A 72,089-nucleotide genomic window follows, 5' to 3' on the forward strand; every position below is an offset into this window, starting at 1 on the left:
GCTTAATAACTGCATGATCAGTACTTCATAACTTATTAACATTTCAAAGAGTCCTGATTAGGTCATAGGATTACTCTAAATTACACTAAAAATACATTGTAAAATTTCACTAAAATGAGACAAGTTGCTTGGAATTCTGCTTCTGGGCAAGATAGAAAAACTTTTTTTTTTTTTTTTTTTTGCCATATCTTGGGCCGCTCCCATGGCATATGGAGGTTCCCAGCCTAGGGGTATAATCGGAGCTGTAGCTGCCAGCCTACGCCAGAGCCACAGCAACGTGGGATCCGAGCCGGGTCTGCAACCTACACCACAGCTCACAGCAACGCCGGATCCTTAAGCCACTGAGCAAGGCCAGGGATCAAAACCACAACCTCATGGTTCCTAGTCAGATTTGTTAACCACAGCGCCACGATGGGAACTCCCCGAAAAACATTTTGACTTGCCTTGTCACTTGGACATATTCCCATCCACTATGAACAAACTAACATCAAGTCAAAATATATCTGTGTTATGCAGCTAAAGCAAAATAGTATTTTTAAAAGGGGAAATTTATGAAACTAAATGCCTATTTTAGACAAGAAAAGTTTTATATGAATGACCTTAGCTTCCACTTTAAAATGCTTAAAAAGAACAAACAAAATACAAAGTAGGCAAAATAAAGGATATAATATAGATCAGAGGGCAAATGGGACAGAACTATAAAAACAATAAAATTATGTGAACAATAATTTTAGTTCTTTAGCAAATCAGTAAAATCTCTATCCAGACAGATTGGGGAAAAAGAAGCAAATTATTAGTATTAAAGAGAGGTGAAATCACTACACATTCTACAGATATTCAAAGAATATGAGGGTATTTTGAACAACTTCATGCCAATAAATTCAACAACTGAGATGAGAGGGACATTTCAAATCACACAAACTTAAAAAGTTCACTCAATAAGAAATCGCTAACTCAAAGGGCCTTTATAGCTATTAAAGAATTTAAATTTGTAACTAAAAACCTTCCTGACTAATGGGCATCAGATAAATTGGTGCATAAAACTTTGAAATATTTTGAAATTCAAATGATATAAACCAGAGGGAAAAAATTCAAATATCTCTAGGTACTAGGTAAAAAATTCAAATATCTCTAGGTACTAGGTAAGTGAATGATGTGGAAAAGTTACAGGAAAAAATAACTGCCAAAAATGCAAATCAAATTTTATTTTAACTGAGCCGTGGTATATATAGAAATGTAACAACGTAACACATATGATAGCAAAGATTTTATTTTAAATTAAGCAAAAACTTAAAGTCAACATGTAACTATTAATCATTTATTTATTGTGGGTTTTTCTTGGTTCTTCTGTGGAATAAGTAACCTGATTTTTTTTTTCTTCTTCCCTTACATGTTAATTTTTTTTGCATTTCCTATGGCATTGTGGACAAATTAAATTATTTTTCTTTGTTATTAGCATTTGATTTTCTACAGACTCATCATGGAAATTATTGACTGAAGTAGACACTTCTGAATAATGATAGAATTCTACAAAAGGTGCTCTTCCTTCCTTCTCACTGTTCACTTCTCAGAATGAAAATTCCCTCTTCAGAGATGCCCTCTCTCCAGTATTATCTCCCATTCTTCTGTTTTCTTAATCACATTTCTACACTTTTCTTTGTTAGCCTGATACTTGCCTTTTCTCCTGGACTGTAGTTCAGTGGGTGCAGAGTCTCTCTTTCCTCTTCATTGTATAATTTAGCACCTACACTGCTGCAGCAGCTCCACAAACAACTGAAGACAGACTAAAATCTACTAAGCTCTAGTCAGAGAGCACTGATAGCTGTCATGTATAATTTTCTTAGCCAGTGATGATTTGAGACCCAATTAAATTCCTACTCCAAATGGAGACAGCTTTTTAAAATATTTTTTTGGAGAGCAATTTAAGCACACTTATCAGAATTTACGCAGAACACACATTTTTGACCAAACGCTCCACTTTTCAGAAATATACTCTATAAAGACTCATGCTATGTACAGCTTTTAAAGCAATGATTCTTCTCCTAGATCTTATTAGCCTCAAGAAGTCAGACAATACTCAAATATGTGCAGAAATGCAGTTGCATTACAAATGTTATTTGTAAAGGCAAAAAAATAGATTGGAAATGAGCTAAATGTACTTCAACTGCTAGGCAGGCATTAAAATTATAACTGTATTTATAGTTAAAAATAATAATGGAAATAAGTCCACAATATATTGAGTTAAAAATTTTAAATAATATGTATAAAATTAACATTCCCCTTTTTGTTTAAAAAAACAAGTAATGAACATATATATGGTCATGCTCAGAAAAAAATTTAGAAGGATTATAGAGAGTTGATCACAGTAATTATCTCTAGCTAGTGGAATATCTAAATGCTTTTTGATACTCGTTACAAGGCACATGCATGAATTTTATAATAGCTTTAAAACTAATAAAGATATTTCCATCTGGGATAACTATTTTCTTCAGAAGAAGATTATCCCTCTTCTCTTAGGAATAAGTTTTAATGTTCTAAATTTCAATCAGAAATTTCTTTCAATTATGTTTTTCACATTGGTGAAAAAGAACTGTTTAAAAAAAAGACTTTTATTTTTCTTCCAACACGATCCAAAACATATTTATGCTTAAAACATTTTTGGAGGTTGATTTCATTGAGTATTAAGAATTGTTTTGAAATGACTTTGTTATCAGGATCGATTTGCAAATTTGATTTCATTTACATTTTACTCCAAAAGTATTTTTAAAGTGAATTCAAATATCTAATTTAAATAACGAATTTGTATGGTACAACATTTTCTATGTGTGAATGTACGCTCTGGGTAAGAGGCAAGCCACCATCCCACCAACAATCAGATCATCGCCCTGACAAATCATGCTGTCATATGGGGATCTTGTTTTGTTTAGCAACCATGTCCAGTAAGAACTGGATCATTGAGCTAGATCACAGTCCAGCTAGTTTACATTTTTTTTCTGTGCACGGATCAATCCAAACAGCCTGATGGGGTCATCATGAATGTTTTCCTCTATTGTTTGGCTTTCTAGTGAGAAACCATCCACCAAAGTGGTCTTAGAAAGGCTGGGTGCCTGCCCATCTTCATTCCTGTCTGACAAATAAGATTTCTGCTTCTTGGGCTTTTTGCACTTCCCCTCAGAGCTGCGATCTAGTGAGGCATAGCACAACTTTTCTTCAGTTTCCTGAAAAGAAAAGCACATTAATTTTTCACTGTTGGCCATTCTTTCATTTTGATGTCCTCTAGGAATGTCTAACGCCTGCAAAAAAACACACGGTCTGTTTTCTGGCTTTAGCTACCTTATTTGCCAAAGTTGTCAATTAGGATGATAATGAAAAACAATAGTCAACTCAAGACCTTGGAGTGGGGAAAAAAGCTTAAATCAACTTTTCATGTGTATCGTTTTTTTCATTCTTTTAATATACATGAAGCTTTTAGACAGATTCTTACCTGCCTCTCGCCTGCCTTCACCTCAGGGAGTGCTGACAAGTAACGATACCCTGATTTGTTAAACCGGAAATATGCATGATAGGAAGGAATTTAACTCACCAAAAATCTACTTTATTAATAATTGGTCATTTGGTGGTTCCCACAAAAGTCCCCAATTTTTCTACATTTTTGAGAATCTGAAGTAACAATTTAATAGTGTCCATTTATATGACTGGCATTTGGCAAGAAATACATTTCCCATTTCCCCCTATGGTTTCCTTCTTGCCTGCCTGTCCTCAGATTCCCTTTGAGCTCATCATTGGCATTCAGGAGGGCCCAGTGGCCCTCTCTGGCCTAGAGCTGGGTCAATACTAGAATAAGAAGGGCAGGAGACTAGAGAAACTTGGGGAAAGGCATAACCTTGAAGGCACAACCTTGAATTTGGTGTTGGAGAGTCTAAGATTGAATTTCAGCTCTGTAACATACTGGTCATGGGACTTAGAGCAGTTTTAAAAATAATTTGGGGCCCTTGCTTATAAAATTTGAATACCTATCTTACATTGTTATTAGCAAGTAGAGATAATATACCATTGACCCTTGAACAATGTTGGAGTTAGGGATGCCAATCCTCTGAGCAGGTAGAAATTCACATGTAATCTTACAGTCACCAGCCCATATCCACTGTTCTACGTCCACAAATTCAACCCCTCATCGTGTAGCACTGTGGTATGTGTTTAGTGAAAGAAATCAGTGTTTAAATATAATCACGCAGTTCAAATCTGGTTTTTCAAGGTCCAGAAGTAAGGTGGCATTATACTTATCAGAAGTTATAGGCTAAAACTTTAGGACAGCCACTGAATAAACAAATAATTTCTCTATTAAGATTTCCCTTTCAGAGGAAGCCAAAGGTATATCAATTTTGGGGTTTAGGGTAAGGAAGCAACATTTGGATTAACAAAACCCCTAATGCATGGATAAGCTTCTCCCTGGTGGCAGTCACTTTCTTGCTAAAATGTAAATTGTCTTATGTTCTCTGCCAGGCAGAGGGATGGCCCTATTTACAAGCTCTCTGGTAACTTTGACTTTTTATTCCTGAAATAATCATTTCTGAAAAACTGTACATAAGCTAACTGGTATCCTTGCTCTAGTCTCTACCCTCTGCCAATTAGCCACATACTATCTTCAAACTCTCTTCCTAAATTTCATATTTTACCATCTTGTCTCAAAAATTTTAGTGTATAGACTAAAATCTGAATTTCGTAGCCTGACATTTGAGGTTTTCCATGCTTATGCTTCACCCCTTCCACTTTGATTTTCTACTACTCCCCTATATAACCTCTGTATTTCAAGAAAATTGGACCTTTTATTGCTTCCTGAACACATCTTGTGCATTTATGTGTTTTTGCCTTTGCCTAGATAGAGAAGATGCCAATGAAGTTTAAAAGAAAACAAACAAACAAAACAGAGGGCACTCAGTAATACTAAGGGGTGGATATCTTTTTCAATTGTGCAGCACTTTGTTCTATTCTTTTCCTTCAATAAATTCTCCATTTTTCTTTAGGAAATTTCTTTCCTTTATCTGCTCCTGGGGAGGTGGTCAGTTACAATGCTGTTCTCCAAGCTTAACACAGGACTAAGCATGCAACCCAGTTTAGAATAAATTTCACTACCCCTGCCAACAGAAGTTGGCCCCAAAGTGGGCATGTGTCTTCAGCAGAACCAATTATATGGCATCTTTGGGATTGAGGTACAGATGCAGAAACAGAAAATATGTCTTTTTCTAGAGTTAGGAGGAAGAAAATCTGAATCTGCCAGTGGCTTTCCCAACCTAAATGGAAGAGTCTGTTGCTAATAGAACAGAATGAAGTCAGCAACAGAGAGAAGCAGGGAGGAGAAATGGAGAGAGCCTCATATTCAATAACTTCAAAAACAAAATATCGGGAGTTCCCATTGTGGCACAGAGGAAATGAATCCCACTAGAATCCTCATGAGGATGAGGTTTAATCCTTGGCCTTGCCCTATGGCTCAGCCATCTGGCGTTGCCGTGAGCTGTGGTGTAGGTTGCAGATGCAGCTTGGATCCCATGTTGCTGTGTCTGTGGTGTATGCTGGCAGCTGAAGCTCAGATTTGACCCCTAGCAATACAGAACTTCCATATGCTGCGAGTGTGGTCCTTAAAAAAAAAAAAAAAAAAAATCCTTACATCTCCCATTTCTATGAGCCAGTGATTTTCCTTTTATGCTAAAGAGGGCTGAACTGGTTTTTGCGTTTATCACTGAAAGTATTCCAAATAGCGTATGTCTTGCCAACTTTCTCAAGTGCTGCTGAGTTCAAAGTATGAGTCCAGAGAAAGAACCACAAATCATACATGTCATAGTCATTTGTGACTTCAGAGTGTTGTTTCTGTTGAGTAGATAGGTGGAAAATATATAGACAGGGATTAAAAAAATGAAAACTGGGGGAAAGTAAAAACCAGTTTAGGAATTAGCAAAACAGACTGAAGTAAGGTTCTTGTTTTTCAATATTGGGGAGATTTGTGCATATTGGTAGGTAAATAGTAATTCATGTAATGAGAAAATGGAGATTCAATATCTTGCATTTTCAATTAGTTAAAAAAATAGGATAATTAGTTAAGAGCACGAATATTGGCTTTGGAACGGAGAGAGGATGCTTTTGATATAGGAGGGAAAGGAGGGGTAGGTGAGAAGTTTTGACCTGAGGATAAGAGAAGAGAAGCAAGTTCACATTGTGTCCCTCAAATTTTTTAGGCTATGTGAACTCTTGCGAACTCAATCTTAAGTTTCCTGATCAACACTTCCTAGTTCATAGCAGACTCAGATACTGAAATTACAACTTCTCAATTATAGACATTATTTTCAAAGGGCAGGGAGCTTATTTCCTTCTCCAAAAAAGCTTTTATCAAGCTTTATTGCATCGTATTGTGGATACTTTATGCTTTGGTCATTGACCAAAGTAACTAAGTATCATAGTAGCAAACTGGGTAGTATTTTTGATGATAATGATCATTCTAATAAAATGGAATTGAGGAAATAAAAAGATTACTTCTAATTTGTGAAATTAAATTTGTGAGAAGGGTGTAACAGAATAAAGACCAATCTCCTTAGAAGGGCCTTTAAATATTTAATTTATAAAATAGCAGACTTTTTAAAGAAATTTTAAGGCTTTGCACAATTTCCGTTTGAGTAAAAACCAGATGCAGCACAAATAAAACTGGCCTATTCATATGTATTAAACAGGAACTTCTATTCAGAATTCTCAGTTCTTTTACAAATAAGGTGCTGTCAATTTCTGCATTTTAGGTGGTATGGTTATATTTTAACCTTCTCTGAGAGGTTTTGTTTTTATTATCATGAATTTTGCCCATCATATTATAACATGCAGTTTTTCCTATCTTTTATCTAAGAAATACATTTACAATTAATTGAACATCACATGATAGATTTGCCCATAACAGGGAAACTTAACATTTTGCTTAAACCTTACCATATCTTTGGCTTCTTAGTAAAAATTGAAAGAATTCTAATTTTTTAAGGGGATTCACATAAAGAAAGAGAAAAAGTCTATCTTAATGAGAAGTTACCAAGCTGTGATCAATATTCAGGATGAGAATGTTTTCTATTAAGCAAGACTAAGTTTGGATTTTGTTTCCCCACTTAATTTCTGAGTCTCTAGGGTAAGTTTTTCATCTTTTGCAAGCACCTGTCAAATAGGGATTAATCACGCTATTTCTCTCATAGGAATCTAAGAAGGTAATGCTTAGAAAGCACATAATACAAGTCCAACACATAACAACTGCATAGGAAATGCTGGCCCTGTGACTATTTCTAGGAAATACAAGAGGGCACATGATAAAAGGGACAAGATTGGGGAGGAGAGGGAAGAACCATTTCAACTAAAATTCATAATGCTTCAGCCATATGTAGGCTAAGAACTGTGAATAGCAGTGCTATATCTGGGGAGGTTGAACTGATTGTGGCAGAAGTATAAACTACTTATTTCTCCTTGGGTTTTTCTGTTTCTGGTTAGGCAATAGTCTTGTCTATTCTCACACAAGCTGTGTACAAAAATCTCTTGCCATAAGACCATAGCCATAAGATTTGTATTAAATTTATACTCATTTTCCTTGTAAAACAGAGGCATGGTCTTTTACAGCTAGTTAATTAATCTTTTCACTAAAGATCTCTCTCTCTCCCCATCCACCATAAATTCCTGACCTCTAGGTCTTCTGAACACTTTACATGTGTCAATTTTATATTTATTTCTGTGATACATGTAATTTTTTCACTCTGAAAGGAAAAACAATTATTTAGGGAGAGAAATCTTGAAATCTATCATCTTTGTAAGTGTACACAATTTTGACCCTTTGAATGTGGCTCTGCACATTGTTTGTCTTTGAGTTTTTCTTTAGAGCTCAAGCTCTAGAATTTGACACCAATTCTGAATGCAAAATTTCTAACAGGCTGCTTCTGATGTTTATCAGAATGTGCTGCTTTTATGCTCTTAAAACATGCAGCTTTGCTGTGGCCTAGGCTGAACTTGATCGTTGAAACAGAAAAACAAACAAAAAACCCTCAAAACAAACAAAAAAAACCTTACCTGTGCAGGTGGGGTGTCTTCTTTCGGTTCGTTTACAGATCTCTCTGGTCGAGCTTTCATTTGTTCATAGCAGTTCTCATCCACTGGTTCTTGGGAGTTGAAAAGATAGAGATTTACAAGGGAAAAATAAAAAATGCTGGCACAAATAAAAATACATGACCCAAACAACATTTAGCTATCAATGTGAAACTCTTGGGGATTGTTTGACTAGTTTTTTTTTTTTGTGGAGATGCAAAGAAGTCAGGAGGCACAAACCGTTGTCTGAAGATCAGACTGGAGAGTTTGCTGCCCACAACATTAAAAATTAGACAAAAGACAGTCACTTGGGATAAGGACTAGATCACATTAATTTTTTCATACCATGGAACATGGACATGACAGTTTCAATTTAAACTGCCATTTCAACATTATAGAGATCCCACAAGTTACAGGGTCACTTGTGTTCTTTTCTACATAAGCATGACTAAAAATGGTGCAGGTGGCATAAAGTACGGAGCACATATGTTGATGATTATGATTTGGTAATTTTTCTAATAAGAAGTTTTATTCAGTGGCATTTAAAATCCTACATCCTATTTTTGTAAAAGAGGATTTAATTATGTTTGTTGTCCCATAAATCAGTGACAGGACAGTTCAGCCAGGCTGTTTTGAGCATCCGGGGTGTATAATGCTGGTCCTAGGTACTTGGAGTTTTTGTGCCCTGCCCACCAGCCAGCAGACATGCACTCTTTTCATCCTGTGGGGATGTTTACTGGATCATCCATACCTTTATTCCCCCAGATACTCCCATTCAAAAGGGAGAGGAAGGAGAGTTAGTGACTTGTAGGATGGCGAGTAACCTGGCAGAAATGTGGATTGTACCAATTTGACCTCATAGAAGAAAAGATATATTTACTATAATACAAGGTACTTCATAGTCAATTCAGTCTCCTCGGAAAAGCAATGCAGAGAAATGGTCCGTAGAACAGTGTTCTTCAAAGCATAGACCATGGAAAACATGCATAAGAGTCACTTGGGAGGTTTATTAAATAGCAGGTTCCTGAGCCCTGTCGTGCAACTACTAAAACATAACCCATAGGAGTGACACCTGTGTTCATTAGACAGAGTGACTGAAGATGTCATTGGCTTTGAGCCACCAGAATACATAAGAAATGAGGTCTTCAAATATCATAGGTGGTACGACAATTCTGCAAGGGGAAACAGGAGGGCAAATTATTTTTAATAGTCTATTCCCAAAAAATGGTTTCTAATTCTTCAGCATACAGAGCTTAGAGAACACTTTACAATGGGGGGAGACAAAAATTAAAAAAATTTTAAAAATTCTCATACAAATTCCATACTGTTTAGATATATAGAGATTCAGATAAATTTAGTCCCTTACTGGCTATGTCTGTGTCTGCGACTCAGAGATCAACAGGAGTTGAGCCCGAAGCCTCCCATGATGAGTTAGGTGAAGATCCTGAAGGGCAAGGATGGGGTTAAATACTAGAGCTGCCTTCACAGCTTCTCTCACAGAGTGCTGGGATCAGATCATAGCTCTCCGTTTTGAGGCATTTAGAAGCATTTTGTTTTTTCGGTGGTTGGGATATTTCAAGTAATAAGGGATGCTGGGAACTGAAGACTATTGTTACAAAAGAACAAAAAAATGTATGAACCACTCATTGATGGTTTGGTGTTTCTCTTTCCCTGCTTGTCATCGATGTAACCTTAGGTTCTCTACCTTAAAAGAACTAGTTAAAACAAAGGAAACTAGAGACTATGTTCTTTGTTCCAGTTATTCATTATAGACTTGCTTTTGCATAGAGAGGATAAAGGACTGTTTCCCTGGGCCATTTTCTGTTCTAGAAATAGCTTTATTTCATAGAATTCTGTGTGTGTCAAAATTCATGGTAATAGATTCTTCCGGTATTCTCATTACTGCTAGATGAAATGAAGAGGATATAGAAAAACAGGATGTTAATTTACACTGAATGTTGCAATGAGATTTACAATATGCAACTTTGGAAATATATACTAAGTGATATGCTAAATATACTTGTATTTATGATTATCATTGGAATACCTAAACATGTGATTGTGACAAAAAAAATAAGCTACCTCCAATTCTTTGTGGAATTAAGTGGAGGTAATTGATTTATAGATAAACTTAGTTTCTGGAAAAAATAAAACTTACCTGAGATCACATTACCTAAGTTACCATAAATTGGTGTGTCTTCAAAATCATACTCATCTTCCCTATAATAAGGACAAACAATTTGCCTTATTAGAATGTACTTTACACATAATTCATAACTAATTCTTCAGCTAAATTAATATTGGGTAAACTATTGCATGTTCTTGTTCAGCCTCGACTACCCAAGGCAGATATGCAAGTGAGTGCAAGTGTATGTATGAATTTGAGAAGTTATGTTTTGGGCCTTCTTTCAGGAAACAATAATAGCAAATACTTGTTTAGCACTTACAGTGTTAGATTCTATTTGAAGTGCATTTTATATATATATACATATAAATATGTATATACATATATATACACATATATTCATTCATTTAATTCTCACAACAATCTGACCAGATAGGAACTATAGCATATTTCCACTTAATGGATAAGGATCTTGAGGCACAGATTAGTTATATAATTTGCTGAAAGTCACAAGACCAGTAGATGACAGAGCTGGAATTAGAAGGTAGATTATCTGTGCTCTAAACCATACATTTGTGCTTCTGTTTGCTTGCCATGAGTATCACTCCGAACAGACCCCTAACACCCTGTTTACTAATATTAACTGACAATGATGATTAAAAAATGAGACCAGAGAAATAGACTCAGCTTGACAGATGCGATAAATGATTGATCACCTGTTATATCCAAACACCATGCTGTTTTACATATATTAATCAAAAACCCAGGGAAATTCTCATAAATATTAGTTCCCATTTTACAGATGAGAAGTCTGATATTCACAATGATTAACATATTTTCCCTAACCTTCTGTGTACTATCAACATGAATACCAATTGTAAAAGCTTTTCTTTATGCTAGTGTTCGTTCAACCCTCAGGACAACACTATGAGAGGCTTTTTTTTTTTTTTTTAATCCCAATTGTGTACATAAGGAATTTACAATCTGTAGAGGTAAACTGCCAAGACAGAGAGAAAGTAATTGGCAGTACTAAGATTGTAATGCAAATCTGATCCTAAAGCTCTGAATACTATTTGTTCTTGATGTTTGATTAAATTTCCTTAAAGCCTCATCTGAATAATCCTATTAGGATTACAGTAGACAGATCTGTATTGTTATCAGACAGCGACAATGGCCCTGGTGACCAGCTTCCACAATAGCAGGCTGGGAACAGAAGAATGTTCCATGCAGTGAGGATGGCATTTCCTATAACAGCAGCAACTGCTTTAACTTTGAGATTACACATCGTCTAGAGCTGAGAGGAAGTATACTAAAAGGAAAAAGAACACTTATCTCAAGGCATAACACCTATATTACCCCCATGCTACTGAAAGAAGGCACAGTATATGTGAGTACTAAGCAGGTGTCCTAAAAAAAAAAAAATCAAATGATACTTGTATGAAATGATTTGAAAAGTCCAGATGCTTATCTGATAGCAAAGAAATTAATCCGTAACTTTTCTTTCCCTTGGTAATTCACTACAACTTAATGTTGGGATGCAGAGTAGTCCCTGCTCATGGATTTTCTCTGGCTCTGCAGAGAATATAATAGCAAAAGGTGAAGAATTTTTAATAAGAAAATCCATCCATTTTCCTAGCCCACATAGATAGAGATACAACCTGCAAATGATAAATCATGTACAAAAAATGAACATCATTTCATTCCCTATGAATGAAAATAAGATGTGATTTATAATGCAGTGCCCTGTGTCTACAGGCAGGTCTCAAATGATTAATCGTCTCAAATAAACTATTATAAAGAAGCAGTTGCCTAACCAACACATTAGAAAGTATTATTTTTACTTGGCTAATGCCAAATAACACCAGCCTATTGCAAATATTTAATAAACTCCAAGCACAAATGTTTGGCAGTGTTTTATGTTGAAGACTGATTACTATTTAAAATAAATGAATAAATAAGCCTAGAGGCCAGTGCACCTCGAAGTTTCAGGCCAGATCAGATTCTCCACTGTCTTCAGCATGTCTAAAATGACCCTCTAACCAATTAGCACATTTACTGACACTCTAAAATTTAAAATAATATTAATTGCATCTTTTCCTGGGGTCCCAATTTTCTATTTTCACATATATTTCTCTAGTCTTTATTTTAAAAGTTTTTATTTATATTTTATTATGAAGTCCTTTAAAGAAAATTCCTCAAATGCTTTATTATCTAAGTATATTAAATAATTCAATTTTTAAAAAATCATTACTTCTGCCTAGGTGATTTTGGACATAAATTCTCTGAGTTTTGATTTCCTTAACTTACAAAGCAAGGATATTAAATTATATTTAATCCCCATTTCTTTTTTCAGCTCTCAAATCCTGTGACATAAATGTAGGGTTCTAATATCCAAATAAAAACAAAAGACATTCTATAAAACTATTTTAAGGAGGTAGAAAGTTTGAGGAAAGAGTAAGCATAGGGATCTATCAGAAGTTGGTTTTAGCGTTAACTTGATTTGCTTAATAGACATTTCTTTGAATAGGTATACTTAGGCTTCATCAGTGTATAAATGTTATTTAAAGCTATGAGAGAGGATGAAATTACTAATGGAATGAGAACAGACTTGTGGTTACTGAGGGGGAGGGGGGAGGGAGTGGGATGGACTGGGAGTTTGGGGTTGGTAGATGCAAAATACTACATTTAGAATAGGTAAGCAATGTAGTCCTATTGTATAGCACAGCGAACTATATCCAATCTCTTGGGATAGAACATGGGGGAAGATAATATGAGAAAAAGGAGATACATTGGTACAAAAATTGGTACCACAGCATAAATTGGTACAATATTGTAAATCAATTATACTTTTAAAAAAATGTTAAAGAACAATTAGAGAAGGGGTTCACTAGATGAGCCCTGGACACTCTATTGTCTTATCATTCAGGAACAAGCAAGAAGGAGCTGCTGGTAATTGAGGAGGAAAACCAAAAGAGGGTGTTCCAGAGCCTGGAGAAGTAGAAAGTGATAGATATATAGACCCTTGGTCCAGAAAAGAAGTGTAAACCCCAGCAATTTTTGTATGGCTGGGTTTAGTATGGTTAGGGTTAACCTAAGAACCAGTAGAGTTTCCTAAGGGGAAATGTTAACGGACTCTATCACTGGTATCTAACAATGGTGTCTAATATTAAATTATGATTCTCTTGATTAGTGTTCAAATGCCCTTCTAATAATGTCCACTTTTTTGTAAAGTCAATTAAACACAGGAGCTTATATTGGCAGTGCTTTGGAGTATTTAAAAAGAAGAGTCTTGGGAATTCCCTCATGGCCTGGTGATTAAGGATTTGGCATTGTCACTGCTGTGGCTTTGTTTCTCTGCCTGGACTGGGAACAACCATGTGCTATGGGCACAGCCAAAAAAAAAAAAAAAAAAAGAATTTTTTTTCAAAGTTTAGGGGAAAGGAGACAGAAACTGGAAAGATTTGCCAGCATGAAGAATTCTAAAAAGATGGGGAAAGAATCTTAGAGCAGTGACACAAAGCTGGCAGGTAGGGGAGGGAAAGGTCAATAAAGACTAGGATTTTTGGAATCTGTAAGTATATTTGGGGGAATTGCCAAAAATACTTAGAAAGGGGACTAGATTTCTACATTCATACAGAGTTGGAGCTTGGATTGTGGTAACTTGTACATTAAAACAAACAGAAGGCTGGAAAATGTGGAGATACTTTGGTTCAAGTGAGGCAGTGGCCCCATTGAGGGCTTCATCTGCCTGTCTACTTGGAAGTCTGAGATGCCAGGGGAGGCTCCTCAGGAGTTCTATTGTCATCAGAACACTCAACCCGAAGAACAGGTGAAAGGGACAATTGAGAATAAAGGTCTTTTCCAGGGTACCAAGTTAGCACATTTAGCAAAGAGGAGGGGAGTGAAGGGTCTCCCCCAGCCTGCTGAGCTTTAGAAGTCCAAGAAATCATCTCAAGATGTTTTGTGATAAAAGCACCTTCCAGTGCCACCCAGGAGAAGACCACGCAACAGCTGCTGGGAATTTGTCCTAAGTTCCTGAGAGAGACTCTAAAAACTGAGGAGCTAAAAGAAGCTTAAGATAAATCTGAACTGCTTTCCTAAATTATCAGAACTGCTTTCCTAACTTTGGGGATGAATATCATTCAAATGAGTGGGAATTTTCTTAGACTATAATTTTTATCTAATAAAGCAGCCAGCTTTTTAAATCAACTCCCTCTGTAGGTACAGTATTATAATCCTTATTTTTCAGATGACAAAATTCAACTTCAGGGATGTTCACTTTCAAAAGGTTACAAACTTAATAATTGCAAGAGTTTGAATAAAATCCAGAAGTGTCTGGATCTCAAGCCCATGATATTCTCTCTCACTGCCTTATCCTCTTAACACAGATCAAAAGACAAGACTTGTGTAGAATTACATTTAAAGGAAAGAATGAAGTGACCCAGGGGTAAATACCAGGAAGTGTATATTTAACTCTCTATTAGACATAGAAGCTATGCTGTCCTTAAAGTGATCATGTTACTGACTTACTAAAAGCAGGAAAGGCAGAAATCTGGGGAAGCAAGAAGATGAGAGAAGGAAATTTATTTCCCTTCCAGCATAGCTTCCCACCTAAACCAGTGTTGAGTAGGGACGGGGAGACTGTGCAGCAGGTAACCCAGTGTGATGGAAGCTTGCCTCCCTCCTATCTGGCCTCAAACCATCTAAGAACCAAAGAAGCATCCATAATTCTACCCCACCTAAGAAAGACAGCCCTTGTTTACAATTGCTGTTTTAATGTTTATATCTTAATGGCTAGGGACGGTTCATTTGTTTCTTTCTTCCTGAAGCCTCCATGCTCTCCTATAAGGTTTTGGCTCCCAAACTACATAATCAGAGAAATAGATAAGCTGTGTAGTACATTCACAAACTTGTGAATTAATATGCCAACCACTTTTTATAGATACAATCTGCATTGTATATTCAAATTACGCCTAAATGGAGATTTATTACAATAGATAATAGATTATTAAATTCTTGAGGGAAGGATCTGTATCTTTTCATCTTATAACTCTATTGTCTAACAAATGCTTATTTGTTAAATGAATATTTATTGAATGACTGAATGTTATAAAAGAACCAGCCTCTTTTCTGAATTTTCCCCATAGCTAAGAGCTGGCTTGCTTTGAGATGAGTGTTTTACCAATTTTCTTTTCTGATTCTTCTCCTCCTAACCCCAAAACCACCAACTCCGTCTTTGACAGAATGACCATCCCACAAGATTTTCTATCACATTGCATCTTAACTGTCTTTCAAGTGACAAGCATCCAAACAATCATCAGACTAAATTCTATATAGTTATTAAGATTCTTTTTGTTATATTTTTATTATAATCAAATCAGCAAATTGCTCTTGATATGACCTATGACTTAAAAATTATCTCATGATAACATCCAATGTTAAAAATAGTCATAAAAATAGAGATGTTCTTATTTGTGTGGGTCTGCCTGCAGCCCAGATCCTGAATCTTCCAGAGACATTTCCACATGGAGAAGACTTTTGTTAAAGGGATGATAAAAAGCTTACAGTCTTATCCTGTCCAGCGAGAAAGCTCTGTGTTTTTGAAAGACCTTTTCAGCCTTTCTGACTACCATTTCAAAAAGGTCTTGAAGGGTCCCCTAGGAAATTCTCTATATTTAGATTTTTCTTTTGATCCTAAAAGAGAAATTTCTAAACCAATGACACATTTGGGTCAGAATATACTATCCAAGAAAATGAAGCTTCTTTACTATGATTTGTACTATAAACTTTTGTTTTAAAAAGTATCACATTATACAAATTTATTTGCAGCTTGCCTAATATGTATAAGAGAATAAAGTATATCTAAAACTGTATACCACTTTAGAGTTATTTGTTGCATTTCCCTATCAATTGCCAACACCTTTAAAAACAGCATAGCACAAAGCATCCTTGTCTGTCTCGATGCATACATATCTTAAATTTGTTATGTTATTGTCAGATTTCTTTCCACTCTGAAATTCTTAAGAGGCACACAATTCTATACATAATTAGACCACATTCTTACAGTCTGAATTGAATCATAATCTAGGGTATCTCTTCCTAAAATTGGTGAGGATTCTGTAGATAATAATTTGGAATCTCATTTTATTCCTTATACAGCTCTCTCATTGACTCAGAATGAGTAACGAGGGCAGATAATAATGTTATAACTACTCATCTTCAGATGGAAGTAAAAGTAATTAAAATTCACTTTTAATTGTATTTTAACCCAAGTGAAACATTCCTGAGCCAAATCTATAAGCAATAGAACATTAATGTTTTCCTTGTTACTTGGCAATCATAATCTCTGACTCATTTTCTACATACCTGGGAATGTAGTCATCGGAGTACAAGTATACTTTATCTGAAAGATATTCAAAGTAAACAGATTAAAAGAAATTTTGACATACATGTGTCCTGAGCATGTTCTGAGGGGAGCTGAGCCTCAATGTCAGTTAACATCTTTAGTAAAGCCACTTGGCCACCACTGTTTGACCTAGGGATAAAGATTTTCTCTGATTTGGGCCAATCATGTTCTCTCTTGGCAATCTGCAATGGAAAGAGTGCAGCATGGAAGTGACGTAGAGCCCAGATATGTGGCTATTTTATGCAGGGAAAACACCAAGCTGAGTACCCTGGAACCTCTGTCCCTGTGGTTTTTTTGTGTGGTTCCAGTCCATTGTAGGCATGACTGTACTTTCTGCCTTTGGGTTCCACACAATACCTCTGCTTCCTTCTGACAAATTTAACCTCTTTGCCCTTGCTAGTTTGAGTAAGCTTTTCTTCCTTGCCCCCCAGAAAAGTTCCTAGAAGATGCTTCTATTTATTATCTATCTATCTGTCTAATTCTGAAGTGTCCATTAACATTTATTGGCATGTGACAATAATATAAGTGTTCAGGAAGTTCCTCTGGTTGTGATTCCATTTCATTCACATGGTGCCAACAGAGAGGTAAGGAGAGCTAAAGAGTCTAGGGAGAAGAAATTCAGAAAAAATTGAGGACAATCTCCAAACATTAATCAAAACAATAGAATGGCTTTTAATGAAACAGTGTGCCGGCTCACAAAAACAAGACTAACCAGAGATTTGATGTAAGATCATCAAATCATGAAAAATTACATACCAACTCTCAGAAAATATCCACTTTCAACCCTGGAGGTAGTAGTTCAAAGGCAAATGAAAGGATGTATTCTTCTTTCAAATTAAATACATGTATTCAAAATTTGGGAAGAAAGTTTCAAGAAGTTTTTTTAGAAAGGCAATAGACATAATGAATAACTGAGGGAAATTATGAGAAGTTCAGAGTTCAGTTTTAATAATTAACATCAAAGTTATGAAGTCTGGTAATCTGTTAATTTTCTTTGATATTGAACTGGATGGATGTATATAGTATGATATTTATTATATTTTGATTGCATGTTATTTAACCTGACATTAAATAAAAGCCAAAATCTTGCAAATGCTAGCATGTGAGAGTGAATTTCAGTATTACCTAGGTCTTTGAGTCATTATCAGCAACAATCAAATGGTTTTACAACAGCAATCAAATGGTGATCTTTCAGTTTAATATGTGAAAAACAGTGTGTGTTGGTAAGAAACTAATAAAAACATTTTCAGATAATTGAGCAAGTCACCAAACTACAAGGATTATTTTTAGTTAGATTTATGTGCGACAAAGTTGAGTTATTCTCCATAGAGTTTAACTCACAGAGAAGCATTATTGAAACAAATTATTAAAATCATTACATTGGAGGACAAAATGGACATGTCACATGTCAATGTATTTGGAAGAATTTTGTGCAAGACCAGATACAGGAAGTTTTGGCAGAGCACAAACAGCAAGCAGCTATGGGACCAAAAGCGATAAATGTAATCCATTTGGGATCTATCAAAAATACCCTTCCAATAGCCCAGAGGAAATGTCTTACCATGGGCTGCATCTAAAAGATGCAGCTATTTTCAAGTACCTTCAGCTTAGTCTTGAGAAGTTGCACAGTAGGCACAAGTTAATGGAAGCCCCTCAAAGTTAGAAAGCTTGAGAAATGTAAATAATATCAATAAGCAGAGGGACAGAAATTAGAAACATTCAGAGACATAGAAAACAAATTTGTGGTTACCCAAGGAGAAAGGGGTGGAAGAGGTATAAATTAGGAGTTTGGGATTAGCAGATACAAACTACTGTATATAAAATATATAAACAAAAATGTCTTATTGTATAGCACAGGGAACTATACCCAATACCCTGTAATAAACCAAAATGGAAAAGAACATGAAAGAGAACATATATATATATATATATATATATATATTATATACATACACATATATATGTATACACACACACACACATACTGAATCATTTTGCTGTATACTGGAAACAGCATTATAAATTGGCTATATGTCAATTTTTAAAAAATAGTTAATATAGACTAGAAAATTATAAATTAGAAAATATAAAACTGTGTTGATTTCACAGAGAAGCATTATTGAAACAAATTATTAAAATCATTACATTGGAGGACAAAATGGACATGTCATATGTCAATGTATTTAGAAAATATAAAACTGTGTTGATTTCTTTTTGCATGAAGGGTATATTTACATTTGAGTCGTTATTATCAGATTTGTCTAGAATTAAAGTGCATACACAAGAATTTAGTCAACATGCAGCCTGATGTATAAAGGGCCAAATTCAGGTTTAAGAATTGGAAGGCACTGGATTTGGATACCAGCTCTTCAGTGCATTTCATTGCAAATGAACATGCAAATCACTGTAAAATTCTGATTCTTAGTTTTTAAAGTAGGGTTAATAATATCTATGTCATGGAGTAGATATGGAAGATAAGCAAAGTAATTTATGTAAAAATATTTTAGAAAATGAAAAAGTTGGTTATTAATATTATACATTCTAAATCTATATCCTATAACAAGCCACATTTAATGTGCTGATTTGAATTGGGAAGTTTCTTCATTAAATGGATTAGCCAAAAACTAGCTAATATAATTAAGATGCTATTTTTAAAAATACAAGATTTATAGCAAAGTTAGATTTGAAAAAAAAAAAAACAAATATCATCTCTGGCAGGAGGATTGCCACCAGCTGGGTAGTAAATTAAAAGATTAAAAAATAAACAAAAGATAGTTACAGTCTTTATAAGAAAAAAATAGACATGGAATAAAAATGTTTTTTCTAAATACACTGATATTTCTTAAAGATAATGTGGATTTCCAATTGGAGATGCTTGGAGTGTGAAGGATGGTGCCTGGAAAATATACTGCTGTAATATGTAAAAGGAGAGCTCTACGGCAAAATGAGGTATTAGCAGCAGAGAAAAGCAAAAAGAAAAAATAATTTAGATCAAAAAAGCTTTGTGTGAAAAAGGAAAGCTAAACAACTATATAAAGGATACAATATAATGTCATGCTTAGATGGAAAGAAAGGGAACTAAAACAATATGAAGAAGAAGAAAATAAGTGATGGGTAAATACATTATACACTGAACTGACTATATTGAAGAAGCAGCCCAAAAGGGAACTTTAAAGTTCAAGGCCACTACATATTACTATTTTTAGAGTTTAATTGTATAATCTGGAGCTTGACGATCAGTATTTGTGTGGTTTTAGTTTTACAACACTTACTATAACAAGTGTGATAGAATATGATCTCTTTAAATAGGGGCATAGCAGTCAAAGTTTACAAGTTACAGGAAAGGAGAAAGCCTAGCCAGCTCAGGCTCTTGAAAACAGTTTGCTCTGTCACGACAACTTATAAGTTAATTTAAAAGTAAATGGTATAATTTAAAAGTAAATGGTATGATTTAAAAGGTATGTATGTAAATATTTCACTTTATTTAATAAAACAAAACAGTTTTTATTTTACCATAATGCAGTTATGTTTGCAAGACTCTGTGTGAGAAAAGCTGGATGAGTTTTCATAATCCTCTCCTGTGATTCAGATATAAACACTGTGGTCAGGCTCATGGTTGAGAAGGTGGGAGCTAACATTTGCTTTTATGTTTTCCTCTTTATAGTGTTTACCCTTCCATGGGCAATACATAACAAGAAACAAGAGCACATGGCTTAAATTCTGTAATACAAATTTTATGATACATTTTTTACTGTGAAAATGTGAAATATGTGCCATAATTTTCTAGCAAATAGGAGATACACTGATAGGACTTTGATGTATGAGCAAACCATACAGTTGTTTATCCTTCTTAAAACAGAAGAAAAGTTGGATAAAGAATACTTTGGGGATTTATAGGAGGAAAAGGCAAATGCATTCCTATCAGAAAAAGCAATAAATGTAATCTTCCTAAAGAACAGATTTGGACAAAGAATCACATAAAATTGAAAGATTTATTTTGGGGGAAGGGAGAACTCCATTTCAAAGCTTCTACCCAGCTCTGCTACAGAAAACATCAAGGAGAGGCTTATCTTGTCTATCTGATTGAAAGTGTAGATACTGCATTGTTGCTGGAATAGAGATTTTCTTTTTTAAGCTATTTAATACACCAGCAAAATTTATTCACTGACTGTTTGCCAGGGTGGAGTCATATCTTACAAGTTTCTTAGCCACAAAGAATAGCACAAAGATGTAGAAATAAAAAGTTACAGGCCAGATGTAGGGGCACTGTGTACACAGAGCAAGGGACAGAAAAGCTGGCTAATATGATGGAATCTCTTCTAGTCTGTCTGTTCCAAGGAAACAAAAAATGGAGGAGACTTCTGGAGGAGTGAAAAGGAGTCAGTTCGCAGAACTAATCCCAAATCCACTTGGAATCTCTGGGTGAGAAAGAAAGACAGAGCTGTTTGTTCATATGGAATGGGAAGGAAGGCAGTCATTAGTAATAATATTTGAAGGGTTGGGAATGGACTGTAGCAAGAAAAAGGGGGGGGGCAAAATAAGAACAAAGGGCATTCTTTTGGCATCAATGAACATTGATCCAAGACTAATATTAGATTTGCATACCTATAAAACACAAGACCTAATGAATAAAGATTGGGTAAATTTGCAGTCCTTTTTTTTGTTTGTTTTTCCTGGACCTATGAGGACAGGGGTGAGCCTACCCATGATCCAACTCAAACCCTGGTGGTAGTAGGTGGTACCATAATTCCTAGCAGATTGCAGGTCTCAGGGATTGTGGGGGGCAGCAGGGTAGGGAAAAGAGGGTGTTCTAAAAGAAGTGGAGAGTATGCATGAGGGTGTGAGGTAACACCCCTATCCTTATACTTGACCCAGTGCTGAAACTGGTGACTTCCTTGCTGGACAGTGTTATCCTGTCTGGAGTAGTCAGAGACTGCTGCACCTGGCTCAGAGCTGGGGGAGGATGTAGTGTCTTTGGCTGGTGGGAGAAATGGGGCTTCAGCATCAGGGATATGTGGAAGGATCTGGGGCATGCCTCTGTTCCCCTCTCTCTAGGTGTCTGTCCCCAGGGTCTCTTGTCTTTTTCACCATCCTTCGGAAGGGAGAGGCAGGACTCTGCTGCAGGGCAACACACAAGGTTCATATGCATCTGTAGGGCATAAGATAGATCACTATGAAGGAGCTGGTGTGGGTACAGAGGAGGGATGCTTCAAGAAGTCTTTAGCTATTTACTGCTCAAATAAAATAAATTGAGATAGGCTAATGTTTAGAACTTATTCCATGGAAGCCTACAGAGAAATCTCTAAAACAAACCTATGTGTGACTTGAACAAAACCATTACTGCTAAACTTCAGGTTATTATACAGATATGTTAAATAATAAAAAGATGGCACAGGAAGTGGAATGAGAGCTGGAGAGGACTTAGGGACAGTGGGAGGGATGAAGAAGCCAGAAAGACTAATGTCCACTGAAATAACAGACATTAAAATCAAATGATATTGGAGCTATAGTCAACTTTTAACAAATCTCTGTGGAAGGAGGGAAAGAAGGAAGCACCAGGGTCACCGGGAATGGTGGTGTGGGCTACACCCTGTCCAGGACCCCCGTCCTAAATACTGGCACTATGCTAAGTATTATACTTCTTACAAGGACCCTATAGTCTAGAGAGTATGTTCCACTATTTTTTAGGTAAGAAAACTGAAATTTAAGAGATTTTACTTGGACAAGATCTCCCAATATCTCAATATTTAAAATATTGAGGTATTGTAGTTCAAGACAGCTTGGTTTCAAAAGCTGTGATTTTAAAAACAATTGAGGAAACTGAAATTGATTTTTTAAAAGTACATCGGTAAATATAATTCACAAATTCCTGTTTTTTTTTTTTTCAAATGTCCTGTCCCACTTTGCTGATTTTAGGCAATAGTGTCAGTATAGCATGCCTGAGGTGGTAAGGGAATGTACAATTAAAAACAAACAAAAAAAAATCTGTCTTAAAAAGAAATCCTGCTTACTATTTTTTAACAGTGGTCAACTAACCATCACAAACAACTCCTGTGAGTTTGTATGGTAGCAAACTGATATGAACAATTGCTCAAAGGAGTTTATATGGTAGCAAAATGGTCTGAATATAGATAAATTCTAATATACAAACTACCCAAAATTGAGAATTGGAAAACCTGTTCACACTGTAGTGTAAGACTAGCACAGTCAAACACTTCTGGGGCAGAAGTGATAAACACATCAGTAAACTTAGACCAATCCTGATCCTGATCACATTGATAAAAAGTGACTCCGAATATTCATATTCACCACAATTCAGTGCAATCATAGGGCTGAAGAGAAAGCCTATTTAGGTTGAAAGTAAATAGGTCAAATTTGCTGAAGTTTAAGTTAGACACTTAGGTTCAGTTAACACATGAACCCACTTGTCCCCTACCCCCACCCAAATCTCCAGAGGATTTCAGCCAGAATCAATGAAGTACTCATTCAGATAATTATTCTTGCCCTGGTTCCTACCTTATTTCACTTTTAAAACTCTCAATTTGCCTTTTTCTAATTTAGGTGACAATATTATCTGCATTCATAAAATAGTTTAATAAAGAAATTAAAAGATAGCCCTCTTAAGCTGTGGTATAAAGAAATGTGCTACTCTTAGCTTTTTTCTTTCTATAAAATAAGGAAACTGTTTAGAAGATATCTGATGATGGCTCATTCGTGCACTGACATATATTATTAGTCTGAAAAAAATATTTGACTTAAACTATTGGGATGGACTGGGAGTCTGGGGTTAATAGATGCAAACTATTGCATTTGGAGTGGATAAGCAATGAGATCCTGCGGTATAGCACAGGGAACTATATCCAGTCACTTGTGATGGAACATGATGGAGGATAATGGGAGAAAAAGAATATATTGGGTCACTTTGCTATATAGTAGAATTTGAAAGAATGCTAAATCAACTATAATGGAAAAAATAAAAATTATAAAATAAAAAATACTGAAAGTATTGCCAATAAAAATGTGCTGCTTACCTAAGATTTCATCTTAGGCATAGAAATGATAATAATAGAGACCCTAAAAGTATGTTGGGTCTCTGGTTGAGAACATTTGGTCAACAATGTAAAAGTATCACATGCTGGTGGAAACTGTTTTAAACAGATAATTAGAAAAACTGAACACTTATCCTTGATTTTGGTATTGAATAAATGTGTGACCTCAGCCATGTCATTTCATTTTCTGGTGCCTCTCATCTTTTTTTTTTTTAATCTGCATGACAATAATACCTTCATATTTTATATTGACATTATCAACACAAGGAGACACTTTTAAGAGGATCAAGGGCTCTCCCTGGAATCTGATCATTGTTCTAAATTGGCTTCATGCACTTTTTCTTGGATACATGTATCTAACTTAGTTTTGTTAACTTTGCTTTATTTATTTCCATCTGTTTAAAGAAAATGTATTTACCACTTAAATGTCCTGCCCCCAATTGCGTTTTGATTCTAGGATCTTAATACCACTTTGGGAAACAGCTGAACTTTCATTCTGCCATCCACACATCCATGTATTCACACATACCTAAGTTAACTGCCTACAGCGTGCAGTTATTGTGTCACTTGCTGGGTATCACACTATTTCAATCATGGCATGAGAGGGAGAAAGCCACATGGTTTTTTCACTCCTGAGCTAACCACCTTATTGAAGAAAAAAGCTGATGGTGGTAGATCTCTTCTCCTGCCCTCCTAGACTCTGTAAATGTGGGATAACAAACTATGGCTCATTCTATTGCTTTTCCAGTTCCCTTCTGATCCCAACTGAACCTGCTGTACTGTAGAGGCCTTAACTGATGCTGAGATGTTTGAGTAGACTTGAGTGAAACCTGAAAGAGCTAGTCATCACTTTTCTCATTCCACCAGAAAGAACCTTCATGGATGCTCCAGTATAGGCTATAATTTCATGAGCTGTTCAACTGGAGGAGTAAGATGGAAAAAATACATTTTACCAGGATAATACCTTCCTACCCTATACCCTCTAGTAGAGAGCTAAAAATCAGTCTGTTTACATTTCTAACATGATTGTATTCTTAAATTAAGAGAACCCTCAGGGTGAAAAAAATGCATCAAATAGATTTTCTACAGATAAAAATATCCTATTGAAGAATATTGCATGAAATTGTATTTTTCTCTAGGTTTCCCAGTGACTCAATCTCTGTTTAAGCAGGTATCATATGGCTGATTCTCAAAATGTCTTACCTTGGCGCTGCTTTTCCACATAGTGGGAAATGTTGAAGATCAGCGATACAGTCAAAGCTAAACCCAAGAAGGCTAGAATTGCCCAGACATAAAACTGGCATCCATTTTCTGCAAACAAAAGCAACACACACACTTAATATAGTAGCTGTTTACTCATTTTAACTGAGTGTTCCCACAATTAAAACTGCTGTCTTTATTCAGAATGAAGGACAAATCCTCTGTCAAGAAATTAATTAGCATTGACAGCCAAAGGCTTTTTATCAGACTTCAAAATGGGTATTAAAAATTCAGCCTGGATTAAAGGAAGCAAGTTACCCATGCTAACTGATGATGAAATTGAAGTCATTTTTACTCTAGCTACTAAAATTTGACAACTGGTGACTGATTATAAAAAATTCCATTCAAAATCAAGAGCTTCCAAATTATGCAGAATCACAATTGGCTATACTCTCCCCCATTTTTTAATCCTCAGTCCGTAGTCATGCCTGCTTACATTATTTATGGAGAATCCTTTACTAACTTATATTAATCCCAGTACTACAGGACACTGTGTGTTGGAATAAAACAATTCTATAATCACAGAAATCCAATTTTGTCAGGACTGGTCATAAGCAGTTCTCTCATACTATTTAGAGCCCCATGAACAGATAATAGAGAGTCGATTATGCTTCTACTTCCCCTCTGTGAGGGACTCTTTTTCATTTCTGAGCTGTAGAGGGGATTTTGTGGAATATTGCCTGTCAGTTGTCCTTGATTATTTATGGCTATCTTTACTCATGCATACATGACTACTAACATAATTAGCCTAATTACAAATATATTTATAAATATATTATAAAACATAAATGAGATATATTTACATACATATGTAAAATTCAGCTAATTTTCTTAGTAGCTACATACCCATGTGAGTGCTGACCCCAGAAAAATGACTTGTGATTCTATAATAATATATATTTATGATTTCAATCAGTATCAATTAGATATCTTTTCTGTGCCAGGAACTGTGCCCTATAATAGCGAATTAAGATAAAGAAAACAGAATCTTTGCCCTCAAGGAACTCTCTATTTGGTTGGGACCTGAATATGTAAACACATAATTAGAAATGCAATGTGATAACAGCTATAATAGAGATTGTCTCTTCACAGTCCCAATTCTCTCTCTCTCTCTCTGACTCTATGGAACATTTTAGGCCCTTTCAAAGAAATCCAAACACCACAACATTAAATAAAATAAACAGAACAGGCAAAACTTTAATAGGAGGGAAATAAGTTTAATTTCTATAGCCTATCTTTAAACCATCAAATAAAGACTCCATAAAGTCAGATGTTCTTTGTATTTCTCTATTTCACTTATTTTCTGTATCTCGAATTTGACATTTGAGTTTTTAAATGTTTTCTTTGAATTATTGATAGTGCAATGGTTGTTTAGCTGCTTTCTGTGTATTTGGGGGGCTTTATTTATTTATTGGGACTCTTTATTCTTAAATGAGCATAGTTAAGCATAGAAGTGATTAAGTATATAAAATATATTTGGATTTATGATGTACATATATATCTATGCACATAATTTGCGTATCACTTATTTATCTATACATTCCTTTTTTTGACCTAGTCTATTGCTCTTTTAACACCAGAAACTGTCTATTAATATCTGCTACCTCTTTAATTTTGTACCATGTAGTTAGATGTTCAAAATATTGTAAGCTTCACAGAGAATAGGACCATTTCTGCCTTCTACTCTGTGCCAGACTTATAGTCCAGTGTTTATAAAAATTTTTTAAGAAATAATAAATGGGAAAAATTAACTGATAATGACAGTGTATATGTGGTTCTATTTTCTTTAAGGGGATTTTTGTATTTCATAAAGTATAAGAAAACAGAGAAGGAGTTCCTGTCGTGGTGCAGTGGTTAACGAATCCGACTAGGAATCATGAGGTTGCGGGTTCGGTCCCTGGCCTTGCTTAGTGGGTTAAGGATCCGGCATTGCCCTGAGCTGTGGTGTAGGTTGCAGACGCGGCTCGGATCCTGCGTTGCTGTGGCTCTGGCGTAGGCCTGTGGCTACAGCTCCAATTAGACCCCTAGCCTGGGAACCTCCATATGCCGTGGGAGCAGCCCAAGAAATAGCAAAAAGACAATAAAATAAAATAAAATGTGTGAAAAAAAAACAAAAGACTTGAATAGTCTTTTATTTTCTTCAATAGAGCTACCAATTAATTTGCTTAAAAACACTAAGATTTTGGAGTTCCCGTCGTGGCACAGTGGTTAACAAATCCGACTAGGAACCATGAGGTTGCAGGTTCGGTCCCTGCCCTTGCTCAGTGGGTTAACAATCCGGCGTTGCTGTGAGCTGTGGTGTAGGTTGCAGATGCGGCTTGGATCCCGCCTTGCTGTGGCTCTGGCATAGGCCTGTGGCTACAGCTCCGATGAGACCCCTAGCCTGGGAGCCTCCATATGCCACAGAAGCGGCCCAAAGAAATAGCAAAAAAAAGACAAAAAAAACCCCAAAAACTAAGATTTTAAGATTTGGAGGAACCTAATTTACTCATCATCAACATAATCCCATAAATACGTATAGAATTCTATGAAGCAATAATTAGCTATTTTAAATATACTAGAAATTCTAGTTATTTTGATACTGCATGTATTTTTAGAATTATTTTATTCATATCTAATTTTTTATTAAAAAACAAATGCCTGCTGAGTATACATTTTAAAAATTCCAACAATATCAAAATATAGAAGAATATTTAAGGTCCTCTGTTGAAACATAAATGGGACACTAATGTTACATTGTCTTCTTTTAAAAAAATTGCCAGTGTGTTTGGAGGAATTTTATCATGTTAGCATGTTATTTTTAGTGTTTGCATAACAATTTCATAGTGTTGCTATAACATAATTTGTATACCCATTTCTCTAAGATGGACATTCTGATTTTTTAAAAACATTTCTTTTATTTATTTATTTTTTTGTCTTTGTGCCTTTTCTAGGGCCCCTCCCGCAGCATATGGAGGTTCCCAGGCTAGGGGTCCATTCGGAGCTGTAGCCTCCCGCCTACGCCAGAGCCAGAGCAACATGGGATCCAAGCTGTGTCTGCGACCTACACCACAGCTCCCGGCAATGCCAGATCCTTAACCCACTGAGCAAGGTCAGGGATCGAACCCACAACCTCATGGTTCCTAGTTGCATTCGTTAACCACTGAGCTATGATGGGAACTCCTAAAAGCATTTCTTTTAGAACTAATAATGCAAGAAATTCCATTGGACTTTTTCTTTGATTGTAGATTTATCTGGAGAAAGTTTCCTAGGAGTAGAATTGCTGGATTAAAGGAAGTTTTTAAGGCAAACTTTCAGAGATCAATTGTTCCCCACTTCCTGTTAATAATAATTCCTGTCAGATGGTTGATTTAACTGTAATGGTGAACAATGGTGCTAGCAAGCCCTCTCACCTGCCAGATAGGTCTCAGTTTCCCTCTTTGCTGTCATAATACAGGGTTATTAATATCTGATTTCTATTATTAAATTAATGATTAAATTAATGATATATATCATTAAAGATTTTTCTTTTCTCTTCCTTGTATATGTCTCTTAAGGACCCACAGTCTAGGTACAGATCTAAGTTCATCGATGTTTTAAAGTAATTTGAGGGCACCCAGTATATTTTCTATTAAGGTTATGTCACAACTATCATTTTAGGTTATTCATTCAGCCAAATGTAGACTCTAAATCACTGACCCTCTACAGTCACTGTGTTTGATGATATTTACGTAAGTGAATTTTAATTCCTACAAAGAGACCATACTTATATACCTCATCCGTGTGCAAAGTGAAAAACAGTAAATTCAGATAAGCAAAAACAAAGGGAATCAACTGCAATCAACACTTCAGTTAATATAAGTGCAAACTTATTTTCTGTGTAGAAGTTGTTACAGTCAGAGGCACAGGATTTAATTATACAGACTATACTGTTATTTACTTTCCCCCCAATAATTTTATAGTATGTTTATTTTCCTATAAACAAAATATCTTTCCATTTCTTTTAGCTGCCCTTTATTCCATTGCCTGGATTTTCCATAATTTATTTAATCCCTTATTGTTAGTCACTTAAGTTGCTTCTAATTTTTTAGTTATATAAGCAATCTTGTGATGAATAACTAGCTAACACCATGCACCGAATCTTAATTTTTTTAAGTAAAAATTCCAAAGGGTGAATTGCTGGATCAAAAGATGGTGCAACAGAAGAAAGGGTGGGGGAAAAATGTAATTGTAATGTATACATGTAAGGATAACCTGACCCCCTTGCTGTACAGTGGGAAAATTAAAAAAAAATTATTAAAAAAAAAGATGGTGCACATCTCAAAGAATTTTGATGTCTTGATAGCCAGCATTTTAAAGCACAGTACTAAGAAGACCCTTCTTAGGTCAATTTGGCCTCTGTTCCTATTAGTTCAACCTGCCCTGACTTTATGTTATAGGCTCTTTCCATTAATCCTTGCTACATAAATCACCACTTTTAAACTTGCTACTATCTTTACACAAACTGTAACCATACATTCTGAAGAAAGTGGTCTATTTGTTTTTTCCACTGCAGCCTGTGACATAAGTCCTTCAGGATAAGGTGCCTGCTCCTCTCTCTGTCTTAAACATGGAGGACATCTCACTTTTCTTTTCCTTACCATGAATTATTTCCACAAAATGTTACTTTGTCTCCTGCCTGTCTTTTAGGACTTATCTACTATACTCATCCAATAATATACCATGCTCCAATCATTCTGAAGCACTTGCATTTTTTCAATAGATAGCATACTTATCATTTCATATCAGTGGGTTCATTACTGCTGAGCCGCAATGGGAACCCCTTAATTTCACACTTTAATTTCCTCATTGTACTTATTGTTATGGGGATTCGGTGAGTTGAAATGTAATGAGATTGGTAGAATAGAATAAAATGTTCAATAAATGGTAGCTATTATTGTTATTTTATGGTTATTATCTTACAACTAATAAGACTTCTATTATTTCTGCAACCTATTCAGCACAAAGTAAGTGTTCACTGAACATGTGTCAACTGCCTAAACAACTGAAGAGTGAAGAACGGTAATGTAATAACCATGGCCAATAGAAAGGTTCTGATCAAGTTATGAGACCTAGACGCATCCACAAGCCAGGAAAAGACAATTGAAGATTATGTTACATTTGTCTCTATTGAGGAGAAAGAACCTACCTCCCAGGTGCTTGGGAAACAGATCCCTGAGAAGAGCAACTCACTCTAGCGTTGGTCAGAGTACACATGAATAATATCTTAATTCTTTCTGCCCTGAATCTGTATTTGCCAAAAAATCCACTGATTATTTGTTTCCTAGGAAATTTAGTACAAGGAAGTTGGTGATAACAGCCAGGTACCTGATTAGATTTATGGGGGTGGAAACAACTATAAATGTAAATTTTTATTTTCCTGTTTAAAAAACCATGGAGTTCCTGCTGTGGCACAATGGATTCGGTGGTATCTCTGGAGCGGTGGGAGACGGGCTCAATCCCTAGCTCTACACAGTAGTTTAAGGATCCGGTGTTACTGCAGCTGTGGTGTAAGTCACAACTGTGGCTTGAATCTGATGATCCCTGCTTGGGAACTCCATATGCCATGGAAAAGCCAAAAAAGGAAAAAAAAAAATCAGTCTTTAAGGAATTTAACTGATGTCATTAAAATCTCCAGAAAAAGGAATTTAGAAAATAGCTCGCGAGTTGAGCTAAGTTGGGAACCCTAGGAAATATATGAATTATTCATTTATTCAAACTGGGATGCTTGCATAAAGGTAAGGGTCAGGGTGAATAGAAACAATCTCTTCATAGACCACATAATAATTTCGAGAAACATAAAATAGGGATGGACTTTCACACACTTCTCTCCAGCATTTACCTTAAAGACCTAGTATGTTTATTGTTACTGTGCACACCCTCTTACTGTGAGCACAGAAAAACTGATGTTTTTGTGTATGCTGACAGCATGGTTCTACCTTCATAATCCAACAATAGCCTCATGCAATAATTGTTTTGTCTAGTCATTGCAGAGAGAGAATGACTGAAGACTACATACTGTGCTTACAACTCAAATTATTGCTCTTGGCAGATATTCTTAATTATTTATTTTCATCTTGGAAATTATATACCCTAATACAATACAGTATAGTATAACTTAACCTAAGAACGCACATTGACAAAAAAGATTCACTGCTTAAAATTAGGCATTTAATGGATGTTTTAATAATTTACCTTTGGCCAAATTACAGGGTTGCAAATCACCTTGCTTTAGAAATAGTCCTGTCTAGAACTGTTACATCAGATCCCCTTGACACTTATTTTAGAAACTTGATTATTCGTTACACACATGCTGAAAGCGTGTAAAACTGATTTTGAAAGGAAATTTTTGATCTCCCTGTAGTTCTCCTTGGATCTACCTCTGAGTGGAGGTTTCAGTGACTTTCCCTGTATTTCTTAATATCAAACCTGCTTCCATCTAAGCTGATGACTTAGCTAAAATGGCAACAGAGATCTGAAATTCAGGTTGTAGTCAGAAAATAAAAATTAACTCTCTGTTACTCTTCTTGTTCTTTCCATTTTCTATATTTTCTGCCTTTGTTATCAGGGCAAACTAAAACTTATTTTAAGAAAAAGAACCAACTGTATGAAACTTGCTGTTGAATTAATTAATTATAGAGAAGCTATGGGCTAGGAGATATTGTTTAATACATTATTTGATATCAGGCATAGGAAGATGGGGATTCCCTCAAGAGCAGGCACATTTTCACTCTTATAATCCATGTGACTACTGTCTTTGGTCATTTGTCTGTTTTTGTGTATCATTTGATACCCAATCTATCTTAAATCTCTAAGATTGTATGATACTCGTTTTTGTAAACTAGTCATATCCCTTGCTCTTATTTTCTCTTGATTTATTTTATTATCCTTTATACTGTTCTATGTACTTCAGATACCTCTCTGGGGAAGGGTAAGAAAGCAAATAAATACACAGAAAATTATAACAAATCTCTAGAATTGATCATCTTTGGGAGAACTAATAAAATCAATCTCCTTGGCACTCAGTTTTTTCCTTTCCATTTCTCACAGCATCTAACATTTAGTTATACCCAATAAACTGTTGTGGTTTGGGTAGATAAAATATAGCAAAATATAAAAATGTGTACTTAAGGCTATAGATAGAAAGCCCTAATTTCAGTTTAAAAATTACATTAATTCTAGCTATAAATTATCCTATCATTCTCACAAAATTGTATTTCAATTAGAAATTTTCCTTTCTCTGTGTTAATTAAAGGGAGCACTGAAAAGTTCTATTAGTCCATTAACTGCTTCAAGAAGATAATTTTGCTCTCAGCTAAAACAGGCTAAATTCTAATGTGTGGGGGTTGGTTTAGCATGGTCTCCAGTTTTCCTCTGATTTTAGGAATGATGATTTTAGTCTGTGATTCCAATCTAACCCTTTTGTTTCCTAAGATATTTTTCTTTTGTAATTTGACCTGAGTTGCAAATAGGAAGATTTTCATTTAGAAGCTGTGTACTTCATGACATTATTGATATCTATCATAATTTTTTAATTGGCAACAATAAATGCCCCCTTTTTGAAAAACAGGGCAAAACACAGAGATGAGAAGATATTGAATAGGTCAGTGGTGGGGATTTTCAACTGGAATGGCAGACTTGCGTAAATATTCGCACACACACACACCCCTCCCCATACCCAGTTAACTTCCATATGCAGTGTGGAGAGCACTCCAGCACCCTGTGGGTGTCCATTCAGTATAGACAGTGCCTCCTATAGCAGTAAATGTGCCAAGAGCCTAAATATTCTTGCCCCCAAAATGCAATCTTTAGTATCACTATGCATTAATTGTAATTATTTTTATTTGTTTAGCTTTTATCAATTTAAAAAGAACTCCCACACAATTTTAATTTAGCTATTTAGAATCACAAAGCCAAAGACTTCAGGAAGTTATTAATGAGGCAATGACAGCTAGGAAAACCATGATTTAAGTTTCTAACTAGCTTTCAGCTATCAGGGGCTAATAGTAATAGGTTTAATTGTAAGACTTCTGACTCCCTTAAAGCCAAGAGTACTTGGAAGGCACTGCGTTTGGCGTTTACAATTACTTATACTCTGGAAGGAAATCCAGTTAAGTAATGTAATGTTTTTCTGCTGGCAGATTTGAATTATGTAGAGGTCTTTACTTAAACAATTAACAATAGAAAAGCAATAAATACAATGCCTTAATTGTTTTTCCTTCAGGGGATCTGTAACTGAGACAAGTGTAAGTATAGTATATAAGATAAGCCTTCTCTTGATGGTTTCTCTTCTTTGGTTTGTAAACTCTCTCAGAGCAGTGACCATCTCTTCTTTGCATTCCATGAATGTGCATATATTTTTTTAGGTACCCCAGAAATTTCCACATAAAAGATCTGATATTATAATCCCCATGGACTCTATTCATAAAATGGATTTTTCTTACTATGGTGATTGTTGGGTGCCAAACGAGGCACATTCTTGATGACTCTGATGTGGCACGTTGTCACTGTCCACACAGCCTCTGTTACCACTATCTATCCCCATTGTCCTATCAATAAAAAGCACTAGAGTCACGGGCACCATCACTGGAAGAGATTCTCAAATCTAGTCCCAGGCTTTTAAGTAAATAATTTATTTTTTTTATTGCAAAATTTGAAAACCGCCAACCTTAAATGAGTGTCTATTACGAATAGAAGGTTATTTGAGAGTGAACCAAGTATGTCGGAGAGGGACCATGGTGGGGCGAGGGACAACAGCAATAGGAGGCTTTGGAACAGTGTCTACTTTGAACAGTGTGAAGAGAGAAGGAAGGTAGTCACTTACCAGCCATGGGACTTGGCCAATCATCTCACACTGAGCCAATTGTAAACCTAGAAGTTCCCACTTACCAGCACATCATGATCCCTCTTAATCTATGCTTATTGGACTTGAGGAAAGCATACATATAGGAGTGAGATGAAGGGTAGATTTTAAGACAGTATGTTATGATTCCTCCAAGACTATGCCCTTGGTCTCTTTTATCATTAAACTTGGAATTGCTAAGCTTGGGTAATCCTGTTGGGGTTGAAATGCTGCCAAAATCCCTCCTGTAGATACACCTCTCTTTATTTTTATTTAGCTGCTCCACTTTGTATATGTACTTTATTGTTTCCTATTGGAGAAGCATCTTGGTTAGTAGCCTCTGAAGAAGGCATGGGTGTGTAGCAAATTTCATCCAACAAAATACCTACTCATATTAAATAATAACTACTAAATTTCTTTAATATTTCAAGAAGTCCTGTTAAAATTTTTTTCTCTCTACTTTTTAAACTGAGAAATGCTGAGAAAATTAAATGATAAAAATAACTGGAAAATAGCCCAATATTTATTTATTTACTAATAACTAGCAATTTGTAGATATTTAATTATTAGAGCTGTGACCTTTAAGAGACAATCATTTCTGAGTTAACTTTTCTCAAATTCACTGTCAAATATTATCTAAATTTAAATGATGAAACATTGTTTTTGACCTCTCTTTAAAGAACATCTGTGTTTGAAACAATTCATAAATTAGTCCTACCTGGTCTCTAAAAGAAAGGCTTTCATTGTTCTCAAGAGGTGACTGAGGTTCAAGGGAAGAGGACACTAGGTAAAAACAATGAAATTTTTTCCAAAAATAGTGATGTATGAGTAAATTGTGAATCACTGTTTAACCTAAATTAATGGGAGCCCAAAGGAGTTGTTTTTGCCATTTGATTCATCTAATATTGATTTTGTGTGAATGCAGAAACATAGTAGGAATTATGATGCTGGCACATTTATTGATAGAGTGACTGCAAGTCATATAGATAGGAGAAAAGGAAAGATTTGGGTTTTTCTTTTTTTTTAATTACTCAAATGAATTGATCACATCTGTAGTTGTATAATGATCATCACAATCCAATTTCACAGGATTTCCATCAGGTTTGGGTTTTTCTTTACATACCTTATTTTACTCAACAAGGAATAATCTCACTGTTTCATTGTGTTCACCTTTATTTTCTTTTTAACTTTGTATATCTAAATGAAAAAGTAATATCATCTGAGTCTCTCACATTACGGATTTTTGGTTTTAAGTTTTGTTTGTTGGCTTTTAAGATCTATGGGACTTTAATGGCAAATACTGTATATATTTTATCTCTTCTGTGGAATTTTATGTCTTAATTGACATTGGAGGACCTCTGTGTTACACCTGAAGAGATCCAAATCTAAACCATGAAATACTATGGAGGAAATTTTATCACCCCCTCCAAATTTAGAATTAATTAATGGGAAATAGTGGAACATCATATTCGCTGCCTTCAGACCTCCTACCCATACCAAGTTCCCCAAGTTCCCCATAACCGTCAGCTCACGGCAATTGTTCATAGTATTGCTATGTCCATTTCTTGCAGGGCATTAGCAAAACTGGAACAATTGTTTTTGTTCTTTGCTAGTATATGTACCTGGAAAATATAAAGAGAGTTGTGAAAATCATATATCAGTTTATGTTCTCTGTGTGATTAATCCAATCAATTCATTTTAAAATTCATTGAACAAAACACTGGAAAGCAAATTCACAGAAACTGTAATATCTATTATCTTTATAAATGGCTCACACATATTGATATTAAAAATACTACTAGCACCATTATAAGCAAAAGATGTATTCAGAAATTCACAAATGATAGAATTATAAACAACTTAAAACTCATGCAAAAATGTTCACCATCATTATAATGAAAGTAATACATATTAAACAATGGGTTAGAATGTTTTGTTTATCAAATTAGTAAAGTTTTTTTTTTTTTCCTTTTATATGAGACCAGCTTGTTAAGGAGAAACACTGCTAGAATGAGAGTGAATTGGCATCAGTGCTGGAAAAGCAATTTGGTAATAATGAGATAAAACGTTCATAACTTCTTATTCAATAATTTGCTGTCTAGAAAATTTTTCTAAGAAAATAACACATAATATAGAAAAACCTATAGAGTTGTTTGTATTTCTGTCATCCAAAATCTAAAAAGCCTGGATATAACATAAATGTCTAACAATAAACAAATAACTAAGTAAACTACAATTAACCCAACAGGTATCACTTTGTGCACTCATATAAAACAATTAAGCAGAAGTTATTATAAAGATGGAAGTATTTAAATTACAATATAAGTGAAAAAATATGATTATATGTATATTATTTCAGCTATGAAGAGCAAACCACATAGATTGTACAGAAGTAAATTTGGAAGTAAATAGGAAATATTTCTTAAGGCGAAAAAAACTACATAAAATTTGTTTCATGTATATTTCACACTTCTCTCACTTTATTGATATGTATGGCTTCAGTTATTACAAAAAGTATTTATTAAAGAAATTAAAAATACATAAAGAATGAAGGGGAATGGTAATCATAGTGAAGCAGACATTTGGCTAATCAATGTGAATCCAACCCTCGCAGTCCATTCCACAAGCGATGGAATTCTCACTGACAACTGAGAAATTGTCATCTCTCTGAAAGATGATGATTGGATTGATTTCTAGGAGGATAATATAATGCCTAAAATCTATGGGATTAGAATATCATTCCTCCTAATCTGCTTTATAACTAAATTGAAGAGGAATATGCATGGTTAACAAAAGTTCCTTTTAAAATAATGGAGTTCTCATTGTGACTCAGGGGAAACTTCTGACTGATGTCCATGAAGACTCAGGTTCGACCCCTGGCCTCACTCAGTGGGTTAAGTATCCTGCATTGCCACGAGCTGTGGTGTAGGTCACAGATGAGGCTCGGATCCCACGTTGCTATGGCTGTGACATAGGCCAGAAGCTACAGCTCCAATTCAACCCCTAGCCCGGGAACCTCCATATGCCATGGGTGCAGCCCTAAAAATTCAAATAAATAAATAAATATTTTAAAAATAACAAGTACTTTAAATGGCGTGATTATTAAGGAACACATACTGAATAGCTTCAACTAGCTTTATATTATAAAACCTTTTTTTTAAAGACAAAGTAGTCAAATTTTGCTCATTAATATATTTCAAAATATGTTCTAATTATGGTAAAGGTTATTTCACACTTTTAAAATAATTGCATAAACTAATTTACTTTCCAAACCTTAAGTGTCTTTTTGCTAGAGGCTTAGAAATTGTTATGTGAGTATTTAGGCATAGAAATTAAACAAAAGAATTTAAAATGCCACTTACCTGACATGCTTCTTTTCTCAGAGAAATCCTTATGTAGCCATAGGCAAATGTATGGATTAAAAATGTTTCCCCAAACCTTTTTTCCTAAGTAACGTTGCTCTTACGTGAGAAGCAGTGTGGCAGTAAACCTTGTCTTTATCTATGCCTCCGTTTTTTTCTCTCTTCTGTTTCTTAAAATCTTTTGTGTGTACTTTGTTCAGTTACAAACAGGAAATGTGGTGATGGAGGCTTCTAGAGTTTTGATCTGAAACCAGCATGCTGCTAAATCTTTGTGAAATGTGAGAAGAAAAATCCCACAAGCCTCTGTACTCTGACATTTGAATTTTATCAATACCTGGATCTAACTTTTAAAATAAATAATAAAATCAAGGTATGAATTAGACCAGGAGGAATCTCCTATGTCTCTGGAAACAACCTAGAGATCTCCTCCCAAGTGAGGTCACATGAAAACAAAGTAAAATATACTAATCTGAGGAGGAAAGAACAAGAAGCCCCCAGGTGACCTCAACTATTGCTTGTGTTTTCTTTGAGGCATGACAGAGGAAAAGGAATTAACAATTTTAGAGCTCTTATTATGCATTGGGTACCTTCCAGACATTATCCCATGGAGACATTGGGTGCTTGCCTTCTTTCCTGTCAAGTCTTCCCCCGCAGTCCTGCTGTCCAACCTAGGGCCACAGGGTGATAAGCTCCAGTTTAACACCCACCCTGGGGTCTCAATATCAGAAGTTCGTAAATGTTAGTGTGCATAAGTATGTTATGTGACATTACTTTAACATGCATATTCCTGATCCCTACTGAATTGGATTATTTGGAGTGGAGTGCTACATTTTCATAATTACCCTGGGTTATTTTAGTATAGGTGTTCTGGAAAATGTTCTGAGAAAGTCATATGTATATATCAATGGTAGTGTTTTATTTTTAACATCGTTTAGATAAAAATAATCTCATTTGTATCTATGTTTGTGTGTACTTCTGAGTATGTATGCCTGCTGCATATTGTGTGCTTATTATGCCTATTTGCTTATGTACTTCTCCAATTTTCTTTATAAAAGAATGACAGACCTGAATCCAGTTTACTGCAGAAAAAAAATGTATTTAAAATTTAAGAATTCAAACTGTAAAGGAAACTTAAGAATGAGATTTTGGATGCACATGCTCAGAGCAAAAATACTAGGTGGCTGGCTCTGGCTAATCCTGAGGGCAGAGAGAGCACTGATCTTATCCATCTTTAGCAATCTAGGGTCTAGAATAATGCTTGGTACATTGTCAGTCTTGATAAATATTCTCTCAATAATTGAATAAACAAAAGAATGTTTGATTTCTGCGTTCCTCCTGCTTTACTACAGAAAAAACTCCCTAGTAACCAAAATACAGTGCTTCTCTAGTCCTTGGACAGAGTTAAATAAACACTAACAGATTTTTCCACTTTGATAATGTCCCTCTAAAATATTTCTTTTGAATTACTGAATCAGAATTTATAGAACTGAAAGAGACCATGGAGACTCTCTAGTCTTATCTAAAAAAGCATTTTCAAAATGTGTTTCACAGAACACAGTTTGTTCTAGGTCTTGAGGAAATCTCTTAGAGAAAAAAATATTCCCTCAACAAATATATTTGGAAAAAATGTGTATATTTTCACCTCTATGGATGCGTTTTAGTATATTAAAGGCTTAGATAAATCCTACAAGAAAGGAAACCTAAATGACTTTTTTGGTGTTTTAGGTTTTTAAGTTTCAGAGCTTTTTCTAAATCTACTTGTCAGGTGCCATCCATTAGCAGACAGCAGGTTGTATGAAGCAGACATGGATATCTGCAGACCAAGAGTTCAAGGGAACAGAAGTCTCAGGTTCATGGAGGGACCAGAGGACAACATAGGATCAGAAGTGTCCATCCAAGAATTAGATAGAACCCAGGAATGGAGACTGATGAAGAGCTGACTCTCAGACTTTCAGGGAGGTTTGGAGCTCTGAGATATCAGTTTAAGACAAGAGATCCCAGCTGTGAATGAACAGGAGGGGTAACCCTTTGATCCTAAAACAAGATGACTGGCAAAAAGGGTAGAAGTCCCAAGCTCAGAAGGGAACTATATTGATTACCCAAGAGGGACCCAAACACAGGGGCAAAGCAGATCCCTGTTTTTATCCACTGGGGCATGTAGAAGACATGGGAAAGAGAATCTTAAGACTGGGAGTTTAGGTGCAGGCACCCCCTTGTTAGAATAAGACCAGTGCAGAGAGTGGGAAAAGAAGGTATGAGGATGCCCCATTCTGACTGATCCAGAAAGCACAATCCTAGAAAAAATAAGGGTGTTCAGTAGTTGCCTCTGGATTCAGAGAAGGTCAGACTCAGCAATGACTCAAGTAAAAATACAAGAACTCTGTCATTAACCCAAGAAGTGTACCTCTCAGAACAGCCCAACAGAGAGATAAACCAAACCCACCAATGGGACAGCTCCTGAAGATGCCTCAGGCTTACCTGTCTCAAGTCTATGGCCTCACACAAACAAGTCTGCAGAGATCAGGAGAAGACAAGACTGGAGCAGACAGGCAGGGACTGAAGAAAGGTCTACCTCCTTCTTCAGGTTGATAAGGCAGCCTGTGGTACATGTTTTGAGTATTACCTAATGGGTTAAAAGAGCTGATGTACATGATTGTACATAATGTGCATGATTGGCATCTCCAAAATATCAAATTTAGGCTGATAAATCCGAACTACTTCACGATTTCTAATTATTATCATGTTCTTGATAAGTGATCTGCATTATAATGTTCCCTATTCTGTAGATTTATATACTCAGGAGAGAGAACAAGATTGTCCAAGGTCACACGGAAAGTCCGTGTCTGTGCATTAGATAGCTCCACAGATGTTTGAAATCTGCCAGAGGGGGAAATGATAGCTTTCTGTTATATATAGATGGCTGAGCACATGAAGACATTATCAGAATATAAAAATACCTACAGATATATGTTTGCTAAGAAATATATTAGGGAGTGCATTCAGAGATTTGAATGATGGCTTCACGAGTCATGTTCAAATAATAAATAAACATGAGGCTTCTGTCGTACTTTTTAATGAGAAGGGTTATCAAAATGAAGTTTAGAAGATAGCTAGAGTAAGCAGAAATGTCCTGACAAGCTTGAAACAGAAATGCTGAAGGAAATCTAGAGGCAAGGTATATGGTTTTGATGGGCACCTGTCAAGAAATGAAGATTTTAAAGCCAGTAAAAATGAGGTTTTGTTGCCAAAGGAAAAAAAATATCATAATGACAGTTACTATTTAGAGCTTCCACATGCAGAAAAAAATGGGTCATATAAAAAGAGGCCCAGTTTCCAACTTCTTTTTATGGTTATTTATCAGTTTTATAATTTTTATCACTATAGTGTATTTACATCTGTATACACACACACACACACACACACACACACACACACACACACACTTTTTTTAAGTCCAAGGAGTTCCAAAGTGTTCAGAGCAGGGATTACCTGAGACTTTGACATCACATTTTATATATTTATCTATTTAAAATTATTTACAATAATTTGTACTACTTTTATAGTTGGAATAGAGCTTGTTTTATAGAAATAGAATTTATCTCTGTGTGATTTTTTTTTTCTTTATTCTGGTAAATCATTCTTTGGTAAGACTGAAGCCAGTACAAAGTAGGCAAACAACTTTATGAAAGACAAGAGGGGAGGGGGCCCTGTGCTTCCAATTATGCTGTTTTAAACTGTGAAAATAATCAAAATTAATTATGGTGTTATAGTCGCATCTGATTAGACTATATTGATAATTCATATTTTCATTGAGTTTACACTATAAGATCCTCCAAAAAACAAAGTTATTCAGATGGAAAAGAAAAAACAGGTTAAAAGCAGTAGAACACTGCAGAGATTTGGCATAAGATTCTCAGATCTTTTTATTTATTGCAGACTTACAGAACCAGAATTCTTGGAAAATCAAACACTAAAATAAAAGAGTGGATAACAAAAATTCAGAAACAAAAAAGAAATGGCCGATAGGACATACAGTCTATTTCCCTACATCTAATAAGCTTAAGTGTCCAAATTTTCCGGAAGAAACCCATTACACATGTCTATGTGATGTCCTAGAGGGAGTGTTATTAGCAAAGTTAAAGTGTTATGAGAAATTTTGTTCTTATTTGAAACATAACTAGCTCAAAAAAGTAAAACCAGTTTATTTATTGTAGGACCTCACATAGTTTCAGTGAGCTAATATGCAATTTCTCTCTCAAGATGAAGATTTATTATGCAGTATCACATAAGAAAATCATTCTCTTATTTTTTTTGAGGACTACTGTTCTGAGGTATGATAGAGAAATCTAGCAGATATAAACTTAACTATCAGAGTTAATATTATCAATAATGGAACAAACTAAAGTCATGTATCTCCTTGTGTAGTACACTGAGAAGTATTTTTCTAGTATTCTTGTGGTAAATTCAAAGCTTTACTCTGAATCATGAAGAAACTCAGACAACCCTAAACTGAGAGGAATACTACAAAAGAACAGGTCCGCATACCTCAAAAAATATCAAGGTCAAGAAAGACAAAGAAATGCTAATTAACTCTTTCAGATTACAGCAGACTAAAGAGACATGACAAATAAAGGCAACATATGATCCTACATTTGACCCTAGGTTTCCTGGGGAAATAAGTATAATGGACATTATTGAAATAATTGTTAAAAGTTTAATATAGACAGTCAATTAGATGACGGTATTGTATCAATGTTAAATGTACTAATTTTGACAATAATACAATGGAAAAGCCTTGATCTTAGGAAATACACGTTAGGTATTTAGAGATAAGCAGCATAATATTTGCAACTTATAGTGAAGTTACAATCCATGTGCAGAGGGAGAGAGAGATCAAGCAAACAATAAATGGAAAGCAAAAGCGGGAAAATGTTAACAATTACTGTGTTTGCATAAAGGGCATAGCTTTCTTTTTGCTATTAACTTATAGCTACTGTTTAACTAGAGCTCAGAAGAAAAATTCATAGCCTTAAGCCATTAGTAAACAAGAAGAAAAAGAAGTGAATTGAACACCCAACTCAATAAGTTAGCTATGTAACTATAAAATAAATCCAAGGAAAATTAATATAGGAATTAGTTATGATAAAAGCAATAATTAATGAATTAGAAAACAAAAAAGTCAATAAAAATAAATAGATGTAAGTACCATGAAAACTCAATATTGAAGTAGATAAATTATTGGATATTCAAATCTAGTTATAGTAAAGAAAGTACAAATATACAAAATAAGAAATAAGAATGGTAAAATAATTTATAGAGAAAACTGACAAGACTAAAAAGAGTACTTTAACTCCAGGAAAGTATATTTGAAAACCTAGTTGAAAGATGAAATTTTTAGAAAAACATTCCAAAACTGACCCCCAAAGAGACATTTAAATAGCAAATTCTCAAAATATTGAAAAAATAGTAAGGATCTGCCAGTTAAAAAATGCCAACTCTTTACTATTAGAAATATTTCTAGTGTTTTAACACTGAATATTATGGATGATGTCTTGAGATAGAGGCATAGGGATATATTTAGCTATATAGTTAATTAGAGAGATAAAACAGGTTTATAAAAAAAGATAAGGTATATTATCAAGCTAAGGAAAGAGCCACTGAGTCTTCTGATTGTATTTTTATAAAAATCATACGTGCATATTTTTAAAAAATCAAATGGAGAGAGATCTTTTGGTGACAATGACATGAAGAGATTGTAGAGACACACTTTGTAAAGAAATAAGTATTAAGTAAGCATAAATGGGGGAAAATGCCTAAAAACGCTATATGAAAATTAAGAAATGCTTATTCTCTTGGGGGTAGTGATACTTGGATGAAGGCAGTCAAAAGATAGAAAACATAAATACTAGTGATGTATTACATGATAAATATAAATAAGACTTTTCTGTTATATGAAAATGAAGAGTTCTCATCACAAGAAAAAATTTTCTTGTATTTCTTTAATTTTATATCTGTATGAAATGAGGTTCACTAAACTTGTGGTAATCACTTCACGACATATCTAAGTCAAATCAATGTGCTTTACATTTTGAACTTATACAGTGTTGTATGTCAATTATATCTCAATTAAACTTGAAGAAAAATGCTCGTTCTTGAAAAACTGCTACAGCTTTGGGTAAAAATGGTGGCCGTCCATAGTCTTCCGGCCTCAGCTGCTTTCATTCTCCCTTTCCTCCTTCACCCTTTACTGCTTCGTAGCTTAACACCTTGAAATAGACAGTAAAACCCAATAGCTTTAAAGCCAGAGGTGGCAGACTTGATAGGGGTAGGGGGAAGAAGGCCTTGCAAGGACAGCAAGGGAGAAGGATGGGTGTAAAAACCCCTTACCTTGCTGGCTACAAGTGGCAGCCTCATTTCAAAATGAATGGGGAAAAACCATAACTTTGCTAGTCTAAGGTTGCAGGTCTGATTTAGGACAAATGATCTGCCAGACACAGATATAATGGTGAGAGTCATAACAGTAGAAATAAGCTCTGCACTCATCTCTGCCTGACAGCTAAACTGTGAGTGGTGTCAGAAAGATTCAAGCACAGCCAAGGCAAAATAAAAACCAAGGTAGACTTGAGAACTGGTAGCAATACACCTAACTTGATTAGCAATATATGGGGAAGACTTAGGGAATTACAGTATCTGCCCAAATCATTGGCTGACCGCTAAACTATGCAGACAGAGGGGACCCCCAAAAAAGTAAATACTAAAAAAAAAAAAAAAAATCAGACACATTATCAGTTTCAGAAGAGATTCTGTGGTTTAAGTCCAGCTAAGTTACTAAACAAAGAAATAAACAACAGAAACCCACAATACAATGGACCTTAGGAAAATAAAACAGAACACATAGGTGCTACAATGTTGTCTAGAATTCACACAATCATTATAAGACATGCTAAGAAACAGAAGAGCATGACCCATATTCGGGGGGGTGGAGGTGGGGTGGGAAATCAGTTAACAGAAATTGGCTCTTGAGAATCCCAGTGAAATAACTAAATGGAAATTCTAGACTTGAAAAGTACAATAACTGAAATTAAAAATTCACTGGCTGGACTCGATAGCAGATTTGAAATAGCAAAAGTCAGTAAATTAGAAGATGGCTCAATAGAAAGTATCTAATCCAAAGAACACAATTAAAAGCCATTGGAAAAAAAGGAATAGTCTCAAAGATATGTAGAACAATTTCAAGAATATATTTATTGGGAGTCATGAAAGGACAGAAGATAGGGAGGCAGAAGATTATTTGAAAATATAATGCTATAAACTCCCACTTTAATGAAAAACATTTATTTCCAGACTGAATGAACACCAAGAAGCTCAATGAACACTAGCTAGAGCCACAAATAAAACAAAACTAGACAAATCATATTCAAATTCCTGAAAGCCAAAGAAAAATATTAAATGCAGTGAGAGGAAAAAAACCCTCATTGTACAAAGGGGACAACAATATGATTAATAGTTAACTTCTCATAAGAAACAATAAAGGCCACAAGAAAGAGAAATGACATATTCAGTCCTGAAAGAAAAAAAAATGCAACCAAGGATTTTATAGTCTAGCAAAATTAGCCTTTAAAAAAGCAAAATAGATATTGCTAGATAAACAGAAATTGATAGAATTCACTGCTAGAAAACCTGATAAATAAACAAGGGATGTCCTTCAGGCTGAAGGAAATGGCATCAGATAGTAACTTAGAGCCACAGGAAAAACTAGAGGTCACCAAAAACATGGGAGTAAATAAAAACAATATGCATAGGTTTATAATCATTTTCTTTTCTGTCCTTAACTTCTTTAAAATTTGAAGATTGTTTAAAGTCATAATTCTAACAGTGTTATTAGATTATTAGGTTTACAATATATATGAAGGTTACTACACATATATATGTTATATATATATGAGTATATTATATATTATATATGATTATAATAATAACACAAAAGAATAAGGAGAAATTACAGAGATTTACCTGTATGCTACTGAAATTGTGTCAGGGCTAACTTTAAATGAATTGTGAAAGTTAAAGATGAATATTTTAATACCTAGAGCAAATAATAGCAACAAAAAATCTCAAAGAATACAGCTAAAATAATCAACAGGGCAATTGCAATGGTATCAAAAAGTTAATAACACAAAAGATAGTAAATGGAGCAATAGAGGAACAAAAAAGAAATGAGATAATGTAGAAAACAAATAGCAAAATAAATAGCATATATAAATCCAAATATATAAATAATCATATTAAATGTGAATGAGCTAAACACTATACTCAAAGGCAGAGATAAAAAGACAAAAAAACCCAAGATGTTTCTGTCTACAAAAGAAATAGAGAAAATTCAAAGATACAAATAGGTGAGGATGAAAGATGGCAAAAAATGCATGTATATGGTAACAACAACAGATTTAGAGTGGCTACATTAACATGAGGTGAAATAGATGTCAAGACAAAGAATATTACTAGAGATGATTTTGTTGGTAACTTTTCATAATGATAAAAGGGCAATACATCAGAAGAATATAATAATTATAAATGTATATGCTCACAATAACAGAGTCACAAAACAAATGAAGAAAAAAAGACATAATTTAAGGAGAAATAGAAAATACAATAGCCAGAGCAGGGAACTTAGTTACTTCTGTCTCAATAATTAACAGAAGTAGAGAGAAAAGGAGTAAGAACACAGAAAACTTGAACATTATAAAAAGGATCTAATTGACATTTAAGGAGTAGTCTCCACATGGCAACGGCAAAATATTCATTATTTATAAACTCACCTAGAACAATCTTCAGAATAGACTGTATGATAGTTCATAAAGCAAGTCTCAAAAATTAAAAGGACTGAAATAATACAAATTTTTATCATAAAATTAAATTAGAAATCAATGACAGAAAGATATTTGGGTGTGTGTGTATATATATATATGAGTGTACAGCAGAAATCATTGTAAATCAACCATAACAGAAAAAATAAAGATCTTAAAAAAAAAGATATTTGGGAAATTCCCCAAATGTTTGGAGAATAAACAATAGATCTCTAAATAACTGATGATAAAAGAAAAACTCATAAAGGAAATTGCTAAATATTTTAAACTAAATGAAAATAAAGACAATATCAAAATGCATGGGCTGTAGCAAAAACAAAACTTAGAAGGAAATATGATCATAAACTGCTTACATAATTTGGAGTTCCCATTGTGGCTCAGCAGGTTAAGGACCTGGCATTGTCTCTCTGAGGATGCAGGTTTGATCTCTGGCCTCATTCAGCAGGTTAAGGATCTGGCATTTGCAGCAAGCATAAGCTGAAATCACAGATGTGGCTCAGATCCAGTGTTGCCATTGCTGTGGCTGTGGCACAGCCCTCAGCTATAGTTCCAATTACATCCCTAGCCCGGGAACTTCCACATGCCACAGGTGAGGTGTAAAAAAATAAATAAATAAATAAATAAATAAATAATAAAATGCTTACGTAATTAAAGAAATCTCTAAATCAATCTTATCTGCTACTTTGACAAGCAAAAAGAAATCAAACAAATTAGAAAGGAGAATAATAAAGATCAGAGGAGAAATCAATGGACTGGAAACAGAAAAATAATAAAAATATCAATGGAAACAACAGCTTGTTCTCTGTAAATAAGAAAATAAAGTTGATAAACATAAGTATAGATCTTATAGGAACTAAAAGAACTGTAAGGAAACATGAACAACTTTATGTCTATAAACTTAACACTTAGATGAGATGGATAAATTCCTAGAAAGACACAAAGTACCATAAACTTACTTGAGAACTAATAGAAAATCTGGATAGACCTATGCAAAAATAAGTAAATAAAATTAGTAGTTAAAAATAAGGGTGGAGGAAAAATGCAAGGAAGGAGAGTTTATAAAATTCTATATTATTTGAATCTTTTACAATGAGAATGGAGTTCTGAATTATGTGTGATAATAGAAATGTGTTTCTGCCAGTCGTAGATATTTAGAGTTCAGCTTAACAATCAAACTCATAGGACACATTAGACTTCACCCAGTACTGGTGGTTATTTAGTTTTAAGAAAGCAAACAGGAAATAACCCAGCACACGCAACAACAAAGCTGTGGTCTTGGATGTCTTAGGCATAGCTTGCAATGTGCCTACCATGCTGTTTATAGAACACGCATTGTCATAGAAATGAAACTGAAAATATGCAGACTCTCATGGCTCAGGGAATCATCAGCTCTTGGGGCCTTTAAGCTTTCAGTCCTTGTCACATTGTTCTCTCAGGTGTATGCAACTAGCCTCAAGTCTCTGCAGCTGCATCTTGTAAATATCAGTGTTTGTTACTCAGTCTCAATGATGAGGTATGGTTTGGTCCTGCAGTCCTCTGCCAGATTCTCTTTCACTATAGATCTGCTCCAGTTGTGTTCCTAAAAATCCTTTCAGTTAATATTGCAAGGAGGACTAAACATGTATCAAATCCTCAGACTTCCCTAAGACAAAAAAAAAAAAAGTCCAAGAAACAGCTGTTAACTCCTTTTAAAAGTCTAGACACATATCACTCAAAGATCAGTAAAAGGTATGTGTTAAGATTATAGGTAATTTTTTCTTATTTAAACTTTCACCTGTTTTTATAATGTTACAACGAACACTACTTAATTCATTCAGGAAAATAAAGCTAGTTTCAAAAAAATTATAAACAAAATCAAGTGTTCCCTCAACTGAGGAAGTGAATAGTTGATACAGGTGGCCAATATTTTCATACTTGCCAATGTTGTAGTGACAAAGCATTTCAGTGCCATGTGGTAGTCTTAAAAATTACATTTTAACTTTAATAACTCTAATTTTTTCTTTTTTTCCCAGTTCTATTGAGAGGGAATGAACATATATAGCACCATATAAGTTTAAGGTATACATAATAATAATTTGGTTTACATACATCATGAAGTGATTATCACAATAAGTTTAGTGAACATCCATCATCTTATACAGGTACAAAATTAAACAGAAAAAAATTTTTATTCTAATTTTTAAAAAATTACTGCAAGCTTCCAAGCAAATGTACTAAAATAGAGACAGGAATATGTTTTAAGTATACTAATTTCTATTTTTGTAACAGGTTGGGTTCTTGGGGAGGAAACTGAGATAGACATTAACTTGCAGGAGCTTTACCAGGAGGGCTGTTGGGATCAGGTGAATTTGCAGAAGACAAGAGTAGACAGGATAGGGCAGAGAGAAAAGTCAAACTGCAATGCAGCCTCAACAGAATCTTCATCAGCCACCAGCTCGAAGATAGGATGAACTTTCAGAGCTGTTCTGAGTGTGGGGAGGGAGGGAGGGGTAGATGAAGGGAACAAGGAAGGGTGGGGCCACTGCCAGCCTGTGTTGATGAAGGCAGCCTTGAAGAGGGCACATCCTTGATAGGTAACTCTCTTCAGGGGCAGAGATAACTGGAGGGAGCTGATAGCTTGAGGCTTGTTTTCCTTCCAGCAATCCTCTCAGCAGCTAGGCAATCTTTATTCCTGAAGGGGGATCTGGGCAGTATACTATAATGTTCATCACAACTTGCAAATCACAAATGAGTTATTCCAAGTCTTTTTCTGGTAACACAATCTGTGGAGCAGACACTATTAGTTCCTGGTCAAGATCCAGTGTCTCCTTGGATCTAATTTGTTAGAAGCATAAAGTGCCCAGGCTAGGCGAGATAACGTGAGTATCTAAACCAATTATGAGAATCCTGTTCTCTGCTTCCTATAGCCTCAACCCTCTGCAACATTTAGATATGGTCAAGGAGCCTGATGTTAATAAGACAATGGGACTCAAGGAAATGTCTTCTATAGGAATTCTGAAAAATAGTTTGTTAAAAAGGAACAGACGAAGCTGATATCCTCTTGCCTCTTCCTAATTCCCTCTTCCTTTTCTTGTACACAGCTGTGGTTCTTGTAGTTGCAGAAGTTATTTTGCAACTGAGAGGAAGAGAAAGGTCAAGCGAATTTTTGAGAGCATTTTCTGACATTTGTGAACTACTGAATAAAGCCACAAATCTACATCTGGGTTTCTTGCTCTTTAAGGAATGTAACCATTAATTATTTAAGTAGCTAACATTGGATATTCTGTCACTGACAGCATAGCATAATCCGAACCGACCCAAGTTGTAAGATAGGATGATGACTCTATTGAAAATATAGGGTCAATATATGTAACATGTGTATGTGCATGTGTTCATCAAATGGTGGTATGTTTTCAATAAATTTGAAAACACCAAATACTGTACCTTCCTTCTGAGATTGAAAGACATTAATTATTTATATTAACATTAAGATGTTCTGCCATATTGAAGCCTACTTCAACAAAGTTTATGCTTCCTAAACATACCTGACCAAAAAATACCTTTTAAAACTTCACCTACTGATATGGACTGGATCCTAGCATGTGTTCTAACTGATGGTTTCTTATCTTGATCCCTAATTCTGACTGTTTTTTACAGGAGTATTCCTAGGAGCATCCAACTTAAGTTGAATTAAGCAAAAGCAGTAAAATAGGGTTGCATTTTTTCTTATGCTTATGACTTGATTACTTGAGCAAGCAAACTAGCTCTGAAAAATTGACATGCTGAACTGTGTTTTAGATGTTGACAAAGCCCAAGAGAGAAACAGGTGTAGCAGATATTTGCAGGTCACAACAAACCTGCAAACTTTGTTTACTGGTCGCAATTAGCAACCTGTGTCTCTCTCCACTAGTTATTTTTATCTGCCTGCAATCAGACCCCTTTCACTGCTGAGCAGACTTGCTCATTGACAGTACACAAACAGAGACATGAAGTGGAGGCATGTGGCTTCCTATGCTGGAGAAGGAGGTCGCCCTCTATTTTGAGACAGGAAGTAATGATTGTGGCCAATTTAGCAAAAGTCTTGAGTTGAGTTTGCTCATGTAAGTTCACAGCCCAGCATCTATATATATCATGATCTACAGAGAGATTTTTGGTACACTCCCTCTAAAGTCATTAGAGTGAATGACTAGATACATGCCTTGCTTCTTTTATTGTCCTGCTTTAGAAATGGTCCATTTATTTATCCAGGCATTCTTCTTCTGAAGGGTGACTCAGAGTGCCTCATAGACATGTCAAACTAAAACTTTCTGAAACTGAACTTTTGATTCCTTCTCCGTCTTCCATGTTTTGATAACAACACTGTCATCACAGAGAAATCTGATTCAATCTGGAAACCTAGAACTCATCTTACCTGCCTTGACATGTCTCTTACCCTCGCATTGAATCCATTTCCTTGTCCTGATTTGAGAGGACTATTAATTCATGCACACCATCTCTCTGCTGCCCCCAGTAGGCCACACATCGTGATCTCTTGCCCAAACAACAGCAAAGTGCCTCATTACTTGTACACTGATGGCTTTTATGATCTATTCCCTATGCACAGTCTAGAATAATATTTTTAAAAATAAATTAGACAAAGTGACTCTCTTGCTTAGTGGGAAATTTCAATGGCTTCATTTCACACTAAGAATATAATTCCAAAGTATTACTACTATTTCCTCAGCCCTACATGGTCTGTACCCTACACATTTTTCCAGTTTCAACATGAAACATTTCCTTTTGCTCTATAGTCTAGAGCACAGCAAACTATAGCCATCGGCCAAACCCACCCCACCACCTGTTTTTGTAAATAAAGTTTTATTGGAAGACAGCCACATTCATTCATATGTAGCTATGGCTGCTTTGTGCTGTCAAGCCAAGTTGAACTTTAACAAGGAACATGTGTCCTGAAAAATCAAAAATATTTACTGTCACACCCTTTAGAGAAAGTGTGCCGGCTCTTCTACTAGAGCCTCATTTGTCTCTTTTCCCCCCTTGATCAAGATAAACTTTCTATTACCTCCAGCCTTTGCACTCATCCTCCCCTCTGCTTGGGGAGGATAAGATGTTTCTTTACAAAGTTTCTTCCATCTTCTCCTCATTGACTCACCTCAAACTTAAATATGCAGAAAAGCCATCCTTTATAACTCTAAAATAGGGCACCCATCTCCTTAGATACATTCTACTCTATCATATCCTGTTTCCTGTATTACACATTAAAAGAGAAATTGTTCTGCTTATGCATTTATTTATGGTCTACTTTCCTCCACAAGCCTCTAAGCTTCAGGAAGTCAGGTCCTGTGTCTATCTTCCTCAGCACTGCTTTCCCACTACCTAGAAAGTGACTGAATAGTAAGTGCTTAGCAAGCAATTGTTGATTTTTAAAAGAAGCTATGATAGCCAACTTTCTTCAACGGCATTCAGTCATTTAATTCCACATCTAACATAAATTTCCTACAGGGAAATACAGTACTTTTCCTCTCCCTTCAAAACAGCTTAGAATGCATAACATTGCAGCTCCAGGAAATACTCTAGTTGCTCTCTGTCTGTATTTATGCATTTATTCATTCAGCAAATGTAGATTGATACCATCTGTAGGAAGAGTGGGGCAAGACATGATTCGATAGACTTGTCCATTGGGCAGAAGCATGACTATCGTCATCTTAATATGACTAAGAGAATCTGAAAGTCAAAAGGATACCTTCTGAGACTTACCCAATGCACCTAGAACTGCTGCCTCAAAGACTCAGCAAGAATTTTGTTGTTAACCCAGGACAAGAACAGTCAGTCAGTGTTGATCTTTTTAAAAGCCCTAGTGGAAACTGCTCTGCAGAACTCAGTGCCTGACGCATTCTATAACTAGAGATAAAGTAAGTTGTATTACTTCTAGGGGTTTTGAGTTGGGTGAGCTACAGGGAGAGAGGAGCAGGTTGGCATGGAAGACTTTTTAGGAGTTCAGTTATATTGGGCTTAGATCTGATTCTGCAGTGGAAGACTTTGGACAGTGCCATCACTGGGTATTTGCGGAGTTAGACAACATGTCACCTGATGGTTGAACATAGGGTGGAGAAAAGAGCAACAATATAATTTTCCTACTTTACCTATATGATAGTTGCTCCATTTACCACTGCAAATCATTTTGTTGCTTCTCCTTGGCCATGGCCACATCTTCTAGGGTCTTACCTTATTTATCTTTGCAGCTCTTAAAGGGCCCAACTCAAAGACTTTCACAGAGAATTCTCCTAAGTATTTGCTAAATTGAATAGCAAATACTTGAGAGAAGGGATTTTCCCTATGTTTTCATCTGCAATGAATGCCCCCCTCCCCACCAAAAGAACCTGCTTGGTTTTTCACTCCAGTAAGGTCGGTGTTCCATGCTACTAAAACCACAGCTGGCTAATATAATCAGTTTCTGAAACTTTCTGTGAAATGTACATAGAAATAAATTTGCAATGGCAGTATTAAAAGACAATAAGCGTTTCTGTATTATAAGGTAAAGTTGCCTGGCAATTGCCATCTTATTTGGAAATGGCACATGATGGGTTTCAGAATGATTAGCAAGCAGTGATCTCATTATCCTGCTCTTGAAGTCAGTTTTACTATGAGATGCAAGCTGGATTTCCTGTGGGAAACCACTGCTCTGCCCCTAGCCCTCCTCTTCCCACCACTAAATCTTAACTGGCATCATTTTATCATTTTCAAGGAATCTCTGCATAGTTATTAAATAATAATATAGTCAAATGATTGCTTTTAAACATCTACATTTCTAGACAAAAAGGGAGAAGAAGAAAGGAGCATATAAGCATTACGTATACAGTTGCTATTTGCTTAACCTTATTGAAGTACTTTTTATACATTGGTACAGACTCTTTCAATTTTAACCTGTTTTCACTATGTAGAGAATTAAGTTTTAAAAAGGCTCTTTTGCTTATTTTTGTTTTCACACTTGAGATCCTCCCCTTGCTGAATTATTCCAGTAAATATTCATTTATATTGTTATTATTGCTACTATCCTTCTTATATCAGTGAAACTTTGTGTTAGAAACATAAAACCAAATTTCTAGCAATTGATTATACAGAAAGTTCAATATTGCCTTGTTATTAATAAAATTAAAACGGTTTGGGTGGAAGAGATCATAATAGCATAAAGGTATCACTTTGCTTGGAAATCCAGGTTGTCATTTGATACCAAAAATCTGACAAGTTGAATCCCTTAAAACCATCCAGACAAAATGAAAGTCTAATAAGTTGTTTTGAGAATTGTGGCCAAGGATAAATATTGGAATTTCACAGCTCTTTCAGGAACATCCATGTATTTAAACAACACCAAATTAATTAGGACTAAAGGAAAAAATGCAAAAATAGCTTTAGTCAGGTAAGGAAATGCAGATAATTTTTTTTTCATTAAAAAAAAAAAAAAAAAACCCAGTACTGTTAGCTCAATGTCAACTGAACTGTGGTTGTGGTTGAGAATAAATCAACACTGTTTCCCCTTACAGGTGAAACACACAAACTCACTGTTCAGCAAAAGCCAAGGGGGCAAAAGTTCAATTTATTTACTGAGTCTACCGGTATTAAAAAAAATCTGGATTTGTAGGAAAGGTAAATGTTATAGAAGCTGTATTTAAAGGACTTCAAGCTGTATTAAGCACACTGCTTAGGGCAGAGACTATTTCTCATGCATTTCTGTGATTCTCCATGATGCCTAAAACAGTTCCACATACATTGGAGGTTCTCAGTGTTAACATTTACTAACAGAATGGAATTGGTGGTGCATTAAACTGGTGAACCTGGACAGTCCTAAATTATACAGTGACCTACCCACAGTGTACTTCAATATTGTGAAAAATTGCAGTTTGTCATGCATTTTAAATTTTTTTATCTCTCCTGAAATTTAAATGCATATAAATGGATAAATTAATACCAGTTCTTAGTGAACAATAAGCAGATTTTATAGAAGACTAGTTTTTGAATTTTTATTCTATCAGCCTGATATATAGTTACCATTTATCATTTAGCATAAGCTAAAAAGATACTGTAATCTTTACGATGCACATTTCAGAGCAGCTTTTCTTTCAAATTCAAATTTAATTCAAATATTTAATATTTGGTTAGATATTTTATATTTAACTGTTTTGTTTCTCACTCAGATAATTCATTATGCACTTTTTAAATAAGCTTTTAATTTTAGAATACTTTTAGATTTACAGATTTACAATAAGGATAGCACTGGTACACTTATCACAATTAATGGCGGTATGTCTTTCTCTATCCCTTTACTTTTAACCTATCAGTGTCTCAGTGGCTTTATATTTAAAATGACTTATTTGTAAACTAGAAATAGTTGGGTATTTTTAATCCACCCTGACAATCTCTATCTTTTAATTAATGCATTGAAACCATTCACATTTGGAATGATCATTGATATATTTGGATTAATATAAACCAGTTTTGGAACTGTTTTCTATTCCTTGCTGGAGGCTTCTATTTCTGTCTTCTCTACTTCAAATTGAGCATTTTATAAGATTCCAGTTTCTCTCCTCTGTTAACATATCAAGTATACTTTATAAAAACAATATTTTGTTTGTACTAGAGTTTGAAATATATATTCTTAACTAAGTCTACCCTCAATAAAACTACTCTACTTCCTGTGCAGAGCAGGAAACTTCTAACAGAATATTCTAAGTGCTTCCTCATCCTTTGTGACATCGCTGTCATTCATTCATTTATGCGTAATGTTACAACTACTTAATACAATGTTACTACTCTAGTTCTAAATAGTTATTTTTTAAGATCAGTTAAGTTTTTAAAAATTTTATTTTACCTACTTTTATTCCTTTTCTAAAATATTTCCTTTTTTTGTATTGATCCAAGTTTCTGACCTGTATCATTTTCCTTCTACCCGAAAAATGTCTTTTAACATTTCTTGCACAGTAGGTCTGCTGGCGATGAATTCACCCCATATGTATTTGTCTGAGAAGGTGTTTGTTTCTCCTTCACCTTTGAAGGATAATTTCACTACATATAGAATTCTAGGTTGATTCTAGATGATTTTTTCCTTTCAACACTTTAAATATTTTATCACACTTTCTTCTGTCTTGCTTCTTTTCCAACAAGTCTGCTGTAATCCTCATCCTTGTTCTTCTATAGGTAAGATTTTTTTAATGCCCCCCATCCCGGCTTCTTTCAAAGTTTTCCTTTTGTCTTTGGTTCTCTGTAGTTTGACAGACAATGAAATCTCTATGTGTAGTTTTTGATCTGTATTATGCTCTATATTCTCTGGACTTCCTGGATTTGTGACTTGGTATCTGTCATACTTTTGGAAAGTTCTCAGTGATGTTAATTTAAATATTTCTATTGTTCCTATCTCTCTTCTCCTTCAGCTATTTCAATTACATACATGTTATGTACATGTTACACTGTATGAGTTCTTCAACATTCTGTTCCATTTTCTTTATGTATTCTCTTTACATTTCAGTTTGGAGATTTTCTGTTGTCCCATCTTTAGGCACACTGATTCATTCTTTGGCCATGTTAAGTATTTTTAGCATTTCTTATTGATTCTTAGAATTTCTATCTCTCTAATTATATTGTCCATCTGTTCTTACATGTTGTCTAGTTTTTCCATTAGAGACCTTAACATGTTCATCATTGTTATTTTATAGTTTTCTGTCTGATAATTCAAATGTCTGTGTTATATCTGAGTCGGGTCTAATAATTTATCTCTTCAGACTGTTTTTCCTTGCCTTTTGTCATGCCTTGTTGAAAGCCAGATGTGTTGTATTTGCAGACAGGAACACAGCTAAATAGGCCTCCAGTATGAGGATTTATGTTAATATGGCTAGGAGCTGGGATTTTATTTATATTTGCTGTAGCTATAGGGACAGAGTCTTCAAATTTCTCTTATGTCCTCATTTTTTTGCCTCCCATCTTGACTCTTGAGTTTCTATAAGTATTCCTCTTCAGAAAGAATCAAAATCACATAGATCTTTTAGGTTTTTCAACTATGATACATTGTGATTATACCAGAATCTTGTTGATGGGATGGAAAATTATGTGTGAATGTTTGGGGTAGGGGATTGAGGCAATTTATAATCTTCACATTAAATACCATTTTACAAAATACAAAATACACCTATTATGGGCCTATGTCTTTGGTCTATGACTTTCACAAGCATTTCTTTTTCCATAGCTCTCCCCCACCTGCCTTAGGTGAGGCAGGATGGCTAGATGGGGCTGGAGTGAGAGGAATGCCTTTCGGCCACAGCTCTGGATTATGATAAAGTCTTTCCCCATAACAAATAGGTCTTTGTTATGAGGGAGGCTCCAGGCAGATGCATTTCACAATAATTTTTTCTTTTTCTCTCCCCTAGATAGAGCATGAGTGTCTTTCTCATATCTTCAACATAAGAACTTTTGAGTTTCCTGGATGTAAAGCTGATAAAAGTGTGGGGTAACACCCAAAACTTAGACTCCCGTCAGGAATTTTATACTAGTTCATCAGCACTTCATTGAAGTTACCATCTAATTTATGTCTATCAGTTTAAGCCTTCAGGGGCCTCTGCTCTAGGTAAGCAAACACTGTGATGTTGGATTCACCTGTCTCACCAGATTTCAGAACAGTGTTTTGCCCACAAACTCAGTTCTCTGAAGGGGACAAGAAAAAGTGTTGATTTTTAGTTTGTACAATTTGTTTTTCATTTAAGTTCTTTAAATATTGGGGCTGAAACCTGCATTTAACTTTCACTGGCTGTCTTTTGCAGATGAAAGTTTCACACTTGAATCTTAAAAATGTTTGTGCTTTTCTTCTTGACAATGCATCAACTGCCATTGATTTAGATTTTTATCACCAGCAATAAAAAGGCCACAGACCATTTTATATCTCATGCTGCGTGTTTTGCATCTATGGTGCTTCTTTTATTTTGCTGAAAATGACTGGCTCTATATCCTTCAGCCACAAATCTTAAATGTACAAATGAACATAAATTACATCAAATAGCCCATTTCAACATTATGTATAGATGTTCTCCTTATGTTACATTTTTACCTTTTTATTAAGAAATTTATATTCAAAAGAATGTGCAAAACACACAAGCACAATTTGCAGAATGATTATAAAATCATATGCCCACATTGAGAAAAATAATATTACTAGTTAGAAGCTTCTAAAACAATGCAAAATAGTTGTGGAAATAGTGGGCATTCTTGCTTCTTAATTTATTGGGAAAGCTTCTAGAGTTTCTCCATTATTTAAAGTATCAAACTATATGCATTTTATCATGTTAAGGATGCATCTTAATTACTATTTTATTCAATTTCTCAGGAATGAACGTCTGTTTATTTTCAAAGATATTTCAATACATATGGGGATATTCAAATTATTTTTTCCTTAGATCTATTAATATGTGAATTAAATTAACAAATTCCATAATAATAAATAATCCTCATATTCTGGGGATAAATCATACTTGGTTGCAATGTATTTTTTTAATGTGCTGTAAATTCAATTTGCTAATATTTCCTCAATTTTTATATCAATATTCAAGATTTATTTTTGTGTATGCTGACTTTATCAGGTTTGCACTATATTTTTATCAAGTATATACTCTGGGTGTCAGAATTATACTTGCTTCATAAAAGGAATTTGGAAGTTTTTCTTTCTTCTTCTTTTTTTTTTCCCTATACCTGGAGACAATTTCAAAGCACTGAAATATCTGGTCTTTGAAAGTTTTGAAACTCCCTCCTATAATACTGTCTGGTCCTGGTGTATTTGTGAAGAATCCTTTGATAAATTTCTCTATTTCTTCTATGAAAACTCCCCTATTTAAACTTTCGTTCTTCAGCAGTTTCAATTCTGGGAAATTGTATTATCCTGGAAATGTATCCATCTCATCTAGATTTTCAAATTTATTTACATAGAATTCTGCAAAGCAGTGTTGTTTACTTTTTAAAATCTACTCTGTTTTCAATGATAAATCTCCCTTGTTATTTCCTTATGTATTTGTACCTTCTCCTTTCTTTCCCCTTAATTAACTGAGCTGGTCTATTTCATTAGCTTTAAAAAGAGTCAATATTTTTAAATAACCAGTAAGTTTCAATCTATAAAGATTCTACTTTAATAACTTATGCTTTATTTATATATTATTTATTATACTCTGGATTGAATTTTGTTGCTTTTCTAGTCTTTTGAGTTTCTTTTCTTTGTATATACAAATATATTTTTTATTCTATATATTTTTTATATTTATAAGTTTGTCTAGAAATTCCCCTCTGATTGCTGCTTTAATTGTTTCCTACAGATTCTGACATGTAGTGCTTTCATTTTCAGTTTGAGAGATTCTACAATATTGGTTTGCATTTTCTCTTTCCCCTTAAAGTAGAGAGTTTCAAAATTTCTAAGTGGAAAAGACTGTTCATATTTGTATTTTGTTGTTATTTTCTACTCTAATTACACTGTAAAAGATAATGCTGTTTGTTTTATTTCTAACTTGTAGAAATTGTTGAAGTTTTCTATATGACTTGATATGTGATCAATTTCCATGGACATTAGTGTATTCTTGAGAAGAAAACTTAATTTCTATAATTTGAATGTAAATATATATAATACAGCTATGCATACATAGAAGTTCAAGTGTATTGACTGTGTTGTTTGTTTCCTACACTGTCACTTGTATTTTTGCCTACATGATCTATATTGGTTTTATAATGGTGAGATAAAGGCTACCATTAATAGTATTTTATCTAGGAATGTAAAATGGTGCAGCTGCTATGGAAAATAGTATGGAGGTTCTGCAAAAAAATTAAAATTAGAACTACCCATATGATCTAGCAGCTTCACTTCTGGGTACTTATCCAAAAGAATTTAAATTAATATCTCAAAGAGTTAGTCTCATGTTCATTGCAGCATCATGCACCTCTTAGAGAAGAGATTATAAAAAACAACAACATAAAGTCCATTTGTGGATGAGTTGATAAAGAAAATGTAATACATTTACACAATGGAATGTTATTCAGTCTTAAAAAAGGAAGGAAATACTCTCATATGCTACAACATGAATGAATCTTGAGGACATTATGCTAAATGAAATAAGCCATTACAAAAAGACAAATACTGCATGATTCCACCTATATGAGTTATCTACTGTAGTCAAACTCTTAGAAGCAGAAAGTAGAATGATGTTTGCAAGGGGCTGAGGGGGATGATAAATTGGGGAGTTTCTATTCAATGGATACAGAATTTCAGTCATGCGAGAAGATAAAGCTCTAGAGATCTGCTGTACAAGGGGTGTATAATTAACAATACTATACTGTACACTTAAAATTTTGTTAATAAGTTTTATATTTTATACACACACACACACACACACACACACACAAAATGTTTTGTCTATTCCTGGAATCTTTTGTTTCTGCTTCATGAAACTTGTTGCTATATTATTTGGCACATAAATATATTTACTAAATCATGTCCTTCAGCATTATAAAAAACCTGTCTTTGCCATATTAAATTTTGGGGCTTAATTCTACTTTTACTACCATAGCATTTCAAACTGTGATATCTTAATGGATATATATATATAACTTGGTATAACTTTGCTTATTCCTTCATTTTTAACATTTCTTAATCACTTTGTTTTAGATGTAACTCTTGTACATGGTTTTGCCAGTAAGCTAATCTAATAATCTTTTTCTTTTCATAGAGAATTGAAACTGTTTTTATTTATTGATGTCACCAATGCATTTTATGTTAACTCTTTCATTGGATTTTATGTTACTGTTTGCAGTATATTTATTATGTTTTCTCTAAATGATTTGTTTTTATATCTTTTTCTAATGTATTTTGGGTCTTAGAAGTTTTCTTTTTTCTAGTGCTTGCTTTTATATGAATTTCATTTACAATATTTATTTACTAAAATGCCTTTTATTTGTACTATTTTTGTTTATCACTTTTAAATGATATACTTTAACTCTCATTTATTATCTTTGCAACAATTATTGAAATTACTCCACTTTCTCCTCTCTCTATTCTTTTTTTTTTTCTTGTGTAATTTCGGCACAACATTGACTTTTCAAAGCCTTTTCCTTCGATTTTTACACTTTTCTTCTCATGTTTGTTTCATTTGGACCTATAATTAAAAGTATCCTTTGCTCATCATCAGTCCCTTAGCCACCTTTTTCAATCATCTTGGCAGAGAAAAAAGCTCTGGATGATTCTTTAAGTATAGCACCTTAGTATGATAATCCTGGATTCTTTTATGTTTAAGTTTTTTATTTTCCACAGCCGTGATGGTTGAAGAAAAGTTCAGCTGAAAATCCTTAGCTCATATTTTTTGTGTGTGTGTTTCTTGAAAATATTGCTCCACTGCATCTTACATATATGTAGTGGTTGAGAATATTGATGACAGCATGGCTTTCTTTCCTCTTTCTTTTTAATTGACTTACCCTTTTGCCAGATTCCTTTCTTCATCTTATAGCCTAATATTTTTACTAATTTACAAATTAATCGGTAAAAGTCATATTAATTAAATTTTTATTAATATTATATAAAATTAGTTAGTATTATGGGTAAATTTTCCTGGGTTCACAGTATATCTTTTACTATGTAGATGTAGACCTTATTTTATTTATGGAAAGTTGCCTTCTATTATAATTTTAAATATTCTGCTACATTGTTTCATTTTTCTTCAAGGCTTTGGTTATACATATGCTAGATATTTTTTCCCTTTTACAATATCAAAGGGAAAATCGTTCCTTGGGCTTTTTTCATCTTTTCTTCAATTTTGTTCTCACAGTTGTTTTCATCCTTTTCTTCAATACCTCATTACATTTCAACTGAGCACACTGCCCCTTGGGAGTGCTCTAATTTAGTCTTTATTTGTAAGTAATAGTGCCATATTCTTTCATTTTTTCCTGAGTTCAGTAGACTATTATTTCACACATTTTTGTTCTATTGTTTTCTATGTTTTTAACCCTCAGTGTTTTTTTTTGTGTTTTTCACTTCTCCAAATGCTTGTTTAAATGTATTTAGTTTAGCTTGGGGTACAGGGTTTTATAATTTATTTTCTGTATCATGTTTATTGAGAAATTTTGTCATAATAAAAGTTTTGCTTCTTATGGGAATGGACTTGGCACTTGAAAAGACTTTCTTTCTTCTTCTTAGATACATAACATATTCTCTAACATATTGAAATTTGTTTTATAATACAAGAATAATGTTTAATAAGGGAGCCAGAAAAAAACAGATTTTGGTGCATGTCTTCTGGTCTAATGAGTAAAATGTTATACTCAACGATTCAACAGTTGAATGTTATAAATTGAGGAGAGAGAATGCTGTGTCAAATACAGTGTCTTGGAAATTACTTTTGTTCGACTGATGTCAACTGAAGAAACCAGATTCACATAGAAATGTGTATCAGCATCATATGGGCTGAATTGTATCCTCTCCCCTCAAATTCTCACATTGAAGTTCTAGCACCCAGTACCTCAGGACATGACTATGTATGAAGATGGAGTCTTTAAAGGGGTAATTAAGGTAGGTCATATGGGTGGGCCCCAATCCAATATGACTAGCGTCATAAGAAGAGGAAATTAGGACAAGGACATACACAGAGAGAAGACAATATGGGTGTATAGGGAGAAGGCAGACATCTACAAGCTAAAGAGAGAAGCCTCAAAAGAAAACAACTGTGCCAACACCTTAACTTTGAGCTCCCAAACTGCAAGGAAATAAATATCTCTTTTTTAAGCCACCCAGTCTGCGATACTCTGATTTGGTAGCCCTAGCTAAATAGTATAATACATGACAGTGTTTATCTCACTGCTTATAAGCAAGGTCAGGAAAATTCTTATTCTATGATGTCCAAGATTCTAAAGAACAAAGTTATCAGACAACTGTTAACAGAAATTTGAATGTTTAAGTTTTTACTAGGTCAATTTTCCTGTGTCATATGATTGGCTAACAGATATATTCATTGTTAATATATTAATCATTCTCTTAATTTTTCCAAGAAGTAATTTTAAATAGATTTTTTTTTAGGCAAGAAAAATGATTAATGGTAGTATCCATTTTTTTTTTTTTGCCCAGACTTGTAAATGAAATGAGTCCTAAATGATTCATGTCTCTATTATCAAAACTCTTACCCAACTCTTCAGTGTTTCCTTGTTTGCATTTGCTTTGTCTTGTCATACATAAATATTCATAGTGTATTCCCAAAATTATGTGTTGAAGGTTCAGCCTTGAAAAATTATCTGCAAAATAAGCTAAATTTATGAATGCCAATTTATCTTTAAAATGAGAAATAAATTCATACACCTTTCTCCATTTTACCCTGTGCCAGGGTGGCTTTTTCTTTTACTAATGAAGGAAAAAATAGCAATCCAATCTTCAGTTTGAAAACTCTGACAAGCAACTTACCCCAGCTAAGAAAATGTATACTTTGCAGCAAAATAGTTTTTAAAAAGTCATATGTAACTCTTCTAAATTGACAATGTTTACCCCTCTCTTGATCATACAAAGACAGACTTTGAAACAGAGTGTCTTGCTGCTACATTCGGAAGGTTCACTGGTCATGTGGGCATCCACTTTGGGATTTTTAATATCAAATCCTTAAAGATTTGGCACCACTTTTCTCCACATATGTGCCTATGTTCCATTTGATAACATCCTCAATAAAACCCTTGCTAAAATTTTCATCAGTTATTTTACCATCAAAATACATTATACATTAATCTGACTTCAGATGTTACTGGTTTAAATGTAGTAAAAAGAAAAAGGTGAACATGGATGTCTATATTTTCATCCAGCTCCGTGATAAAGAACCAAACTGAACTCTACCTCTCAGTTGCTGGTTCAAATCCAGCCTTATGTATGGCACAGTGCTCTAGCAGATTTTCTCCTTTCATACAAAGTTCACCTTCTAAAGTAATCCCAAAATTTAAGTTTAAAAACATCTGTCAACCTTATTCTCTTGCTTGACTGTATATTTCATGGTACAATTCCTCATTAAGATTTCTTCCTCTTTTTTTTTTAGTTTCAGAAAAATAAAACTTTTACTAGTGAGCAATTGATTAAATCATGAATATTCTCGATTTTCACCCTTTTTCAAGAGTTCCAAATATTTTTGCATTTCAAGTCATCTTCTGGACACTCCTTGGTTCTAAAGAAATGAATAATGGGGAGAGAACGCTGAGAAAGACAGGGAATTCACCATTGGTATGTTTAATATGGAACTAAAATGAACCTGGGGTTGTGTGCATTGGGGGGAAACTAAAAATTGAAAGAGGAGTTTGGGAGAGTTGAGCATGAGAAAGAGAATTAAAGGGAACAGACACTTTTGGGGTGAAGTATACAGAGTGGAGGATTATGGTAAAAGAAAAATTTTAAGGATGCTTGCTTTGCTTTAAAATGGACTTTCCTTTACATGGTCCATTGAGAGACTGATTAAATTATCAAATCTTTTAATTACCTTTCAGTTGTCAAAACCAGACAGAATTGAATTTATATACACTAAATGTCAACTCAGGGCTTTTTAACACAAGAATCACAACAAATAAGAATGGAAAATGACCAAGAACAAACTTTCCCCAAGGATATGATTTGGCTATGACCTGATTCTTCACCAGCTGGCTCACCTATGATTACACCAAACCACCAAACTCCTCACTGTTCCAATAAGTGGTTCCACTAGGCTTTTTCTGAAAAGCCTTCCCAGAGAAATTTGAGAAGAGGTCATCTCAAGTAGACCCTCCATATATACTTCTGACATCAATCAATTTAACTTTACAGTCTGCTTTTGCTATCACACTCCCCTGTTTATTTTCCTCTTGTTTTGTATGTTTCTTGATAAAATTCTTCAGGAAATTTCCCATCAGTCACCACCATGATAGAGTAGGGAGATCAGCAGATAAGAGGGGTGCCCCCACTTGGTAGCTGAATAAGACATGGCACAGCACAAGCAGGGACATGTCTTGCCTCCTGCTCAGAGTGACAAGTTGCTTCTCAGAAGCTTTTGCAGAATAGGAGGCTAGCTGTGACCAGCAAGGTGCAGGAAACATCTCCCCATTCCCATTGCATCTTCCCAGTGCTCTGTTGGAGTGCAGGATCTGAGCATAGCACAGGCATAGACAGGCAACTCTCTGCCCACTTCCTCAGGGGGAGGAGAGCTATTGGGCCAGTTCATTCTCATCTGCATAGAACAGCTCCTGGGAAGGAGTGTGGGTAGCACTCCTCAAACCACACTGGCTCACGAAGCAGAGGCTGTCTGTGCCCTCACACCTGAGCAGCTTGTCTGGGTGCTGTGTTTAGTCAGGAGGGGGAGAACACTTTGCTTTGTGGTTGGATCTGTATTTACCCTCCCCTTGTCAACCCCAATCTTGAAATATCATCAACCTACTACATTCTCTACTCAGTTGCTTTTAACCTTGCTCTCTGATGCCGTTTCCCTCCCAGATGGGAAATGATAGAGCACTTCAGGTAAGTGTACTATTTTGAGAAAGAATTAAACCATCTCAGGGTAATGCACTGCTGCCACGGCCTCAAAGGGCTAGCCACTGAGCCGTCTGTGGCTTCCCCCAGCTATGCTTCACCTCTGTTAATAAGCGTTCACACATAGGAAAGCATGTTCTTTATTTCTGCCTCCACTTTACACTGATGAAGTGAGCTGCACCCACATTATGCTACTTTTTTCCAACACAGCCACCTGTATTGTACTAAGTACTGCGGATACAGAGATGAGAAGATTACTACTGCCTGTGTAATCTATCATAAACCAGACATGAAAATAACCAGTCATACTAGAAATCACAGTGAAATAAGTGTAGGACAAAGGCATTTGTAAAATACTGTGCTTAATCCTCATGACAAGAAGCCATCACTGAGAAATTGGCTTTTGAGAAAGGACTTAAAATGAGTAGATGGAGAAGGCAGGAAGAGGCTTTATAAACAAATGGAAAAATATGACTTAAAGCTGAGACATGTAAAAGAGCATGATATCTTTTTATATTTGTGTCTGTTAAATCAATTAACTATTGTCCAAATCCTTTATATCCTTATTGTTATTGTTTTATCATTTGAAATGTCAACCTTTGATAGAAGTCTTTTAATCTTTTTTCCCAATTATTATTTTATTTCTATTAATTTTTAAATTTCCTGTATTTATGCTCCATTAATCAGTATCTAAACTTTCATCACTATTTTACCTTTTTGACCCATTTTTATAGATATAAATTAAATTAGTCATCTTTGTCTGGTTTAGTGTTTTGGCTTAAAATTCCAATTTTTTCTAAGAATTAAATAAAGTATTTGAATCCATAATAATTGGCCGTCAGTCTTCTGTCTAGACCTTGAGGAGTAAAGAAATGACAGATGATCCTAGTCTTTGATATTGTGTCCTTGAGGGTAGTGATCAGGAGGACATGGTTTTAAGGTGCAGGAACCGGGGGCATAGAAGAAGAAAAATTTGTAAAAGTTCTGAGTCCTGGATACACACCAGAGCCAATACAGTTAATGTGACATTCATTTCTACCCAAATGCACCCCTCCAAGCCTTCAAAAGTTAGATATGAGGCCCTGTAGAATTGAGCTGTTATGGGGGATAAACAATTAACACTTCCTGGATGCCCAGTAAGTGACATGTTCTCCCAAGGGAAACAATGTTTCTTCAGTGAAACCATTTTACCACCTGACTAGAGGTGGAGAACCAGAGGGAAGATAGTTGTTATACTTTATCATTGTTTATAACTAAATAAGCCAATTTATCATTTTGGTTTAATTATCTGAGCTGAGGAGAAGTATTATTTAATTCAACTAGGCCAGAAGCCACTCCTCATTTTAACTCCTGCCCAAGAGAACTGGCCAGAAGGGTAATAAGACACCAGCCAAGTGAGTCTGTGAGAAGCTGGGCCCTGTGTCCAGTCCAGACACAAGAGGTGCAGTCCGAGGGGCCCAGCAGGGGAAATTGAAGGCACCACTGAGTGCACACAGAGGAAGAGGCAGCATTAAACATCCACCAGGCCCAGAGAGGACAAAACGTTCTTAGGACCATACTCAATGTGAACATTCTGCCTCCTTTTATCTTCCCTGCCCCCTGAACTGCATCTCCAGAGGGTTTAGGTAAATAGCCAGTGGAAAGTAGAGGTGGTATGAAGGATAAGATGCAGAAGCTAAAGAAGAACAGTTCTCAAGGAATCGTACTGAAAGAACTCCACCCAGAACTGAGAGGACTTATCCTCTCCTGAACTTGATATCAATGACAAGATCTGGATTTGGCGGGTTGATGAGACTTTGAGAGTAATTATATGTGGTGTGTGAGAGGAGTGTGAATTGTCATGTCTGGGTAGAAGACCGTGACAAATCGTATTTTTCAAAGATGGATGTAGTTAGATCTGCCTTCTTATTAGCCATCTGTTTCTTGCTCTGACCAGTTGCATGCTCTTCTGTAATGTGACCTGGTCATTCCCCGTCAGTTTCCCTGTGCTTGAAACTGGTTTGACCTTAGTGACTTACTTGACTAATAGAACATGGTAGGAGCGATATTATACATTTGCAAGGCTAGGTCATATGAAGACTTGCAGCTTCCTCCTGGGTCCCTTGAATGCTTGCTTTTGGGAAACTCTTTTTATAAATCCAGCCACCATACCAAAGAAGGCCCAAACTCATTAAGAAGAACATGTGGTATTGCAATTAACAGCCCTATTCAAGCTCCCAGTAAATAGCCAGCAATGTGAGTTAGCCCTCTTGACCACCCAGCCCAGTTGAGCCTTCAGATGCCACTATCTGGCCACACCTGCTTGAGCCGCCCCAAATGAGAACCATCTTGCTGAACATGAAAGGTAATAATAAATGTAGCTAGTATTCTTAGATTGTCATAACACTAAGTTCGTGGCTCCGTAGATGATAAAACAAACCTATGTTGCCTTTCCTCTTCCTTTTCTGAACATTACAGGTGCCCAAAATAAAAATGTTTGTTCTTGTTCCATCCCTTTTACTCCAAACTTCCTTTCTTAGAAATATGATTTGTGCCATTCAAAGTTTTCACTACCTGTGGTTTCTATTTACCTTTAGAGTCTTGCTTAATTTACTTCTGTTTCTAGGAACTCATTGAAGAAAGATATCTGTTTTAATAAATTCTTTCATCATATAGCTTTGCAAACTCAATAATTGAACCCTACAAACTCACTTATTTCTCAGTAATGCAAGTATGAAGGGATAGCATTTAGGTGGAATTATTTAAGGTGACCTACTGCTTTCCAACCAAAATCGTAATATCCATTATTTTTTTATTAAGCACAAATAAAATTTAACCAACTACACTGGAGTTCCTGGTGCTATAGTGGTTAAGGATTTGGCATTGTCACTGCTGTGGCTTGGGCTTAATCCTTGGCCCAGAATTTATGCATGCCACAGATGAGACAAAAAATTGAATCAAGTATATGCATAGGCATATACCATTAACTGACTAATCATGGATGGATCTAGTTTAATATAAAATGCTGTAGTAATTGCCTTACTGTTCTTATCCTACTGGAAAACCTCTTCCTTATTTTTATAACAAGAAGAAATTGGGCAACTTTGAAAAGCTTCTTTAAAGAAATGTTGATTGGTATTTTTGGAAATCAGTAGAAAGCATAAGAATTTTGCAATGAAATCTATCTAGTTGAGTAGAATTCTCATGGGCTTGGGTAAATCCAAGAGACCTTTGAGTTGGCTTCCTCTTTTAAATGGGTAGAGGCCAAGTCTACTGTGAATAATTCACTGAAGTATAAAGCACGCTCCACGTTGTGAGCCCTCCACCCCCCTCACCTAGTGGGGTTAGTTGTCTTTCTGTGTCCTTCCTCGGCACCTTGTAACCAACTATTGTCTGGTTTTTCAACTGTCCAGTGAAAGATTAGCTCACATGTTCTTTAAAGGCAGGGCTGTATCTTATCCACCATGTAGCTCAGAGCCCAGCCACATTACCTGGGCCAAACTAGGCTCTCAGTCAGTTTTTGACGAATGAGTGAGTGAATGAATGAATGAATGAGACATTCAAGACTTGCTCATGTCTCTGAATTTGTGTAATTAGACAGTAAAATTACTATAAGATATTTCCATCACTACAGAAAAGTCCGTTGGACAGTGCCACAATGGATGCAATATTAAACAATAACCAGACATAGTTTTAAATGATGAAGAGATTTTCTGAGAACAGTGTGAGAATTACATGTTCTATTTATTTAAATATATGGCAGTTATATTCTGAGAATGCTGCAAAACCATCTAAATGTGACTTACTTAAATTCAATTGCACAATATGCAAATCATACCTATTTAATGTAGGTAACAATAAACTATCATTAGAATGAGTGTTAAAGAGGCTTTTAAAATTTATAAAGGGCAACATGACCAGGCCCGGGCTTTCTAGAACAAGTTGAATTGTAGTACAAACACAACAGTAAGTGTGATTGATTACTGAGAGAGCTCCAGCTGCTCTTCTAAAATCTCTTATTTGTAAATGATTTTAAATCAAGTAGAGGGTTGGCCTGTATCTTTGACATACTTCCTTCCTTTCTTTAAGATTCTGTGATTGTATAAGTTAATTGTTTTAATGGCAGTCCTCAGGAGGACTGTGTGATATTTGGCTGAGCTAGAGATGCAAAAATGGCCATATCCTGGTCAGGGAAAGAGAGAACAAAATACTTTTCTATGAAAGGAGACAGACATTGAGCTTGACATTCAGGTGTCTTTCTACTGTTTATTCCTTTTAAGCTGTCAGAAAAGTCTATCCTACAGATAAAAAGATGTGAGATCCTTTGAACTAATTTGGCATCTTTTTCAGCTGCTGAGGCTTTGGCTTGCAGGAGAGGGCTCCCTAACCCCCATCTCTTTGTCATTATCTGTATCCCTATAAAAGTGATCCCTGCCCTGGGTTAAACTTTAGAGGACACTACTTATTCAATAATAATAAATAGTTCATTATTTTTCTTCTAAGACTTTAAATAGCAGTGAAAGAATGTCTATGTCAGCAAACAAAACGTTCTAATTTATTTTTCCATCCTAGGCAATGTTGCACCTTTTGGACATCCAACTTGTCTGCTATTTTTGCTGTCCTACTTCTCTACTGAAAACAGAACTTCATATATTTTTATTAAAGCATCTCATTAAACTTTTATCACAATGCATTATTAAAAATGATGCTTCATTCAAAATGTTACATACTGAGTTGCTTGCCTAGATGTCCCATCTGACCAATAATAACTATAAATTTTTAATAAAAACACATTTCCTCCTGCTTTCTCCCCAAGAGGTATTGTGGGCTGAATTGTGTCCTTCAAAACTCATATGTTGAAGGGAGTTCCAGTAGTGACACAGCGGAAATGAATCTGACTAGGAACCATGAGGTTGCGGGTTTGATCCCTGGCCTCGCTCAGTGGGTTGAGGATCTGGTGTTGCCATGAGCTGTGGTGTAGGTCGCAGACACGGCTTGGATCCTGAGTTGCTGTGGCTGTGGCATAGGCCAGTGACTACAGCTCCGATTGGACCCCTAGCCTGGGAACCTCCATATGCTGCAGGTGCAGCCCTAGAAAAGACAAAACAAACAAAAAACTCATATGTTGAAGCCCTAATCCCCATTACCTGAGAAAGTGACTGGATTTGGAGACTGGGCCTTGAAAGAGGAAATTAAGGTAAAAGTAGATTTTAGGAGTGGCCCCTAAGCCAGTATGAGAGGTGTCCTTATAAGAAGTGGTGATTAGGGCACAGTCACATCCAGAAGGAAGAGCATGAGAAGGCAGAAGGGGAACATGGCCTTTCTGACCACTTCATTGCAGACATCTGGCCTCCAAAACTGTAGGAAAATCATTTTTGTTGTTTAAGTACTTTGTCATGGCAGCCTGAACAAACAAATAAAAGTATCAATCAGCAGAAACACATTATTTCTGACTGCAGAGCCAAGACCTAGTGTGGAAATCAACATGGGAACCTGAATTTAAACCCCAAATCCAAACCCAGGAAGCAGACTGAGAAGGGGAGGGAACAACTTTATCAATATTTTCCCTTCCTCTCTTTGTATTTGCTCCTCTTTCCTCAGGACAATGAGGAATTTCTAAGTATAAGAAAAATGTGTTTAAGAAAACAGGGAAGAATAAGACCAAATGAAAGGAGTCTGGTTTTAATTAGGGTGTCTTATCCACAAGACAGAAAGCTAAATGTTAAGGTGACTGGAGCAGTAGCAGAAAAACTGAAGTAAGCATCAGCTTAATGGTTGTCATTTCTGACACTGAATAATGAAGTTTGTTTTTTAAAAACCAAAGTAAACAATATGTGAGCATAGAGAAAAGAGTTGAAAGTTAAATATGTGACTAGATTCTCCTAATGTTGACACCACATGAATGTAAAGACCCAGGAACATTTCATTTTAGCAATAATTTCGGGAAAGAAAGAATGTGTTTGTGTATGAAGTTATTATTATTATTATTATATATATATTTTTGGTCTTTTTGCTATTTCTTGGGCCGCTCCTGCGGCATATGGAGATTCCCAGGCTAGGGGTCCAATCGGAGCTGTAGCCGCCGGCCTATGCCAGAGCCACAGCAAGGCGGGATCCGAGCCGCGTCTGCAACCTATACCACAGCTCACGGCAACGCCGGATCGTTAACCCACTGAGCAAGGGCAGGGATCGAACCCGCCACCTCATGGTTCCTAGTCGGATTCGTTAACCACTGCGCCACGACAGGAATTCCTGAAGTTATTATTTTGGAATGAGTTTGGACTTGATTTATTAATTATCCCAGCCTTAGAGACATACCAGAATAAGATAACATTTTAAGGTTTCATCTTTGAAACCAAACTAACCACCTTGACAATGCTAAGAGTTTATTTATTTCTCTGTCTTCAAAACATACCCACTCAGGTCCAATAGCCTATTAACCAATGCTTGGCGTATTGAAATGTGATTCAGAATAGGATAATAACACAATAATGTAACTTATTAATAGATGTAATAACTAACAAACTGCCATGTTAATTTTGCACACCTAGCCCATTTAATCCTCTTCATAGCCCTTGAACAATTATTCCCCCATTACAATGATGAAGAAAATAAATTCTGAGAAGTTAAGTACCCTTTGTCTCACAGCCAGGAGTGTAGGAAGTGATGTCATCTTCCAAGGTAGAATCCAAGGTTATTTTGAGATTTAAGGAGAATGCAGGGCATTTAAGGCAGTTTTGGGGGTATGCCATAACTAATCAACTAATGCACTCCCGGAAAGTAGACAGAAATTATTCAGCTTTGATATTTAGTAAAATGGATTAGCAAGATTTCTAAACTTTATCCAACTATTTCAGCAGCCAGAGAGAGAGACAGAGATATTAGACTGGAAACTGGTAAGGCAAAGAGGAAGGGTTGGGGCTGGAGGAGAAGGATGAGAAAGTATGTTGAATGAAAAACCAGGGAAAAATTAATTTTCACAGAAAGAGGGAGTTTTGGTAAATTTATCATGCTGGAAGCAAGAGGGATCTGTAGGCCAAAAGGAGAATGTGTAGAGATGTTATACTGGCATATGTACACTGTGATATATGGAATGATTGGCCACAGGGACCTGCTGTGTAGCCCAGAAAACTCTACCCAATATTCTGCGATAATCTACATGGGAAAAGAATATGAAAGAGGATGGGTGTGTGCATGTGTGTGGCCGAGTCACTTTTTTGTAGAGCAGAAATGATCACAACCTTGTAAATCAACTCTTCTTCAATAAAACCTTAAAAAATGGAATAAAAAAGTGAATAGAAAGTCAGGAAAGACAAGTGTAAGAAACAATGAGATATACCTACTCTGCTTCTGTGTCCCCCCACCTCGGAGTCTCTGGGTTACCACAAGTTAGGAGAGACGTCAGAGTTACTGCAGAGATCCTTGTTTCCCCAAGAAACTCAGGGTCTACCTGTAGCCTGAATGAATAAAACACTCCTATTTAAGTGTGTGGCAGCCATGAGGAGGCAGACCTCCTCCTCCACGGAGCAGAATAGAGGGAGAAACTTATTCCCTAATGTGGAAATTCACCAGTGCCTGGGGCTCC

The 72,089-nt window shown here is 35.2% G+C and overlaps 1 protein-coding gene across 2 annotated transcripts; it reads right to left on the reverse strand.

Annotated features, from left to right (window-relative positions):
• Positions 1-1,252: 1,252 nt before the first annotated feature.
• LOC125134059 (T-cell receptor-associated transmembrane adapter 1) lies at positions 1,253-37,401 on the reverse strand. 2 transcript variants are annotated; one of them, XM_047792895.1, is made up of 6 exons: positions 37,157-37,400; positions 24,878-24,985; positions 16,586-16,622; positions 10,253-10,314; positions 8,080-8,168; positions 1,253-3,218 (listed from the first exon to the last, which is right to left on the reverse strand). In XM_047792895.1, exons 1-6 carry the CDS (start codon positions 37,161-37,163, stop codon positions 2,976-2,978), a joined length of 546 nt encoding a protein of 181 aa, XP_047648851.1. In that variant the 5' UTR covers positions 37,164-37,400; the 3' UTR covers positions 1,253-2,975. The 2 variants fall into 2 exon arrangements, with proteins under 2 accessions (XP_047648851.1, XP_047648858.1); XM_047792902.1 differs by lacking the exon at positions 24,878-24,985 and having other exon boundaries at positions 37,157-37,401.
• Between the last annotated feature and the right edge of the window lie 34,688 nt (positions 37,402-72,089).

Source organism: Phacochoerus africanus, chromosome 1, assembly GCF_016906955.1.
Source record: "Phacochoerus africanus isolate WHEZ1 chromosome 1, ROS_Pafr_v1, whole genome shotgun sequence".
Taxonomy (NCBI): domain Eukaryota; kingdom Metazoa; phylum Chordata; class Mammalia; order Artiodactyla; family Suidae; genus Phacochoerus; species Phacochoerus africanus.

Bases quoted from the DNA above. Each gene is read 5' to 3' on its own strand.
- LOC125134059 (XM_047792895.1), bottom strand. The intron at 16,623-24,877 runs GTAAGACATTTT...AATATCTTTCAG, and splicing joins TGTGGAAAAGCAGCGCCAAG to ATAAAGTATACTTGTACTCC. The intron at 8,169-10,252 runs GTAAGTTTTATT...TCAACTCCCAAG, and splicing joins CTTAGGTAATGTGATCTCAG to AACCAGTGGATGAGAACTGC.